Source organism: Mustela nigripes, chromosome 13 (assembly GCF_022355385.1).
Source record: "Mustela nigripes isolate SB6536 chromosome 13, MUSNIG.SB6536, whole genome shotgun sequence".
In the NCBI taxonomy this organism is placed as follows: Eukaryota; Metazoa; Chordata; class Mammalia; order Carnivora; family Mustelidae; genus Mustela; species Mustela nigripes.
The window spans coordinates 137909544-137981632 of record NC_081569.1 but is presented as its reverse complement, the minus strand read 5'-3'; positions in this window follow the sequence as shown (position 1 = coordinate 137981632).

Sequence of the window (72089 nt, the reverse complement as noted above, 5' to 3'; positions counted from 1 at the left end):
TTAAGGGTCTTTTTTTTTTTTTTTAGTGGCTTAATATTTTCAAATAAAATACCAAACAGCAAATGAATATTTTTATGGGACTGGGCGGCAGATTTACATTTTAAAATGTCTTTCACTGCGTTACAGATAAAAACAGTACTAAAAATATATGATGAGAGATGCCGTGGGACAAGTGTCTTGTGAAAACTGCACTTACTAGAACTGCTGTAGAAACAGTCCATTTCAGACCCACATTAATGATAATAATAACAATAATAATAATAACCCAACTGCCAAAACAGTTTTAAGAGGAAATACATTTCTACAGGGAAGACCCCAGATTGTTTGTGTCTGTCAATAATGATTCTGATCTTTCTTTTGCTCCGGAACAAGACTTTAATAAAAGTCGTTTCCTTCTTTCAGGAGCGATAATCACCCTTCATGGGTGAGATGTCCTGTATTTACTTGATAGTGAGTGCAGAACCAAAATTGTCTCAATATGTTACCGCGTCGGGGAATCATGGTTCCTCCCCCAGCCTTCATGACCCCCTGGGGTGCAGCTTTGCCGGCAAGAGTTGCGTTTCCTCCCGCATCTTTCATCTTCCTGAGCTATGATTAACTGTCTTCCCAGGGCCAGAGTGGGGGCAGAGACTGGATTCGGGAAACCTTAGTTACCGATCATGTTTGATTTGAGATGGAAATGAAGATACAGTGCGGCCTCCAGCTTCCGGGGCCAATCCACTCCAATGGAAGTCATTGTTGAGTTTAGCAAATGTTTATCCAAATTGATGCAGCAAAGTTACACGTGAACGCAGATAAACAGCGACAGGAAGGCAAAGTGTTTCAGAACCAGGTGAACCTGTTTAAATGTCACATTTTGTCAGAGGCTAATCCCCACGTCGTTCCTCATTTCCACCCAAACTATGAAAGTATCTCATGTGTGCTGTAGATATAATTATAGATGGGATGTGTGCCTTATTTACATTATGCGTCTGTGTTCCTGTCCTCCCGGGCTGGCTGTTTTTAAGGACACGGGGAATGCGTGGTAGCTACTGGTTTGCCCACATTCCAACGCAGAACACCGGCAAGTCAGGAAAATAATTGGGTTTTCCTTTGAGAAGAGAGAGAGAGGGAAAAAAATTCTTCTTCCTGTGATGTTTTAAAAATTCAAAATTTCCTCATTTATCTCCATGATAGCTCTAACCACACAGTCGAAAGCTATATTTAGGCAGCAGAGATTGTATTTTAGAATGTGGAATTTCAAGTCCTCTCACTTGGAGGACTTGAAAGGATTGTGCACATTTTGAATAGGATTGTCTGCAAGTACGAGGGAAAAACTTACCTTGGCATTATACGAGTGAGATTTTTTTTTTTTCCTTCCCAAGGCGTTTTAATGCGTCTGGGTATGCGTGAAGGCATGCATTGAAAAACGGACTAGTTTGTTTGCCTTCCATTAAATCATCCCTCAAATATACACGGAAAGAAATGTATATATTATATTTCACAAATAATGAGGAGGGGGCGGCTTTCTCCTATCTTCACACAGTCAGCCAGACCCTTACACATCTCTCTCTCTCTCTCTCACACACACACACACACACACACACACACACACGAATGAATGGGTAAGTCTTGGTGATTAAGGTCATGCTGTTTGTTCATTTCTGCCCTGGCTAATGTGATTGAATTGGAACAATACCTTTGAACTTCCTGGCTCTGATCTGCATACTAATTGATCCCCCGTCCTTGACAATGACCTTTACCAACCATCCACCCATTCTGTGCCCCGCTCAAAAGTTGCTGTCAACATCCAGCAACAACAAAAAAAAGTCCCTTTATAAAGAGTGTCTTCCAGCAGTGTGTTACTCCCTAGCTCCCCCTGCAAGATGCTTGAAGAAAAAGTATTTGTCGGAGACTGGAAAACAGATTCAGCCAGGAAGGCTCATGCTTCTGATCTGGGAACCTCAAGAGCAAGGAGGAAGGATCTGGTTTTCAGAACTAACTCCCGTGCTTGTCCCATTTTATCCTAAAATAAAAATCTGTGATCAGAGTCTCCTGCAAGGTGTTTCTACACAGGGTCTTTGAGATATCAGAAGACTGAATATGGATTTCCTCTTCTGAGGATCAGGGAATAGGACCAGTTCTGTCTCTGTTTAAAAATGTAGGTATTTTATTCATCATGGATTTTTGTGCATTAATTTCGATTTTTGAAAACATTACATTAAACGCTTGTTTCTCCTGATGACTGAATTTTGGGTTCCCCTTACATTTTTCACCTGAGGCGCAGGCCTTGCCCTGGTCCCAGTCCTGCCAGGTGGCATAACTGGAACTCTGCTAGATTCTTCGGGAAATCTGGAAGAAAAAAAAAAAATTAAAAAACTTAAAAAAGTTTATTTTCCGAAAACATATACATATTTACCTACAAATCTAAATGGACGTGACAATATCTAAAAACTAAAATTTTAAAAATAAATAAATGGGCACGACAATGAGGTATCTGGAATATCTTGTTGAGATAAAGACATGCTCCCACTGACACACACACACACACACAGAGACACACACATATGTGCAAAGATATTAATCCCAAAAAGCCAGGCTACAGGCACCTTTTAAAATCCTGTTCTGTAGTAATGAATTAACCAGTCACGAGAAGATACCTGGGTCTCCATTACAAGCCAAAGTTACATTCTTGGTGTGGCCTTAAAAAGAAAAGGCATCTCTTCTGAGGACAAGCTGCATCAAAACCATTTTTTAAAAGCAATAGTAGTATCAGTCTTAGCGCAAATGCTCAACCAAAATAGAGACGTAAAATCTTTCCTAGGGTATTAACTCATCGATTATATCAGAATGCAGGATTTTCTTGAAATTGGCTTCAGGGATAAATGGGAGAGGCCAGCGCATCTGGCCATGAACGGAACACATCTTACTTGTTGAAATAATCATCAGCTGATACCAAGGACCCCCGAACCACACTCACTCCCTCCAGCTCTACCTGGGGCCGCCTGCTATCAGCGGCAGAGCACAGATGACAAACAAAAAGACCACCTGCTTTCTCTTATAGCCACGCCACACCTTGATAACTGATGTGTGTCTTTCCGGAACTTAGAAGCCAGACACCGGTCCTTTTAAGTCCAGAGCGACCCAGGGGTCATGACACATTGCATACCTCACATCCAAAAGTATGCCCGACTTCCACATTTTCCCATTTCAGTAAGTAGATGCTTTTCTAAGAACACGTTATTCTAAAAAAAAAAGAAGAAGAAGAAGAAGAAAAGAAAAGAAAAAGAAAAAGAAAAGAAAAAAGAAAAAACTGTCTGTAATTTGTCATGAATTTCAATTACCAAAAAACTTTTGATTTTTTTTCTTTTTCAAAAAAAAAAAAAAAAAATTGGCATACCTCCAGGTTTTAAGAATGTGGTTAACACAGAGAATGACAGAAAGATAAAGATGTGTGTGTGTGTGTAGAGAAAAAGCTCAGAACATACGGGTTCATAGAGGCCTGGCTGGGTTTTAAGCCCCGAATAAAGGTTCCTAGTGACATGGGTAAGAAAGAGCATTTTGTATTTATGTGGGGCGGAATGTTCTGACAGGTTCCACAGTGTTTCTCGGAGCTGACATGTCACAAAAGTGACTCTCGCCGTCCCAGAGTTGCGCACACATATCGGGAAGCTAGTCTACACTCGCAAGCTCACTGCACATAAAGGTTTTTGGAGAGGAAATAAAGAATCATTTTGTGATTGGAAACTATGAGGGGATTTTTTTTTCCTCCTTTCAAATACACAGAATACTTACCAAACGGGAGCAGAACTTTTTTTTTTCTTTTTTTTTTGAAATGTGCAACTGTGTGAAACTTGTCTGGTTTCAGATTTACACAGAAATTTGGAATCATCTTGTTTTCATCCAAACAAATTCAAACTGAAGAGCTTCTTAACTAAGCTGGGAGCATATTTGCACCAAGAAACTGATGTTCCTAATTCATTAACCTACAGGCATTTGGTACCCGTTGGACTTATTAAATGTGCGTAATTCAGTGACTGGTTTCTGTTGTTGTTCCGTTTCACCGAGGGCTGACACCCCACCGGTCCCATCCTGGGGACAAGGTGGACGGTTAAGACAAGAGGGTGATATCCAGGTACCATGGATTCTCTGCTTTTAAGGCACAGTTTTCGATTTTTGAGTTGTTCGGTATATAGCTGGAGCTGAAGAAATGTTTATCAAGAAAGTAAGTCACACTAGAATACTTCACGTTGTGACAGGAGATAGTGTCTAATGAAAAGGCGGAACTGAATGGTCCAGATGAATCCAGCAGGAATCCGAGGTCAGAGGAAGCTGGGATCTTGGAAATGGGCACACCTTCTAGCACACAGCAGCAATTTATTTTTTACTTCCTTTTTTTTTTAAAGATTTTTTTTCCTCTTTTTTTTTTTTTTTTTTTTTTTTTTTGACAGAGAGAGACAGATCAAGAGAGGGAGTGGGAGGGGGAGAAGCAGGCTTCCCGCTGAGCAGGGAACCCGATGCAGGGCTCTATCCCACAATTCTGGGATCATGACCTGAGCCGAAGGCGGACGCTTAACGACTGAGCCACCCAGGTGCCCCACAGCACCAATTTTCAAGGGGTTTGAATCCATGTCACACCTAACCTCTCTGCACAATCCTGTGTGATGGCAAGAAACACAAAGAGAAAGTCCCTGTCTCAGTGGGGCTTCATTTTGTTGGGTGTGGTGGGCAGATTACGACACCCAGGGACACATGCCACTGAGAAAAATCATGAAGGGGATCTGGAATCCTAAGAAGTTCCACAGTGGCATGTAAGTTTCTGTGTGCAGTGATTAAGAAAGTTCTCCTAGGAGAGATGACATTTTAATAAGGACAAGAAGAAGCAGAGGGAGAAGCCACATGTCCCTCTAGAGGAAAAGAAATGCAAGAAGAAGAAAGAGCAAGTTCAAAGGCCTGGGGGCAGAGCCTGCTTGGCACCTTCAGGACGAACCGGAGAGTAGGATCCGAGGCTGCATTTGGAGCAGAAGGACCAAATAGGAAGGGCTGGGGCAGGGTCTGGGTAGCGGGGGACCATGCAGGAGCTCTGAGGACAGTGGGAATGCAAAAACAGTGCAGAGCTCTGAGCAGGAAGCGCCATGATCTGAGGGTAAGGACAAAGCCCTCTTCTCAGGGTGTCTGGAAAGGTTAAATGCCACAATGCAGGCAAAGAGATTAGCTCAGCCCCCAATCTAAACCTCACTCAGGAATGTGACCAGCGTAGGTTGAATGGAGAAGCTCACGGTCCGAAATTCAAGACTTTCCACGTTACAGAAAGAAGACAAGTAAATATGCCACAAAGAAGGAGGGAGGAAAAGGAGTGTGCTCCCCAGTCTTCCATTGCTCTGATGTACAATCCGCTCCTACACTTCATCTTCCATCCCGGCTCTTCAACACATGCTGTTGAGTGGAGAAGGGAAGAAGCTGCAGGAGGGATCCTTCTGTGTGAGGTTCACTGTAAAGATCTCCCCTTGGACGCCCTAAATGGCAGGGGTCCTTCCATGGTCCCACTGTGGAGGGCCAGGCAGGGTCAGGCTCCTGGATCAGGAGAGTCCCAAGAGATGAGCCAGAAATGCAAGTGGGTCAAGAGGCCCCACCTCGCCCCTCACCCCCTCATTAAACTAGATCGAACTCAGTTTTCTCATCTGTAAAATGGGAGCTCTAATGCGGATTCTGGCTACCTCCAGACTGAGGGGGCACAAAGGGGAAAATAATAAATGTGGAAGGGTTTGCTAGCTAGAAATACAATTTTATTTAGATAACAATATATAATTATATTATTAGGCTTTTTAAAACAGTTTGGAAATAAGAGAAGGAAAGAGTGAGCAAACTAAACACATCACCTAGGCAATCTATGCTGATTATAAATATACACAAGTGTGTTTATTGCACAATGTAAATTTTCAAAATACATATAAAAAGCTTAAAAATAATAAAAATTACTTTAGATTTACACTGAGAAAAAAAATTCACTATACTTTATACCATATTTCCCTCTAGTTTCTATGTTTAAAAAATAAATATACTTACATAAGTATTTGTATTTATATCATTATTAGCATTAGCATATGTGTATATATAATATGACATCACTATCACTATGTTATGTGACATTTGCCGTAGTTAGGTCATATAGCTGTACTCTATAACATGGTATAGTCATGGTAAGCCCATATTGTAGATACCATATGCAATATAATTGTGAATTATTTCATATGGTTATAGAATATATATACACCTATGTGTATATATATATATATATATATATATATATATAATGCAGGTTTATGTTATTAAATATGTTATTATAAATTTGTACCAATTTTAATTTTTTTAGAGTGAGTAAATCACTTATTAAAAAATCATCAGTACAGGGGCGCCTGGGTGGCTCAGTGGGTTCAGCCTCTGCCTTCAGCTCAGGTCATGATCTCAGGGTCCTGGGATCGAGACCCACATCGGGCTCTCTGCTCAGCAGGGAGCCTGTTTCTCCCTCGCCCTCTGCCTCCCGTTCCCCCTGCTTGTGATCTCTCTCTCTGTCAAATAAGTAAATAAAATCTTTAAAAAAACAAACAAAAATCAGCAGTACAGAGGTGCCTGGCTAGTCAGTCAAGATAGCCTGTGACTCTTCAACTCATTGTTGTGAGTTCAAACCCCACAAGGGGCACAGTGCTCAATGAAAACCAAAACAAAAAATAACACAAAGGCAGTCTTCTCCCATCTCTACCATTTTTCTTCCAAAAAGGTTTACTTCTCAATGATGAATAATAACACACTAGATACACTGTTTTGTACCTTTCTTTTGTCACTTAAAATGTATCTTCAAGATCATTCCATATCAGTACATATGTATATCTGCTTCTTTCTTTTTAATGGCTGCATGATATCCCATTTGTTTTATTTAATCTACAAATCTAAGTTAAGTTGTTTCTAATCAATCACAATCCCAAACAAAACCACAAAAAGCACATTATGATGCCTATGTGTCAGTACAAAAGAAAGCCAAATTGCTAAAATGGAAGCAGGTTAAAGACTATGGATCATGTAAAGTTCGATACCTATAGACCAACTTTTCCTGCAAAGAGGATGTACTGATTTACTACTTACATGCATAATGTATACAAAATTCCTTCTCTCCTTCTTATTTGCATTTGGCATTTCCTTTATAATGAAAAAGTTGACAAACTGTTTTTTAATAGTCATTTCTGTGTGTTTGGGGACTTTGTTTTTGGTGAATTGTCTAACATTTTTCTCTATTTTTCCCTTTGGACTGTTTTCCTATATTAATGATTTATGGGAGCTCTTTATATATTAAGGAAATTAGTCTATGGTATGTTACACATGTTACAAAACAGGAGTTTGAAATTTATAAAAAATAAAATGTATCCATCTTTACCTTACAGCTCTGGACCTTGGGTCATGTTTAAAAAGGCTCTCCTAATTCTGAGAAATTACACCAAAGAGCGAGGAGAAGTACAGCAGCAGGTAGAGAAAATGGCCCATGTGCGGAGAAGGCACAGAGCACTGGAGCAGCTGGTAGTGTTCGTAGGTAGAAGGGTGACGTAGGACAGGCCAGAGGAGAGAGTAGCAGGAAGAATGATCTGTGGGAAAAATGGGAAACCTCTGAATGGCTCCATCCAATCAAGGAAGGGACTTCACCAGATCTACGCTCTGAACGCGTCACAGTGGGATGAAAGGGGTTGGCGGGGGCCCGGGAGGGAGCAAAGAGACCTGAAGCCCAGGTGGATGGTGCTGGCAGGTGGGAGGAGGGTGGGGAAGCGGGCATCGGGGTGGACTTGGATTTGCGGCACCTGTAATGGGGACCCGAGGAGAGGAAGCTGCGATGGAGGGATGCTGGCTGGACGGAGATCCCACTGAAGGTGGCAGGAAACACAGGAGGTGACAGGCGGCGGAGACAAACGCTTTGCTTGGAGATATGCTAATCTTGAGGCCCCCTTGAGAAACCCACTTGAGTCTACCTCACAAAGGCAGCTGTTTGCAGGAGGCGATGCTCAGGAGAGAATGATGCGGGCACTCAGTTACCTGGAGAAGTGCCTGAATCAGTCCCGGTCACGGTGTCCTCCTCTGTAAAACGAAAGGCATCATTTACAAGGAAAGAAACACATACAGCTCCTTGCAAAGGTCGTGTGATTTTAGGGGCTACCCCAAAGACCTCATTTTAACTTAAATACCTCTGTGAAGACTTCATCTCCAAATACAGTCATGTTCTGAGATTCAGGATGTGAATTTGGGGGCACATGTTTCTGCCCATCCCAGGGCACATGGTGAGTTTCAGGCCCTCGGCTGGATTCTGAGGATATAGGGGTTCAACCTCTGCCTTTGGGGAACACAGGGGATGAATACACAAAGTATGATCAGCTAATCAATCAAGTATAATCAATCAGGGAGAGCTAGGTGTGCGATCTTGTGGGAGAGCACCAGGAAAGTTGCATCACCTGCAAAAAGTGTGGGCTCCTGGGGGTAAGTACAAACACCCAGGCACGCACTGACTGCCAAGAATGCTGGGTTTTTTTTTTTTTTTTTTTAGCCTTCACCAGACTTTAACTTGCAGTGTCGAATTTCACGATTTGCAAAGCATCTCATTCGGTCATCTGAAGGGCCCACAAGGGAGACAAGGTAGGGGTCACCACCCTGCTTTCCTAGCTAGGGAAACTGAGGCATAGCCAGGTGCGGGGATGTGGAGTACCCATTCAGCCCTCCTTCTGGACACCATCCTGCCACCCAGGAAAGCCGTGGAGACACGGAAAAGACTTTGAGATAGAACAAGAGAGGGAAATCCTGAAAAGAAGCACCCAGAAAGGTCATTCTGAAAACCAACAGAACAATGATGAATGCCGGCTTTTCTGCCAAATTGCAAAGAAGATTGGGACCCCACTGGTTCTTCCCTGCTGCCCTATGTCTACACCGCTGCCCCTCCCAGTGACGGCCACCGCAGGAGGGGTGCCCGACGGTCATGAAGGCAGGCCCCTCCATCACTGGCGAGTTCTGAAGCCTCCTCTGTCGCCCCCATAAAGCCACAGGGAGACGAAGAAGGTATAATTAAACAATAATGACCAGGCAGAAGTCTTTCTGGGACACATAATGGGATGTTAAAGGCTCCAATCTTGACCCTCTAGCTGCCTATTATGAGGCCGGTAAAGACAGATAAACAGATTGTTACGGCCCCTATAAACCTCGGACATTAATTTGAAACACTCCCGCTCATCATGGCTCAGTCCTGCCTCTTCCACTCCTTAAAAAAAAAAAAAAATTTGTGAAGGTTTGGCACTCGATATAGGTCTTATTTCTACCTTCTTTAGGTTATCATTAGTGGCAACAGATGTGTGCAGGGGTGTAGCAGAGAGGGCCAGGTGAAGAGGTAGAGAGGGAGGTGCTGAGACATTGAAGGAGAAGATTCCCAAGGTTGGTCTGGGAACTCCAAGCCCCCAGAAGCAAACCTGAATCCTCAGTTCTCCCAGCACATAATTACAGAGCATCCACTCTAGGAGCATCCGCTGCTAGGAGGGCTTATGTCCTGCTGGGAAGAAGATAAAAAATAAAGAAGCAAACAAATAAGAGAGCGAGACACTTGAGTTTGTAGGAGGTGCCAAGCAGGGAGTGTGGCCAGGCAATCCGGTAGGGCCACTGGGTGGTTGGGGTGAATTTAGAGCTCCGACCCCGTTGCTGGGGACCAGGGCTCTGAGTTCCGGACTGGGAGCAGCAAACATACAGGCCTTGCAGCAGGAAGGAGCTGGGGTGGGGGGGAGCATTTCTCAGAATTAACTCGTGTTTCTTTCACTTACTTTCCCCAGCCTTTCTCAGTCCTTTGCTGCTGCTATTTTTATGATGAACCTGATCTCTTCTGTGGCTCTGGAGAACCAAAGAATCCCATGGCCATGCTTTGGCCATTTGGCAGAGGGCAGCAATGTAGTCGGGGAAGTTAACTTTCCCACCTTTGACAGAGGCTGGCCAGTCCCAGGCCTGCTGTCAGGATTCTCCAGACACCTGTTAAATTAAATTCCTGCCTTACATCGCAGAAGTTCTGGGTTCATTTCGGGTTCTTGTCTCCCGCTTGGCAGAAACTGAGCTATCAGCAGTCAAAGAGGGAGAGACACTAAGACAAATTAAGAGAAAAGTAATCACAGGGTACAAATGAAGGTGCCTTGACTGACAAGATAGCACCCTCCCCTACACCAGTGCTGGGAGAGCCGGCCGCCCTCACATCTCACTGGCTGACACCCGGGCCCAGAGACTCTGGGGCCAACCCTGCCTCCCTCTCCAGGCCTCTGGAGAACCCGGCACCTAAGCCAGCATCCAGGCCCATGAGGGCCAGCCCTAGGCAATTGGGAGATGGCAGGATGCTGTCTCCCATGGGGGCTATGGTTTGCCTGGGCTCGGACTCCCAGGACAGGCACAACTCTCCAGAGAAGAATGGAGAGAGAGAGTGGAAATTCAGAGGGCATCTCCAAAGCAGCACTTTTGCCATCCCTCACGGACCCTCACAGTGCCACTTTTGCATTTCCAACCCTGGGGTCCAATACCCAGCCTGACACATACGATGAGCTCAGTAAAAATTTCCATTTTACTGAGCATACACGCATAAATGAATGAATGAGGACAGTCCTGCTTCAACAAAGATGCCATTTGGATGAGCCCCCCTGAACCTGCCCGTCCTCATCCTGGACGTCCTCATCCTCATCCATATCAGCAGAGAGGCTGAGATGAGGTCTTTGGTCTGTAGCCTCCCAGAATTTGGAGAGCTGCCTAAACCCTGCCCCTGAAGGAGGCACCCTCCCCAGATGCAAGCATGTTGGAACCTACATGCAACTCACAGAAATGGCAGCACTCATGCTCTTGAGAAGTCATACTCCCAGGTTCGACTACTTGATTAGAATTTGAGGATCGTGGAAGTAGAGGGAAGTTCCTCCAGGTGAGCTGCACCGGTGTTAACTGAATCCCGTTTTATCAAAATATGGTTTCTGCTCATCTTCAATGTTTGTGTGGGCAAGTCGAGGGCCCATTGGTCCCATTAACCACCACCAATAAATATGTCTGTCACCACTGTCATTTCTTCACTGTGCCAGATTGTGTTGCTGGCTGCAAATCTTCACCCTCCCTGCTTCTATGACCTCATCAGGGGTGCAGTGGACCCCACACTTTGACTTTGGCTTTGGCCATCAAATTTGCCTTGGTCAAGATGGTAGAGGCAGATGTGACAGCACGTGAGTCCTGGGCCCGAGTCTCAGAGACCTGGCAGGTTGCTGCTTGTCCTTTGACTCTTCTGCCCCTCCCACAAGAAGACCATGCATGTCCTGGAGGAAAGGAGCAGGGCCGTCCCGGCCAGCAGATGCATGGGCAGTAGAGCTTCTTGTCGTAAGCCATATGGTTTTATGGTTGCTTGTCACTTGGCAGTGTTGGGTCAATAACTAGCTGATGCATCCCCCACTCGCTTTTTTATTGTTGTGTAACAAATTACCCTAAACTCAGAGGCTTAAAATACTCCAAATTAATTACTCACGGATTCCCTGGGGGCAGGTTAACTGTGTCCATTTCTCAGAGTCTCAGCAGCTCAAAGTCGAGGTGTTGGCTGGAGCTATGTCACCTTCCAAAAGGGGCAAAATTCAGTTCGTCGTGTGTGGGGCGTGTCTGCCAGATGTTTCTCATAAAACTTCCTCTGAAGTCCCTATCCCAGCATGGCAATAGGCAAACAGGAGAACCTCCCTGCTTTTCAAAGCTGACTTGATCAAAACAGGCCAAGGCAGGACAATCTCCCTTTTGACTAACTCAAAGTCAACTGACTGCAGACTGTTAATAACATCAGCAAAGTCCCATCACCTTTGCCATGTAACCTCATCATGGGAGAGACAACCATCGCACACACAGGTTCTGTCCCATTCCAGAGAAGGCATTTAGGTATCCTGTGTATCCCAGGAACATCTTAGAATCCTGCCTACTGGAGTCCTCATTATGTCTAGTGACGCAGAACCCCATTCATTCTCAGCTGGCCAAGAGTTGCTTCGGGAGAATTTTATGTTGGCGGTCAAATGTACGACCTCCAAATGTACACAGTTTTTTGTTGTTGTTGCCCTTTTTGTTGTTGTTGTTGTTGTTTGTGGTTTTGGAGGGATTTTTGTTTTGTTTTGTTTTAGATTTGGTTTTTACTTCCAACCCTTTCCGTGGGAGTTTGACAAACAATTCAACAGCATGAACTTGTAGGCTGAAAAAAAGCTCAGTCTGTCCCCGTGGTGTGTCGCCTACCACATAGGAAGTAAGCAGCTACATCTCACTGTCTTTGGAGGCTTTGGAATCATAGAGACAAAAGTTTGAATACTGGCTTTACAATATTTACCTTACGACCAATTGTACTAGACACACACACACACACACACACACACACACGACAGATTATTAGAATTTCTTTGATGAGCACTGATTATTTTTCCTGGGTTCAAGTCCTCGGTCTACTTCTTGTTGACCTTGGGGAAGTCACGTTCCTTCTCTGTTCTTCTGTTCTCCTTATCTATAAAAGACCAATAGGAATAACAGGAAGAAGTCTTGCTACACAGAGTTGTGAGAATTTAAGTAATAGAGGTGGTGAGAGCAGTCATTAGGCTCGGCTGGCCTGGACGTGCATCGGGGGCCACAGTCCGACTTCTGTCACTCATTCTTCCCCTCCTTCTTTTGTTGATGACACCGACAGACTACAGGAGACACACCAGGAAAGTGAAAAAGTCGAGGTCAGTTGGGCGGCCGCTAGTCCCCCAGAGATGAGCCCCGTGGGCAAGAGAGACTACAAGAACTATGTCTAAGCGCAGCATTTCAAATTTTATCGCCCCCCCCCAACAAAGAAAACAAATAAAATAAAGTAGAACTTAGTGCAAGGAAAGCACATGAACGAGTATGAAATGTGTGTGGAAAGGGAGGCGGTGCAAAGGGGCACAGGCGTGAGGAGAGCTCGTCAGTCGCTCAAAATGATGCTCCCGGCCCTGGCTCTCATTTTAAGGGGGATACTGGCAGCAAGAATGTGTCTTGGGCCTCGGGAGGACAAGAAATAGGTCACCTCAGGACTGTGAGGCCCAAGAGGAAGACGCTCCACAGAAAACGCAGGGATTGGCTTCTGTGGCCCCACCGATGTTTCTGGAACCTCTTTGTTTATACCCCGCAGTACATAAACTTGAAACTTTAATTCAGGTTCAATTCAGATGCAAATGGCTCTGTCCAAGTGGTAAATGGGAAAGAAAGACCAGGATGGCAGCAGGGACCTTATTCCTTCCCGCACCATTTCGGTGTTCTCTGAGTCATGACGATGTAAGTTTGGGCATCTAAGCTACAGCCTCCAGGGATGAGTAATGAGGGACCATCCCCCATCCGTTTTCCTCGTGAGCTGGATGGCAAATCCAATTAGTTATCTCTGAGGACAACCCGTAAATATTATCAGGACATAAAATATTGTGGGCATTTGGAAAGAAAATACAGTCATCTAAATATTGATGTTTCTCAACAGAGAATTGGAAATGGGATATTGGAGCAGGGAAGCAGCTTAAGGCAGAACTCACTCAGCCTCCCGGGTTCCGAGACAGAAGGGGGCAGCGTCCTGGATGTTCAGTTTTTATTTGTGTTCCTTCTTTTGACCATCCGTTCATGAGATCAACGAGCCCAGGGGTGGCCTTCCTGCCAGGCCCAGTGGAGGACCCTGGAATTAAATATAAAGAAGACAGCATTGCTGTGACATAGGATTATATGATAGACTGAAAAATTGGTGAGTGAACTGACATTTTCATCCGTGTGGTGACCAAAGACAAAGAAGCTCAGGGCTCTGGGCAGTCCCTGGCCTGCAGTCTCCAATCCACTCAGATATATCGGGGAAGGCTTCCTGGAAGAGGTTGAATCCACAACAAGTCTTGAATGCCTGAGCTCATTTGCTTCTGTATCCTGGGCATGGGCCACAGGCCTGACCCCAGCCAGGTGTGCACAACGTACGAGTGTGTACAAAGAAATCCACCTCAGGGATTTGCCTAACTCTTTGGGAGGACTTTAAACTCAAACACCTCCAGGGGCCAAACTGGTGTTTTCTAGAAGTAAGGAGGTCAGCTGCAAGACTCCAGGGCAGAATGGAGATGACGGTGACCACGTGAGCAGAGCCAGCGGTAGCCACGCACGATTATGGGCTCAACGTGACCAACGCTCTCAATTTACTCCACAGAAATTAGAGACCTAGATTCCTCTTATGAGATCGCCCGATCTGTCTATGTCAGCAATGGGTTCGAGTATTTTAAACACTCAGGGGGCCCAGCAATCCACGTCTGGGGCCCATGTGTGGCTTTGGGCCTGCCAGCCCGTGCCTGCTGATTTACTCATAGTCCTAGGAAGCTTAGCAGAAGTTCAGTCTGCATTAATGAATTCGATCTTCCACAAAGTTAGGTGTGGAGATGGGGGCATCAGGCACATAGAGGTTGCTAAACAGGTCCTTATTCCGCAACATCATTCTGCCTGCCCCTGCTGAGAAAATGATGAGATGAGTGAATGAGGGAGCCGGACAGCAGAGCCCAGGAAGGGATTTAAGCAGAGGAAATGGCACAGATGGAAACAAGGCAGCTTGGAATGTTCAGGAAACCCCTCAGACTGCCGGTGCTAGATGGGAGCATGGTAGGATCTGAGATTGGGAAGAGGCAGGGGTCAGGCCATGAGCCTTGAAGGTCAGACCAAGGACAGGAAGCTTTATCCTGAAATCAATGCACAAGAACTCAGGCAAGCTTCTCATGTGTTCTGAGACTTTGTTTCTCCAACTGCAGAATGAGGACAACAGGAGTGGTTACTTCTTAAGGTTGTCATGAGGACCCCATGAGTTCATACCCCGAGGGTGGGGACTGAGTGCTCAAAACTGCCGCCGGGCCATCGACACCATGCATTGCTGTCAGGCCAGCCTTGACCTGCCACGAGCAAGCCCAGGCCAGACCAGCTACCCCTTGGACCCAAAGTAGCCAGGCAGGTGACGGCACTCCAGATGCCAAGAATATAATTGTGGGGGCCTCCTCTCTGTGTCGTCAGCCACCAGAGGACAGGAAAGGAGGCTGCTCTTCTTAGATGACCCTCTTGCTGGGACCACAACCTGGAGCCCTACAGAGACGGGAGTTCAGTTCCTTCCCACTCCAGTCACACTGAGAGCCTGTCATGTGTGTCTAGGGCATTCACATTCGTGGGTCACAGGTGTCTGTAAACCCCAAGGGCTTGGACTTTAAAGAAGTAAACACCTACAGAGTTTCGAATGGTGCTAAGTCATCGTGACAGTGTCAACTACCACTTCCTTCCCCCCCCCCCAGCACCACTGATCTTCAGGCTGACAGCAAAAGGCAGCCATGGAGATTTCCACTGCCCAGAGGAAGAGACAGAGGTTCCTAATGTTCATCAAGTTGCTCAGGGCTTCCAGCTGAGGGAGCGGTGAGGCCAGCTTTGCATGGCTCTTTCATGGTGGCCCAGAGGATGAGGTTCCTGGCACCCCCCTCAGCAAGCCCAGCCTGCAAAGGCTGAGATGTGGGAAGGCTCTGATACAGCAGGGCTGCTGGCGTGAGTGACAGAGCTCTGAGGACAGCAGTGGGGCCGTGAGTTCAGCAAAAACCCACCCCCACCCGGTGCGGCAGCTCCTTCCACACGTTCTCTCCCACAAATAAATAAATAAACCCCGAACAAGAAAAAGGGGGGAAAAAAGTTTCTGACTTTCTGTAACCTTTTCTGAGAGTTCAGGTTATTTCTTTAATGCATTTGTCTGCTTTAAAATTGTCTCCTTAGCCTCTCAAGGGAAACCAATATAATACACCATCACATTTCTCACCGGAGAAAAAAGAACACTTACTCTTAATAGGTGGCAATTTTGCCAGATGTTATTGACATAGTAAGTGCGAAATTTCCGTGATACTCAATGCAGAGCACAGCAGATTAAAGAACAATGAGCACAGTGCAAAATGAAGTTTCAAAAGCCGCAGTGTCAAAGTCAGGGAAGGTGTAAAAAAATTACATCTTCGCAACACGATTAAGAGCAAGTTTACTAATTACTCCATCCAGCGCAAATTTCAGAGTAAATGCCCCAAGACTAGGACAAGTTTCACAGGTGTTATTTTTTCCCCTCCGTGCTTGTCAGCATTTCTTTCTGAGGCGGGAGAGAGAGAAAGAGAGAGAGAGAGGAGCCGAGTGGGGTCGGGGCTGCCCCCTTTCTGGCGGCATAGAAGGGGAAGGGGTCCGTGGGTCAGCAGGCTGCGATGCCCATTGGCCATCCCCTGGACACTTTCCAGCAATCAAGGAAGCCGTGTCCGGCTCCAGGGAATCCACCCACCGGGCCCTGCATGAGAGGCGGAAAGGGCACCAAATCCGCACTTACGTCTGTGAGCAGGAACCCTTACCACATGCCTCCTGCCTCCCAAAACCAATTTGGACAGAAAGAAACAGAAGCTCAGTGATGAGACTCACACAGACTCTGGGTCTCCAAGGTAGGTCCTCAGGCCGACAAAGCTCATCCTCCAGTCTTTCTCTCGAACACACTGGTGGCTTTAAATTGCTTTAGAAGCAGTGAAAATCCTTTTCCAAATGAAAACTTAAATTTCCAAAATACAAGACAGATGAAAGCAGAGCTACCGCCCTGGGGACTGGGAGCAGCGAGGTTGTCTTGGGTTCCAACATAGCCTTTGCTCTGTGTTTCTGGGGGGGGGGGGGGTCCTCGAGTGGTCTCCTTCTGTGACCCATGTCTGAGACCGCATGTGTGACTGTCCCTCTTCACACGCATGCACATGCATGCACACATACACACAGAGGGGACGGGAAGATCTCAAGGAATTTCCCAGGTTCTCAAAGAGATTTACGGTTCTCCCCAAATTAAAAAAAAAAAAAATCAAACCTTCGGGAAGTACTTGATGTTGATCCTGCTTTGGGAAGTTCCGCTCATTCCACTGAAAAATGTGCCCATTCACCGACATGCTGACTTAATAAAAGCCACAATTTCTGGGAACATCTAGTCAGTACCAAATTATTTCTTCAATTAAACTTTTTATCTTGACATAGTTGTAGGACTGCATGCAATTGTAAGCAGCAATGCAGAGAAATCCGAGGCACCCTCCTCCCTGGTTTGTCCCCAATGTCAGGATCTTGCACAAACATAGGATCACACTCGTCATGTTCCGATTTTCCTCAGTTGCCCTCGTTTGTGTGTATGTGTGTGTCCGACCCTTTTTTTTTTTTTTTTCCTCTTAATGAAACGCTTCTCAAAGGAGCGAGTACCCATGGAAAAAATGACTTCCTCTTCGAGGGGAGAAGAAGATAAAAGGAAGAGTGACCCATTTTGCTCCGAACACGGCAGATCTGAAATGTGCCTTGACCCAGAGTAAACGGACTGCAGCAGGTGCAAAACCAGGAGCTGGTCCGTGGGGGCAGCTTCAAGGCCCAGCCCCGGGGGTGGCTGCCTGGCTCCGCGCAGGTGAGCCCACGTCTCACTCACGGAGAACTCAGATCCCGGCCGGCTTTATAGATGAGAATTATCGCCCTCAGTGTTGCTAGGAGGCAAACGGCTAGAAGTGCGGATGGAGACGGCGAGAGGCGAAGGGGCCGGCATTTGTCAAGCCCGCGGCTCTCTAAACGATTTCTGCTGTGATTCCAGAGACTTCGTGCAATCAGGCAGCAAGGACAGGGATGCAAGAGATACTGGGCGGTGCTGCCTTTTTGGGGAGATGCTTCAGCCGGCATCCCTGAGCCCCAATTCCACCAGCCTCCCATGGCCCTTTTATTCCCGTAATGCATCCCCAGCCGTCCCAACACACGGACGCAGAGATCCACAGAGACAGAATCCACTCAGTACTGGAGGGACCATCAAGTCCCACCCCTTCGTCTCACGGGTGGGGAAGATGAGACCACAGGAACAGGTGCGGAGCCCTGCATCCACCCGAGAGGAGGGCAGAATGAAGTAAGGGGTAGGTATGACACCGGAGACAAGGCGCAGTGACCCCCAGGCACAGAGCTGTCAGATGGCAGGTCGTCACCTCTCTGAGTCTCAGATATGCCCTGTAGACCAAAGGTTAGCAAAGCAAGTCTTTAAAAACAAACAAATAAACAAACATAGTATTTTAGTCTTTATCCCTATAGAGTACCTGTCCCAACTATTCCGCTACATTGTTTCTCGAAATCGGCCGTAGACAATGTACACAGATGGGCATCGGCTGTGTGCTAATAGCACCTGATTTACAAAAGCGGGTGGCAAGCAGGATTCTGCCCAGGAGCCCCAGTTGGGTGATCCTTGATCTCTGTAATCCTAGATCAATAGTTCCTCCGTAGGGACGATATACATAGAACACTCTAGAAGAATAGCTGACTCATCCTGGGTGCTGAAGACGAATTGCGTAGGATGCTTTTTTGCGTAAGGTACAGTATTCAGACACATATAAGATGGATCTAACCCACGAGTGAGGTCCTCATTGATGATGCTCAGGGACTGGAAAAGTACATTTCCAGAAGCTTCCAGTAGGGGCGTGTGCCTAAGGAGCAGGAGTTCAGATCTTTAGAGAGATCTTATGTTTACATTTCAAAGGGTCTCTTGACCAGAAAAGGCGGAAACACATTGAACTATTGCGTGCCATTTAAAATTTTTTTTAACTTTGTATTTGTTTTATTGGGGTATAATTTATGTAAAACATTGTATTAGTTTCAGGCACAGAACATAATGATTCAATATTTGTGTGTATAGTGAAATAATCACCACAGCATCTAGCTGACTTCTCTCACCATGTAAGTTTTCAGCCATGCATTTGGGTTGATGGACACTCAGGTATTTTGTGTGTCTCAGTTATTATAAATACTGCAGCAGTGAACATAGGGGTACATCTATCTTCTTGGGTGTTCCAGATAATACCCAGAAGGGGAATTGGTGGGTCATAGGGTAGTTCTATTTTTAATGTTTTGAGGAACCTCCATACTGTTTTCCACAATGGCTGCACCAGCTTGCATTCCCGCCAACAGCACACAAGGGTTCCCCTTTCTCCACATCCTCCCCAATGCTTTTATTTCTTGACTTTTTGATACTGGGCATCCCGACAGGGTTGCTCTCTCATTGTGGTTTTGATTTGTATTTTCCTGATAATGAGTGATGATGAGCACCTTTTCATGTACCTCTTGGCCATCGGACTATCTTCTTTGGAAAAAATGTCTGTTCAGACTCTCTGCCCATTTTTAAATCAGATTTTTTTTTTTTTTTTTTTTTTTTTTGCTATTGGGTATATCAGTTCTTTACATATTTTGAGTGTTAACCCCTTATCAGATATGTAATTTGCAAATATCTTCTCCCATTCAATAGTTTGTCTTCTCATTTTGTGGGTGATTTCCTTTGTTGCGCAGAAGCCTTTTAGTTTGATGTGGTCATTTGCATATTTTAGCTTTTCTTGCCTTTGCTTCTGATGTGAAAACCAGAATATCATTGTGAAGACTGATATCAAGGAGATGACCACATACGTTCTCACCTAGGACTTTTATGGTTCCAGATCCTGCAATCCAGGTCTTCAGGTCTTTAGTCCATTTTGACTTAATTTTTGTGTATGCTCTAAGATAGGGATCCAGGTTCATTCTCTTGCATATCGCTGTCCAGTTTTCCCAACACTAACACCACTTATTGGAGATATTGTTCTTTCCCCTTTTTATATTATTAGCTCCTTTGTCATAACTTAATTGACATATATGTCTGTGTTTACTTTGTGTTGTCCACTCTGCTCCATTCATCTGTGTTTATGTGTTTTTTTAATTATGTACTAGACACTGTTGTAAGCCCCTTGCATTTTTTTTTAAGATTTTATTTATTCATTGGATAGAGAGAGAGATCACAAGTAGGCAGAGAGGCAGGCAGAGAGAGAGAGGAGGAAGCAGGCCCTCCGCAGAGCAGAGAGCCCGATGCGGGGCTCGACCCCAGGACCCTGGGATCAAGACCCAAGCCAAAGGCAGTGGCTTTAACCCACTGAGCCACCCAGGCACCCCATCTATATTTATGTGTTTTTATGCCAATGCCATACTCTTTTGATGACTATAGCCTTGTAGTGTAGTTGGGAATTGGGGACTGAAATGTTTCCATCTTCGTCCTTTCTCAGAGTTGTTTCGGCTGTTCAGGGCCATCTGTGGTCCCATGTAAATTTTAAAATTGTCTGCTCTAGTTCTGTGAAAAATACCATTGGTATTTTGAGAGAGATGGTATTCAATCTGTAAATTGCTTTGTGGGATGGACATTTAAGCAATATAAATTCTCCCAATCCATATACATGCAATATCTTTCCTTTATTTGTATCTTTTCCAACTTATTCCATCATGTCATGTTTTTCAGTGCACAGTTCTTTTCCTTCGGTCAAATTCATTTCTAGGTATTTCTCTTCTCTTTGATGCAGTTACAGATGGAATTGTTTTCTTAATTTCTCTTTCTGATAGTTCATGATGAGTGTGTAGAAAAACAACAGATTTCTGTATATTGATTTTGTATTCTCCAACTTTATTGTATTCATTTATTAGTTCTAAGAGTTTATTGGTGGAATCTTTAGGGTTTTAGATATAGATACAGATAAATATAGATATACATACAAATGTAAATATAGCTATGAGTAGAAACAGTTTTATTTCTTCCTTCCCAATTTGGATACCTTTTTTCCCCTAGTTTCTGTGATTAAGGAATAAAAATGGGGAGAAGAGGCATCTTGTCTTTTTCCTGAATTTAGAGGAAAAGATTTCAGCTTTCACAGTTTAATAGAATATTAGCTGTGGGCTTGTCATAATATGGCCTTTAGGAGGTTGAGGTACATTTGCTCTATACCCAATTTGTTGAGATTTTTATCATAAATGGATGTTGAATTATATCAAATCCTTTTTCTGCATCTACTGAGATGATCATATAACTTTTACCCTCCATTTAGTTAATGTGGTGTATCTCATTGATCGATTTGTGATTGTTGAATCATCCTTACATTTCTGGAATAAATTCCATTTGCTCATGGTGTATGATCCTTAAAATGTATTGTGAAATTTGGTTTGTTAATATTTTGTTGAGGGTTTCTGCATCTATGTTTATCAGGGACACTGACTTTAATTCTCCTCTCTTGTAGTGTCCTTGTCTGGTTTTGGTGTCAGGCTGGCCTCATAAAATTAGTTTGGAAGTTCCCCTCCTCTTCAATTTTTTGGAAGAAGTTGAGAAAGATTGGTATTAATTCTTGGAATATGTGGTAGAAGTCACCAATGAAGCCATCTGGCCCTAGACCTTTGTTTGTTGGGAGATTTTTTGATTTTTTATTCAATCTCTATATTAGTGAACAGTCTATTCAGATACTCTATTTCTTCATGATTCAGTCTTGGAGGGTTGTAGGTTTCTAGTGTCCCTTAGGATTCTTTGTATTTCTGTGGTAATGTCTCCTCTTTCATTTCTGGTTTTCACTATTTCAGTTCTTTTGTGTGTGTGTGTGTGTGTGTGTGTGTGTGTGTGTGTAGCTAAAGGTTTGTCAACTTTGTTTATCTTTTCAAGGAACCAGCTTTTGGTATCATTGATCTTTTCTATTGTCCTCTTAGTTTCTATTTCATTTATTTCAGCTCTGATATTTGTTACTTCTTTTCCTCTGCTTTGTGCTTTGTTTGTCCTTCATCTAGTTCTTTGACGTGTAAAGTTAGGTTGTTTATTTGAGATTTTTCTTGTTTCCCGAGGTAGGTTTGTATTGCTATAAATTTCCCTCAAAGAACTGCTTTTGCTGCATCCTATACGTTTTGGTATATTTCCATCTTCACTTGTCTGAAGGTATTTTTTCATTTCATTTTTATTTAATCATTGACCCATTGGTTATTCAGTAACATGTTATTTAGAAGCCACATATTTGTGAATCTTCGAGTATTTTTTTTTCTTATAATTGACTTATAGTTTCATACCATTATTGTTAGAAAATATGCCTGATATGATTTTGGTGTTCTTAAATTTATTAAGACTTGTTTTGTGGCCTGACATGTGATCTATCCTGGAGAATGTTCCATGTGAACTTGAGAAGAATATGTATTCTGTTGCTTTTGAATGGAATGTTCTATCTATATCTGGTAAGTCCATCTGGTCTAATGTGTCATTTAAAACTGATGTTTCTCATCCATTTTCTGTCTGGATGATCTTTTCATTGGAGGAAGTAGAATGTTAAAGTTCCCTATTATTATTGTATTGCTGTCGATTTTCCCCTTTGGATCTGTTAATATTTGCTTTATATATTTAGGTGTTCCTATGTTGGCTGCATAAATATTTCCAAATGTTATATCTTCTTGTTGGATTGACCCCTGTAGCTTTATGTAATAGCCTTCTTTGCCTTTCATTACAGTCTTTCTTTTAAAGTCTATTTTATCTGACACTCTGACTTTTTTTTTTTTCCACTTCCATTTACATGGTATATGTTTTTCTATTGCTTCACTTCCACTCTGTATATGTCTCCGGATCTAAAGTGTGTCTCTTATAGGAAAACATATAGATGGCCTTTGTTTTTGTTTTTGTTTAATCCATCCACCCTTTGTCTTTAATTGGAAAATTTAGTCCATTTACATTTAGAGTAATTACTAACCTTTTATCAGATATATTATTTGCAAATATCTTCTCCCAGTCCATAGGCTGCCTTTTAATTTTGTTGATAGTTTCCCTTGCTGTGCAGAAGCTTTTTATCTTGATGAGGTCCCAATAGTTCATTTTTGCTTTTGCTTCTCTTTGCCCAGGTGACATGTCTAGTAAGAAATCACAGTGGGCCAGGTCAAAGAGATTTCTGCCTGTGTTCTCCAGAAACAAGAAATTGAACTCTATGCATCTACCTAGAATTTAAATTTTAAAAAAAGATATAAAAAGAAAAAACATAATCCCTGACAAGTATATGTTTCTTGCCATTTTGCTAATTGTTTTCTGGAGGATTTATAGTTTTTCATAGTGTTTATTTCATCTTCTCTTGCTCTCTGCCCTCGTGGTTTGATGACTTTCCTGAGCAATATGTTTAGATTTATTATTATCTTTTGTGTATAAGTTTTTTCTTGGTGGTTACAATAAGGCCTATATAGAAAGAATACAACAACTTATTTTTTACCAGTGTATTTCAAATTAATAAAAATATAAAATTAAATGCAATCTAAAACCCTGCATTTTTCCTTTTCTCCCCACACATTTTTGGACTTCACATTTTATTTTATTTTATCTTATATATCCCTTAACTAATTATTGTAGTATAATTCTTTCTAATACTTTTATCTTTTTAAACTTCATACTAGCTTTGTGAGTGCTTAATCTACTACTTTTACTACATATGTGCTTTTACCAGTGAGATTTATACTTCTCATGCTTTCTTATTACTGATTAGTACCCTTTCTTTTAGCTTAAAGAAGTTCCTTGAATACTTCTTGTAAGGCTGGTTTAGTGATGAAGAACTCTTTTAGCCTGACTGGAAAACTCTTACCTCTCCCAGAATTCTGAATGATAACTTTGCCAGGTAAAGTATTCTTGGTTGGGAATACTTTTTTCTTTTCTTTTTTTTTTTTCCTTTCAGAATTTTGAATATATCATACCACCCATTCTGGCCAGCAAAGTTTCTGCTGAAAAATCTGCTGAAGTCTTATGGGAGTTCCCTCCTATGTAACAAGTTGTTTTTCTCTTGCTGCTTCTAGAGATTCTCTCCTTTAACTTTGACAATTCAATGATAATGTGTTCATGTGGGGCATTTTCAGTTCATCTTATTTGGAACTCTCTGTGATTCCTGGACATGGCTGTTTGTTTGCTTCGTCAGATTAGGAAAGTATGCAGCCATTATTTCTTCGAATAAATTTTCTGACCATATCTCTCTCCCTTCACTTTTTGTGAGCCCTATAATGCAAATATATATATATATATATATTTTTTTTTTTTTAAGATTTATTTATTATTTGGTGGGGGAGGGACAGAGGAAGAGAGAGAGGCTCTCAAGAAGACTTCCCCTGAGGGGCGCCTGGGTGGCTCAGTGGATTAAGCCGTTGCCTTCTGCTCAGGTCATGATCTCAGGGTCCTGGGATCGAGTCCCACATCGGGCTCTCTGCTCAACAGGGAGCCTGCTTCCTCCTCTCTCTCTGCCTGCCTCTCTGCCTACTTGTGATCTCTGTCTGTCAAATAAATAAATAAAATCTTTAAAAAAAAAAAAAAAAGAAGAAGAAGAAGACTTCCCCTGAGCATGGAGCCTGATGCAGGGCTCAATCGCACAACACTGAGATCATGACCTGAGCTGAAATCAAGAGTCAGATGCTTAAACCACTGAGCCACCCAGGCATCCCAAATGTTATTACACTTGATTTTGTCCCACAGGACAAAATTAAGCTATCTTCACCTAATGTCATTCTTTTTTTCTTTTCCCTACTCTCTTTGGGAGCATCCCACTCACCTGTCCTCAAGTTCTGATCCCTTCTTCTGCTTCATCTAGCCTGCTGTTGAGCCTTCTAGTGTACTTCTTAGGGCAGTTCTTGTATTTTTCAATTCTGTGACTTCTGTTTGGAACTTTTTTTTTTTTAATATTTTACATCTTTTTGTCAAAGCATTTATTGTGTTCATCCATTCTTTTCCTGAGTTCTTTGGGCATCGTTATGATTATCACTCTGAACTCTCTATCAGGTAAATTATTTATCTCCATTTCCTTAAGATTTTCGTTTATTTCTCTGAAGTTTTATCTTGTTCTTTCATTTGGAACACATTGCTCTGTGTCTTCATTTTGCTTGTGTTGGTTTCTACACATTAGATGCAATAGCCACCTCTCCCACTCTTGAAAGGTTGGCCTTAGATCGAAGGTGAAACTTAACATCCAACTGTGCCCCTATAACTTGGCTGACTTGCAAACTTTTGTGATTATCCAGGTAGCCTATTTTATTCAAGGGTATGCCAAGATTAGTCAGTGTCCAAAGGAGAAACATTTCAATCAGAACCTAGATTTCAAGCTGCTCAAAATCCTGACCCTTTAAAGGCAGCAACTTTTACAGAATGCAAACATGTACAGTCCTATGGAATTGCAAAGAGAAGACCTGCTGACCTCCAGGGCCAGGTGATCTTGAGGTGTTCCCTGGGCAGCAATCCACAACATTGGGGATCCAGCTGAGCATACAAGCTCCATTTGGGGGAAGGTACTGGTGAACTGTAGTGAGGCAGAGGGAGAGCCCAAAGGTGGTGTCCCCTGTCTATGTTCTCTGAAAACCCCTACATAGCCTCTAGATGTTGCCAGAATGGAAGCCTTCCCCAAGAATAGCAAGTAGTTCTCTTTCACAGAAAGGCTGGGGCATTTCAGTGTGCTCTCTTTGCAGTGCCCTGGGGGTGGTAGCCTGCCAAGATCTGTCTCTCTGATTGTGACAGCCCCATGAGACCCAGGAACAAAAGCAGAGTCAGGGGACCAAGGAGTATCCCCTGGAGAGCAGCTATAAAAACCAGGGAGAATACTAGACATAAAAACTGGGCACCAGACATGTATAAGTGCTCCCCTCTGAGAGCTCCCGGTGCTCTGGAGCATGGCAGGGAGAGTGCAAAGACAGGGTCTGCCCTCTGAGTCCATAGGAAAGGTTTACAGTCAACCTTTAGATGTGTGTTTAATTAGAAGTCTGCCCCTCAGGCTGCAGCTCTGATGATAAGTTAATAGGCCTTTCTTACAGAAAGACTGAGCTCTGGAGTCTGGGGCCTCTCACTGTGCCCTGGGGTGGTAGCCATTCAAGAGCTCTTTCTCTGTTGGTTACAGTCCCACAGGACCCAGGAGCATAAGCCCTTTGGGTCACGAGAGTCAGGTGATACAGAGATGTCCCTTGACAGCAGCTGTAAAAATGGAGGCACAAGACCAGGGTATAATCTCCTAGCTGAAAGATACCAGTTGGCAAGCTGGAGCAAGGCAGAGGGACAGCACCGGCCTCCATCCCCTGAAAGCACCTTGGCAGGCTCCTACACCAAACCAGAAGTCTGCCCCTCCGGCCAATGTTCTTGGACAACCACACACAAGCCTCTTTCTCAGAAAGACTTGGGGGGGAGAGGAGGCTCAGTCTGTTTGTGCAGTGCCCTACCAGCACTCGTCTGCTGAGAAGGCTTTTCAGTTGTTACGGCCCCTGGGGTCCAGGAACGCAAGCCTCCGCTGGCCTCTAGAACCAGAGAATTAGGGGATGTTCCCTGCATGGCTGCTGAAAAAAACCAGAGCACCAAGTGTAAAAACTGGATCTTGGATGTGTGTAGAACCTCCCTTTTGGAAGATACTAGCACTCTGGGATGTCGCAGGTGGAGTGTGCAGATGGGTTCTGCTGGAAAAAAAGGAAAAAAAAGAAGGAAAGGGAAAGAAAAACAAGAAAAGAAAAAGAAAAAAAGAAAAGGAAAATACAAAGAAAAAAACCATGGTGCCCTGTGCCTTTTAGCAAAGCAGAGGAAGAGTAAGCAACATGGCGCCCAACAGTTAGAGGGTAAAGATGGCACATTGGGAAGGGGAAAAAAAGATGACATCTGCTGGATTTGGCAGGACAGGAGGAGAACAGGAAGAAGGTGCCCCTCAGCCTCTGACCCAGCAGGGTCCTACCCTCAGATCAATGCTTCAAAATCAGAAAACAAGTCTAATTCACATGAAGTCTAGATGCTTCTCAAAGGGCTGTTTCTTCATAGGATCCTGGGGCGGATGAGTCTTTGTGTAGCGTTCTTGAAGAGGTGTTCCTCAGTTGGCCAGACCCCTGTGGGTCTTGTGGATGTGGGCCCTATTGGTCTTCAAAACCAGATGTTTTAGGAACTCGTCTCTCAGATGCTGGTCTTAAAGTTAGGGTAACCCATGCATTTTCGGTTATGTGTCCTTAGTGACCAGGAAGCATTCCCTTCCCCCCTAATGACCACAGGTCAGCAAATCCACCAAAGAGGCACCAGTTGACTGCATTGCCCCCAGTATTCATGTACAGGCACCATGAAGACAGGCAGGCATGAGTGGGGAGACAGATAATAGAAAAATAACCACCCATTTGTATATTAAATGGGTCTTTATTGAGTTGTTATTCCCTCACCTGTTGAGTTAAAAAAATATTTAGTGGGCACCTCCTATTTGCATGCAGTCTGGAAAATCTGATGTGTGGCTCCAAAAAATCCCCAGTGTGGTGTAGATAGACCTCATTCAGTAGACTACCATCTCTGGCAAACTAGCCAGCAGTGCTGGGATTGGGCTTAAGCCCACCTGGGTGTGGACAAGCCCCGGTTCCAACTCTCCCTCAAGTGAATCCCTGTAACACCTTCGGTGTCAGTTTCCTCCCCTGGAAAATGCAGGGAATGATGCCTTACTCTACAGGGGTCTCGTCAGGGTCATAGGAAGTTGAGTCCCAAGATGTGAGAAAGAGAAAACAGCTTGACTTTACAGTTTTGTGCTTTGTTACTCTGAGCAGATCTGGAGTCAGGGTGACCATCTTTCTCATTCACCTGGAGCTTTCCCAGTTTTAGCACTGAAAGTCCTAAATCTCGGGACTCCGTCTTGGGCAAACTCGGATCGTTGCTCACCCCTCTGGTGTCATCTGAAGTCGCCACAGACATCTTGGAGGATCTCCCTCTCTCCTTTGGGCCTCCAGCTCAGTGGCTTGCAGACCGGCTGCCCTGGGAAAGCTCGAGCAGTGGGACAGCTGGTTGCAGGTTGGGTTCCTGCTCGGGCTTCCCCAGCTGGAGCAGAGGGTTCAGGGCTATCCACTGAGAATAGCTTCTCCTGCTCCACCTTCCCATTCAGAGTCTGTCTGTAAGAAATGGCATTTTGCCTTTTGGGGACACTGCCTGCAGGAGCGGTTTTCACATTTAACCTTTGCCCCATTCTATAAAGGGGGAGAGAGAGGCAGTGGCTTGTATGAAGGAAGGAAGAACGGCTAGAGGAGTGGAAGAATTGAATTTGCATCTGTTCTCCACCCTCCTCTTTGAATTCGCTTTTTGTTTTACTTCGCTTTAATATTATTTGTTGAATAGGTCATAAGTCCTTGGAGTGGTTTTGAGCCATAATGGACAGAAGGGGCAGCTCAGAAACAAGAGTTACCTTCATGAAGGATTCGGGGGCGCACCCTGCAACTGAAGGGGGGCTCCCTCCTGCCGGGTGCCCTCTGCCCTTGTGCGGTTTTCACTTCCTCTGAACTCTGGTCGCTGTTCCCTCCTTGTCTCTTCAGTCCCGGAACGGCAGCAGCTCGCCACTGTCTAGTCCCCGGATGCACCTGAGTCACACTGATGCCTTGAACGCTGCCATCACACAGCAGCTACGCCCTTCATTGACTTCTCCCAGGGGCTGGACGTTCTGTTATCTCCAGCGGACCCCACTCCATTCCCGGGTGAGGGGGCTGTGCAGAAGCAATACGATAAGTAAAAAGGGGACAAGGAAGGAGAAAAGAAGTTACATAAAACCTTCATCTCTGTGGGAATGAGCCAGCGGTTGATGTCACACCTTCTGACGGACTGCTCTGCAATCTTGAAATTCTGCGTAGGAAGAGTTTGCAAAAACTTAGCTGATGTACGTGAGAGAAGGTTAACCTGAAGAAGGCGGGATCCAAGACACACCCCCCATGGTTTTGTGTGCCTAAAGCCATCGCCTGAACTACTGAGCTCTACAGATAGAAGATTGGGTTAAAATGCGCCCATTCATGATGGGTCTTTGCAGAGTTTTTTTCTTCCTTCTTCTTTCCACTTACCAATCGATTGTAAACTTCTAACTTGGAGTATAAATTTTAGAAATGAAAAAAATATATAAATATTTGAATATAAATATTCTTACAAAGGGGAGGGGCGTTCTGAAGGCCAATGAAACTGAAAATAATAGAATTTAGGAATGTGGACAAATGTCCCCTAATCTAATCTTATAATTTTACAAGTAAGGAAAGAGATGCATGGAGGGAAAGGGATTTGCTTGGCCTGATCCACGCAAAAACCACACAGATTCCACACAGCCAGGTGGAAGCAGGAAGTGTCCCAGAAACCAGGTCCCTGGACGCAGGGAGCCCTTTCTCTAACCCAAGCATGCCACAGGTGCTACTCATCTGAGAATTCTTCTTTTTTTCATCCCATATCCCCAGATTACCAAATCTCTTTCCCTAAAACCTTATCAAAAATCTGCACCACCTTGTTTGGAATGCTGAGACTCAGTGGACTGCCCATGTCCCACCTACTTTGCTACTTTTTATTCACCTAGCAATTTCACATTTGGTTCCTTTTGCTCATTGGCTTCAGTTTCCCACAACACCAGAACTCCGTCATCTGGCTGGAGTTGCTCAGTTTTGTTTGCTTCTTTCTTTCCTTTTTTTTTTTTTTTTTAAATATGTATTTATTTTAGAGAGAGACAGAGAGCACACGTGAGCAGGAAGAGGGGTAGAAAGAGAGAGAGAGTCTCAAGCAGACTCCCTACTGAGCACAGAGCCTGATGTCACGACCATGAGATCATGACCTCAGCCGAAATCAAGAGTCAGATGCTTAACCGACTGAATCACCAGGCACCCCAAGAATTGCTCAAAGTTTAACTCGGAGAGCTTGGATAGGATTCTGCAGGCTTCTGCTCCTCCTGCTGCTGCTGCAGCTGCTGCTGAAGGGAATGAGGCTATTGAAAACCAAGATGAGCAGAAGCTGAGCTTGGGGGAACATCCCAGGGTCCCAGGGACACTGGGGAATGAGAAGGGAAGCCATGGCTGATGGCTGATGTATTCCTGGTCTTGTGGCTGAGAGGGGCCGGGAGAATAAAGAGGCTCGGAATAGAAAGAGAGACGAGATGAGTCAGAGAAGGAGAGGGGATGGCAGGGGCAGACGACGCCCACACGGTGACAAATCCCAAGCTTCTCAGGTGGAAAATGTCAACCTAATTTAAGAGCCCATCTCCGCATTCCCTAAAATAAAAGCTGCCCAGGTAATTTGCAGTATTAATATGGATGTAATAATGTGCATTTTGCATTGCAAGAAGCCTGGAATTAGAAAAGAAGATCGTCCAGGCTCCAGCTAGAGGCATGCATTGCCTCCAAGTGCACAACCAGCAGCTGGTTATTACCTGAAGTTGTGGAGCTTAGTTTCTGAGTCTGTAAAATGGAGATGAGACACAGAATTGAGCCTCTCTGTGAAGTGGCACAGAGGAGAATAGAGCCTGCCTCTGAACCCAGAGCCCTAGTGTTCAAATCCCTGTTCCCTCACTTACTGTGTGAATCTGGGCAAGTGGCCTCACAAACCTCCTACCTCATTTCTCATCTGCAAAATGGGAATAACAATGACAGCAATCTCCTAGAGCTGTACGGAAGATGAATTGAGTAATGAGAGCCTTGGAGTGGTACTTAGTGAGTCACGAAAACTCTCAGTGTTGATGGACCTTGTTCTTCTCAATGCATTACTTATCATTAGGGTAAAATGGTAATGGGACCCCTTATATTTGGGAGGTGGGTAGCAAGAATCAAGGGAATTGAGTTTCTACTTGGTCATGTAGTTTGTATTCTAATTTAACGATTTCTTTAAAATAGGAACATGTTTCTAGATTTACATGATCAGAAAAGGAGGGAACAAATCAGTTAGCCTGAGGACATAAATCACTAAATCTTGCCCGCCCCCCTCGCCCCCAGCCTGATCCTCGTCCACCCACAGATGGTTAGAGAGGAACATTCTGGGCACCCAGAACACCAACCAGGGCTCTTCTCAGAAAATGTGAGCTTCAGGGCACCTGGGTGGCTCAGTGGGTTAAGCCTCTGCCTTCCGCTCAGGTTGTTATCCCAGGGTCCTGGGATCAAGCCCTGCTCTCTGCTCAGCAGGGAGCCTGCTTCCACCTCTCTCTCTGCCTGTCGCTCTGCCTACTTGTGATCTCTGTCAAATAAACAAATAAAATCTTAAAAAAAAAAAAAAGAAAATGTGAATTTCTTGTACTGGACACCCACCAAGAATAATAATAATGATGATAATAGGAATACAGAAAATAAAAGCACACACAGCATCCTAAATGTTTGGAGACCTGTGTCAGTAACCATATTCCCTCAAAAGTCTCCTTCCTGACATTTTCATCACGTTCTGAAACTTTCTTGAAACTTCTTCTCAAGCATTCTACCCAGAATTCCTAGCCTTTCTCTTGCCTTCAGTCCTGCTGCCCCCCACCCCTTTCCTGGCTCAGTCCTGCGAGGCTCTCAAGGATTTCTTTACCTTCCTTGACCAGCATACTCCACCATATTCCAATGGCCTCTTCCCTTGTCTTTGTCCTTCACTAAACTTCAAGCTCTTGCAAGGGCAGGGATGGGGTCTTCATCTCTCTGACCCCCACTGGCACAACAGATAGAAGACAGATGGGTGGAGAACAGTCAGATGCATAGTTGAATGATAAAACTGGTTGCCGAGAATCAGTGGTACTCTCAAGCCAAAAGAAGATGAATCAAACCGCCAGTGGATTTCAGCAGACATGTTGAGGTTAAGACAAGAGCTCAACTGCTGAGGGGGTCGAGAGCACGGAGGGGCCAAGTAGTTGAAGATAGTCTAGGTTTTGGATCTAATAATTCTGGGAACCAGCAATTTCCTCTCTGTGGGCACAATGTGTGTGTGATTTGTTTAAGCTGGGATCCTTAAAGGAGCCAGACACTAATAACACATAAAAACAAATTCTGTACCAAACTCTGACAAAGGTATTTGGAAACTCAAGATGTCAAACAAAAATGTGCCTAAAATCCACCAAGAATCCAAGATTCCTTGGCTTACCGAGATTGGCAGTGACCTTATGGCTTACCTGGTGCTGCAGGTATGAAAATTATGCTGCTACATACTTTCTGCAACATAAAGTATGTCCCCAGAGACTATACAAGACTGTATATTTCATGGAGTCAAAATCCCACTGCTATGCTAGCTGTAATATTTGTGCATAACTTCCCATATATATCTCCATGCTTCCCAAATTGCCCATTTATAACCTTTAATGCAAATGCCATTTTTAAAATCAATTCTTTCCTGTGTTAATTTAAAGACTCCAACATATGTCAAGACAATACAGGCAATTTCAACTGAACAGCAGTTGGCAAGAGGCAAGATTTATGCTCCGTTTATATCACATTGAGATATAATACCAGAAAGGGAAAAAAGAGAGAGAGAATGACAAATCCATGGGATTTTAATGGATCATTTTGTCAACAAACAAAACATGGTAATGTGGGGTCAGGCCAAAATTGCAAGCTTAGCCTTGTGCATCTCCACTGAGTACATTCAGGGTACGTTACTGCATATCCAGCTTCTCCTGTGCTCTTTGGGGGGCCGTCTGTTCCTTTACTTCTCATAAAACTTTATTGAGCACCCTCTGAGTGTCAGATTCTGTGCCTGGTGATTGAGATTTTTAAGTGAATGGGACAGCTGTCCATCAGGGATACAGAATCTAACAGAGTGCTCAAGATAACTGGATTCCGGCTGTGATGTCATCACACTTGGAAAGGGATGGCCTGGACAACCCATTTAGCACATAGCCTAGAGCCTAGGGAGTACTCCTAGTAGTTCCTGTGTTAGTTTAAGATGGAGCATGGATGCCAAGGATAAGACCAAAAATTATGGTGGCCCAGGAGACAGACCTTTACTCTCTCCTGTATATGGGGCAGTGGCCTGCAGTAGGGTACCTCGTGGAGTCAGAAACTCAGGTTTCTTCTCCTCTTGCTACTGGCAACATAATGACGGCCATTTCCAAGATGGCCACCCCTGTTCTAGTAGGAGCAAAGGATCAGAGTGTTTCCCAGGAGGGTCATAAGCCACTTTTGTTGCATCTCATTGGCCAGAACGTTATCACATGGCCTTCCATAGTTGCAAGGGATTATGGGAAATATGCTTTTGATATAAGATGCCCTTATGCTAGCCAGAATTCTGCAACAATGGAAGATGGGTCTGGGTACTGGGGGCGATTGCATCCTGCTCTAGGTTTCTTCTACCTTTCATCATGGAATGCCTGGACTGGTTTTGGTTTGGGGGTTTTTCTTTTTCTTTTTCCTTTTCTTTTTTTTTTTTTCTTCCTCATTCTGAACCTTCCTTTGCTCATCCATAAAATGACAGGTCAAGCTAGATGGTTTCAAGGGATGCTCCCACTTTTCAATAAATATAAAGTGAAAGAATGCGTGGATGAAAATAAACGAATATAGTCTTTTGATTTTATGAAGTAGACGAAACGAGCACTACGTTACAGCTTGCTAAAAACACAGACCGCCCATCCATGCCTGTGCACATTAGTTCCTGCACATTTGAATCAAAATTTCTCTGACCCTGCAATCTTTGCAGCATTTTGACTGAAAGTTTCCTGGCTCATTCATTTTTCCTACCACCTTATCACCCTATGTGACAGAGACGTTTTTGTGTTTCTCCGTGTCTTTCTTGAATTTCAAAACTATTCCCATCAAAAGTTGGCATTGCCTTTTTCCAGTGAAGCCCAGCCGAACCCGAGAATAACATAATCAGCAGGTTTCAGAGGAAATTAAAGTCGGATCACTGCCTCCCGCACCCCATCCAGCTGCAATGAGACATGCCTTATCAATGCTTCAGTTTTTAATGTTCAGACATGTTAAGTTAAGCCAGCTTGTGCAAGGAAAGGATTTACCGATTAGTTCCTGATTTGGTCCATAACTGGCAATGGCAATGACTTTTGCAATGTTAGCTAAATTAAAAAAAAAAAAAAAAGAAAGAAAGAAAAAAAAAAAGCTTACAGGTAATTCGTTACCAGATGCTTGAAAAGATATGGGTCCCATCACATAAGAATCATAGTTTAGCTTAATCAATGATGACTTCATCAAGAGTTTTTATTTATAGCTAATGCAAACGTTAAAAAAAAAAAGTGCAGCCATTAATTATTGGTAGGTTTTTTTAAGCCAAAAGTACGAGTTGAATAAACGTACTTTAAGACACTTAAAGCTGAGGCATTCTTTATAAAATGACTAGCTAAAGAGTCCCTTGGGCTGCCTTTTAACTGCTTTCAAAGCTCTAATAGCACTTTTTCCACCAAAGACACACCCCTTGAATCCTCCGAGAGATACAATAGCATAATTGTTCTTTTAGGTTTCAAGGCCTTGACATATCTGTCACGGGAAGAATAGTGAATAATAATACCAGAACTGTTTTATGCAAATTTCACTTGGAGGTTTCAAGCTTTCCCTGAGACGGATCTTGCCCCCTTGTTGACACTCGCATTGTCACATTCGCTTTACATAAGAAAGTGGTTCGAGTTTTCCTTTTGTTAAATAATTCTCATTTTAAAAAAATCTTTAGATAAAGTTAAAAAACAAATACAAAAACAATGAGATGGAAACATCAATTTGGAGTTGTATCAAAGGGAAAAGCAGTATTCCCTGGAATGATTTTTGCCCCCTGTAGGTAATCACTTTGCCGGATGGAATGCTCCCTGAACTTAAACCACGATGGCAGAAAATGGATGTTGAGGCCAAGAACGCAATATAGGCACGTACACACGTTACACCACCCGGCCCCCGGGCCGCATGGACGCATTGGCCAAAGAGCTGAGTTCTGAATTCACAGCTCCTCCAGACGGAGGGCGCTGACGACGATCGTGTCTTTAGAGCAGATGGATAAATACAGTTAATCCGAAGAGCAGCCCATTAGCCTTGGAAGTAGATCACAGGATCAAATAAAACAGTCGTTGCAAAGCCTTCGTGCAGAAACACACCTGTGAGCTTGTCAGCCCCGCCAGCCCTCCAGCGACTCAGATAATCCGTGTGAGGTTATCAAAATATAAATCACAAATAAGGTTCATTTCCTCCAACACAAAGGACAAAAATGGAAGGGAAAAAAAAAAAAGCCCCCTCTGTGTAGAAAGGAGCTGAAATCACCAGCTTTACCGTGGAGAGAAGAAACCATCCCAACCCATCAGTCTGCTGTCCATCCAACCCTCCACGCCTGCGTGCACGCGTTCACCCATCTCGTCGGTCCTGGACACCCCTAAGGGGCTAGAATCACAGCAGGGTTCTGCAAATTCAGACAGACACTGGACACTTTGCCTGGCCTCCAAGACTTGTATAATCTAATGAGAGAGACCATGGATGAACTAGGAGACACGGAATCTATAGTGAGGCCAGCTGTCATGACCTCAAGGGAACCCAGAACTCTCTGAAGACCCCACCCCAACTACCATCATGCCGGGAGGAGGGCCTCAACTTGGGCAAACCTCCATAACGCACATGTGCTCGCTGTGCACAGCCCCGTGAGGGACAACGCTGCAGTCTGGGAGGACCAGGGGAGATTCTGTGTAGACCTCATGGGCACCAGAGCACTCCACAGGTGAAAGTGATGACGACAACGACCAAGGTTCATTGACAACTACTGCATGTCAGACCCTCTGGGCGTGTCATTGCATTGAATCTTCTCAAAAGACCCACACATTCTCCCCATTTTACAGATGAGAAAATGGAGGCTCAGAAAGTGACCGTTCCACACCACACAGCTGGGAAGTGCCTGAGCTGGGTCTTGATGCTGGGTTGGACCCCTTCAGGGATGCTGGACCCAGGCCCCCGATGCTGGCACAGCCCTCTCTATAATGAGGAGAGATCATGAACAGAAGGGTAGCTGCTTGAAAACATGTCCTTAAATCTGTCGCAGTCCCCTCCTATCCCATGGAGGTACAGGCGTCTGAGTCCCCCCCAACATCAGCATGGTGGGAAGAAGGGTTTTGCAGACGGAATTCCGGGTGCCTGGAGCAACACAGATCTCGCCCCACTCCCTCCTGGAGACTTCGCCGTCTCCCACTCTCCTCCGCTGAATCTCAAGGCCAAGGCTATAGGATCCCGGTCAGACTCCACAAGGACGAAAGAAGGGACGGGGACCTGAAGCAGCAGTGGTCTGGAGGGCAGTGGAGCGCAGTGCGAAGACGGTGATTTTCTCTTTAGAGAGACCACAGCTCTGTGTCCAAACGGCAGCTACTTGTGTCTACCTTTCCCTGGCTGTGTGACATTGGGTCTGCACACGAACCTCTCTGAGCCGCAGTCTCCTTATCTGTAAAGTGGGGAGTAATCACTGCTGGGACACGACCTAATGCAGGTTGAGCGTCTGGTCCGGCATATAGCAGGCTCTTATTCCCAGTTGCCAAGTATTTCACCCTAATGCCCATGCTGAATATCCAACATTGAACTCTGTACAACAACGGAGGCTAACATCCCCTTTTATCCTCACCTGGATGGGAGGAAACCACTTTCAAGCCCGGAAGAGGAGCGACCTGCAAGCCAGGCATCAATTTAACGTCTCCCCTGGGGGACTAGGAGGCTTAATGTTTATAAAGTACTTTGAGATCCTGAAAGCAAAGACTTTATACAAATGCGAGATAATCATGATAATTAAACCACTGTTATTGAATATAGGGAGGCGTTATTGTTCCCTCATCCTGCGGTGAGCAAACCCCTGGCGGACTCTTTAGCATGCTGAAGAGATAATTTGCTAAATCATATACCGTTGCCCTGAAAGTCTCACCCACCTACAGACGCGGACAAGTTCATAATCAACAATAATGCTAATAGCAGGTCTCCATCAGCATCGCACTTCCCAGTTTGCAAAGCACCAACAGATAGCGTCTCCCACTCTGTATCCGCGGGACCGGGACCGAGCGGGGCAGAGATGGGAAATCATGCCTGGTCGACACCCGGGCAACTTGGGGACTGATCTAAGGGTTCCATTGCTTTTAGAAAATCTTGAATCTGGAAAACATGGCGTTTAGCCTGACACCCACATTCCGTAAATGGGAGCACTGAGGTTCACAGAGGGAAGCGACAGGAGACAGGGTTCACGCCAGCCCCCAGGACACTGCTGTGCCCATTGGAATCACGTGTCCCGTCTCCTGGGACATGGTTTGACCAAAGGCTGGGTATCAGTCCCACTTGCTTGGCCAGGGGTTTGCTTGGACTCTCCATCCAAAAATATTGTTGTATTTTAAAATACTGTTTTGATTATTATCCAGGTGTTTTCAAGGCCAACAGAGGAGGAGACAACCATCATTGAAAAAGCTTGTTTTACTCACAGATCAAGAGAGGAGGGGCACACCAGGCCATGGCGTTGCGGGGAAAGATCCAGGGTCTCTCTGAAGGCTGGGGATTGAGGAGACAGGAGCAAAAGCCTTGGCGGTGCTTTCCCATGATGGAAGCATGAGGCTGGTGGACCAGGTTACAGACTGGCTAGCTGGCAGAATTTCAGTAGGCTCTGGGGCTTAGGGGCTGTCCTTAGGTGTCTGGCACCTGGCCCTGGGATGGTCAGGGCAGATGGATAGTAGCCTGGTCTCTGCAAGCCTGACAGAGGAGGCGATCTGAGGTCTGGGTTTGCATATAAAAGGCAAGTCCTGTGGGCAGTTGTTTGCCCTCCCTAAAAAGCAACTCACCCAGTGAGGGGCCATCCCTGGGGGGCAGCGGGACAGCAAGTGCCCAGGATATCGAAGCCGCAAACATAAAGAACACGAGGTTGTAGTTCGGACAGGCTAGGCAGGACCTGAGAGGCCATGGGATCAGTTACACCCATTGCACAGATGAGACGTCTTAGGTCAGACCAGGAAAAGAACCCGACCAGAGCTTTGTTGCCCACCAGTGGTGATCAAGGAGACCTTTTAGAAATAAATCTCACCGGGTCTTATGCTGAATCCCCTTAGCATAGTCCTACTGTTTAGAATATAATCTCCAAGCACCTTAATTTGGGGACCGCAGTCCCCCCAGCTCTGGCCTCCCCAGCCTCATCTCCACTCATCTCTAGTCTCATGCTGGATGCTCTAGAGGTCTGTAACAATGGCTAGTCCTCTCCTGCCCTGGCTTTGCCCTTATAAACCTTTGCCTCTACTTACCTCTAGCTGCTTAGATTCCCCCCCGCCCCCAGCACTCTCCTGCCAGGAGGTTGTCTGGGGAGATCCCTGGAGACTGATTTTCCAGAGATTCAAATCGGAGCTTCCTTGCTCCCAGCAGCTTCGGCTGAAACCCCATGGTGGAACCATGGTCTTGACCGTGGGCTCCAGGCTCCCTGTGCAGCTCTACGCCAAAAACCTCCCGACCCTTTTGTTTGAAGGTCCCTATCCTCCACCGGGTGGCCAGTGGCTGGCAGGCAGGAACCGCGTTCCACAGTTCCAGCAACCCCCAGCATCAAGCACAGTGTGGGCAGTACCGAGCAGTTCTTAAGGATTGAACCGAAATCCCAGGTTAGCATGGAGGGCTCTGAGTCCAGTGTTCCTTTCTATACATCCACACCGGGAAGTCATCCCTCAATTTCTGTAAGAGCAGAAAGGAATACTCATCGGGCATTGCTTTTTCTCAGCTATATATTTTCGACCTGTGTTACAGCTGTACTTTGTGCTGGGTTTATTTTGTATTTTGTTCCTTTGTCAGAGTCAGCTGGATTTTCCAAGAGAAAGAGTATCTGCATTTCCGAATCATGGGCTCTGAATGGGACTCCCCTCACTTCCGTATACCTGCATGTGTACACCCGGAGCTTGTTTGCCTGGGTGCTCTTCTTCTCCTGCTGATGCAGAATCTGCAAATAGATATCTTCTTCCAAAACATACCTCTCCACAAAGCCAACCCACTGACTCAAGCTCATTATCTTAAGACACCTCTATGGCCAAAGGTTATGCTTTTCGGAGCTATATTAATCTCTTTGTCTAAACAGCACAGGCTTAATTGGTTTAGATCAGAGTTGTACTGTTTTGAGTAAAAGGGTGTGATTAATGTGAGCTAAAGATGGTTGGACGGGCACAGACTAATTCAGTAGCACACACAAACCTATTATCATCGGAACCGTGAGAGCTCTAGGGAAACCTGCCCCAGAGAGCAAGTTTTTTTCCTCAAGAAAAAACACAGAAACCCGAGCAGGGCTCTGGAGACCCCAGGAGAAGGCAGGGTAGTGCAGGCATCTTTCCTAGCCTCCTCAAATAATCAGGTAGTCCAGCCCGTGTCCAGGGCTACGGAGAGAGGGTCGCTGCTTCAGAAGAACTTGAATTCCTTTGGTGCCCCATACAGGACACTAAGGTGTTGCCCCACCTGGAATATGGTTGGATAATTTCCTGGCCGGGTGACTGGCTCTCTTCCCCTTGGCCCTCAAATCCACCGGCCAGCCCTCCTCATCCTGCTGTGACCCCCCCCCATAGGCTAATCTCTGCAGATTGCCTCACTGGGCCCCCTGGTCCTGCAGAGGAGGGAGGAGGGAGAGAAGAAGGAGCTCAGTGTATTTATTTCCTGGGGTGCTCCCAGGTCAGCTCTGAACCATAGACCTTCCCTGGCAGTGCTCTGGGTCTGGACAAGCACACCTTCTCCTTGCCCTGCAGACTAAGACAGAGGCAGCCCCAATATCTAGTCCCAGCTACTGCTAGATTCTTCTAGCTTATTATACACCAGCTTTGTTCTAAAGGTTTTATATACATTATTATTTATTATTTATTTATTTATTTTTAGCCCTTAAAAACCCTGCCAGGGAGGCGTTGCTCATCTCCGTTTATAGAGGAGGAAACTTGAGTCACAGAGAGGTTAAGCAACCTGCCCCAGGCCACAGGTGTACTAGTGGCGGGAGTGGGGATGTACACTGAAGCTGCCGCTCACCAGCGCCTCCTCCTGGCACTGGGGCGTGGATGCAGGGGAGGGAGCGCGGGAGGGCAGCCCAGGAACTAGTGCAAAAAAAGAGCTGGAGTTTTAGGGCGACATCAGGAAACAGAAATGACCAGTGTGCTGGGGGGAGGGGCAGAAATAGCTGCCCCGGGACTGGGCTGGTGGCATTGTGGCTCCGAATGTCACCCTCTGTGTCCGCATGTCCTAGTTCAACTGGGATTCGCACTCGGAGCCCACATCTCAGTGTGGTGGACGATGGGCAAAGCCCTGGGGCTAGGTGGGGGAGGGGTTGTGCACACCCCACAGGAGTCACAGTCCCATGGTCTTGGTGCAAGGGAGGGCGCACGGAGGACCCAGTGAACACAGGACGATGGGAACAGAGGTAACAGGGTCTGCGGCCGGCTGGGCAGAGATCAGGGCGAAGCAAGTCAGGTCCCCGCTTCTGATGCAGAACTTTTTATCACGGCATCAAAATCCTCTGTCAGTAAGATAAATATAATTTAAATGCAAAAATTTTTTAATTCAAAATTAATACAAAAAAGTCCATGGTCAACAAAAGGTCAAACTCTGACTTGATCTTCCCTACAAGATGGGTCCCCCTGGTTTTTCCTTTTGCCTCTGGCTGAGAGAGAGCTCAGCACGTAGGATCCCGTACTTATTTAAAATTTTTCTCTTTTGCTCCTTCTGGATTTGGGCGGGGGGCATTAGTTTTGATTTTTTTTTTTAATTGTGCATTAAATGGTATTTATCTTGATGACTGGGTTTTTTTGTCACCTTCTTGAATTTTGCACCTGGGACAAATGCCTTGCCCTAGTCCCAGTCTCTGTGCTCTCTGGGGCATGGATCATGAACTTTCTCCTATGGGCTATGGGCGGTCCCAGGGGAAAAGTCAAAAGAATCTGCCCTGTAAAGTGACTGCTTTATCTGCAGAGCAGAGAACTGGCCTGGGAAGGTCAGGATGGGAGAGGAGAAGGGCAAACTGGATAAAAATGCACACTTGTTCCTGAAACAGTCCTACGGGCTCTGCACGGAGAGTCTGGGAGTCAGAGAAGTCCCCTGACGTGGATTTGGAGCCCTTTTTTTGTGCATGAACACAGACTGTTCCTTCGGTTCTTGGCCTCTTTCCTCGTCCAAATTGTGACCAGATGCATGTTAAATTAGGATTAATGGAGCTCCTTTGTGGTGCATTGAATTTGAGCTGTGCACAGTAATAGTTTTCGAACACATCATCCAACCTTTCTAAGAGGTTAAAAATTATATACTTAAAGCCTTAGCATATTTGTCTATACTTTGAATGATTCTAAACAGGAATGATCAGTCTACTTTGTCAAGCGAAGACTGGTTTTCAAAAAATCAGCAATGAGCATCTAGTGTCTGTTTAGAATTCAGTGGCATTTTTAATATAAACACGCAATTCTTGATAGAATTAGCTGGGCTGCCCTCAGTCAGGGCAGCCCAGCTTTTGTCCTATATATTTGGGCTAGATTCTTTGCACATTACTTATTTCCTGGAAAATCTTTAGAGAGGTCTGGGCTGCATAGTTATAAAAATTATTGTAATGTATTTTCCGTGCATTTTAAATTAGCTCCCCAGACTGATAAAAGGTTGAAAAGCTATTATTCTTTATTCTTCAGTTTACTACAACCCTAAAGTAATCGCCTTCTATTAAAGTTTATTGATTGTTCCCACTGTTAACTAGCAAGTTGGTATATAAAAATAAAACAGAGAAATCTGCCATTTCTCCCTTGTTTCTTTTCCCAGCATGTGTCCCTCAAGTAAGATTTCAAAGGACCCATGTCGGCTGTACTTTGAGGAAGCACTGAGGGTTTGGGGAGGTTTAGGTTCGATTGTTTATTTTTGTTTGTTGCTTGTTTTTGTATTTCCAAGACATTGGAGTTTTGATAATTTTCTCTCTCTCTCTTTTTTTCTTTTTTCAAAGGGAAAATAACAAGAGATCAAGTCTGGGAGAGAGTCCTGGATTAGAACATCTGTTGTTTGCAGGATTGACAAATCCATTCACTTCCCAAATATGCTGACCACCTACTACGTGTCAGCCAGGTACCAGGCATGCGAGCTTTAACGGTGAACACCAGACTGGGGGCTCGCTCTGCTGGTATGTACATCCCAGTGCTGGGACAGACACATGACAAATAAGCAAAGAAGTGAAGATTTGCTCTGTTAGATGGCAATAAATACTATACAGAAAACAAAACAGAGTAAAGGAATAGAAAATGCAATGCTAACTTTATGTGTCCTCTTGATGGGGTCACACAGTGCCCAGATATTTAGTTAAAGATGATTGCAGAGTGTGTCTGTGAAGGTGTTTCTGGGTGAGATGAGTATTTGAATGGGTGGACGGAGTAAAGCAGATTGCCCTCCCCAATGCTGATGGGATTCTTCCAATCCATGGAGGGTCGGAATAGAATGAAAATGGGAAGGAAGGGAGAGTTCTTCCCCGCTACCTGATTGTTTGCAAGCTGGGACAGATGTTTTCTCCTGCACTTGGACTAAGACTGATGCTGTGGTGCCTGGGGCTCTGGACTCACACAGGACTTACACCTCCAACTTCCTGGGTCTGCAGAGTGGAGATCGCCCATCGCAGGACTTCTCAGTTTCCAAAATCACATGAGCTAAATATATATATATACCTCCATCCTATTCTGTTTTTCTAGAGAACTCTGATGAATACAGAGAGCGATGGGCATTTTTTTTTTTTTTTTTTTTAGATCAGGAGGTTAAAGCCACTCTGATTGAATGATATTTCAAATGCAAGGTAATGAGGGAGCCAGCCCTACAGATAGTCAAGCAAAGGGAACTCAACGGGGACTCTAGCCTTAGCAAGGAGACTCCATAGTCCAATCATGGACAACAGTCACCCAAGTGTTTTTGGAGCATCTGCTAAAGATCATACGTTGCACCAGACCCCGAGAACAGAATAGTCAATAAAACGATAAAATGCAGCCTCTGCTTTTGCTGGGAGCTCACAGTCTTAGTGAGGAGTTCAACATTTAAAGACAGCCTTGGGAAGCCTTCAAGTCTTAAAAAGAAAGGCAACCCATCACATATCCAAGCTGCTACTTCTGTGTACAGTGTAACAAGTGTCGGGCTCGGGTCGGTCGAGGGGCATTGCAGGACATCGGGAAAGGGAGTTGTGTGTGTTTGCCAGAGTTGACCTCTGAGCAGAGGACTCAGAATTATTGAAGAGCAGGTGCAGGGACCCCCTATTGTCATGACCCGCAAGACTGGTGAGGCCAGTGGAGCAAGAGCTGGGAGGCAGGGGGTGGCAGATGAAGGAACCAGTTGGGGTGGGGTTGGGTCAGCGGAAGGAAGTCACCCGCTGGGTGGTGACCATTTGAAGGGTTTCAAGCAATGATGCCATTTTGTCAGAAATTCACTTTAGAAAGATGGATCTGCCGGCCAATCAGGGAAGGGTAGAAGGACAGAGTTCCAGAGAGCGTCGCAGCCCTGACTCCCGACGTCCTCGTGTATAGAATGAGAGCGGTGGTTGGGAGGATCTCTACATTTGCAACCAGCTCTGACATTTGGGAACGCCGAGATATCTGTACGTACCCTAACTGTGTGTGCTCTCTCTCTGAGGCAGGTTGTAGATTCTTCTGGACTAGTTTTCGCTCTTACCCAGCTATGAGCCCTACGTAGTGATTGTGAAAAAGAAAATGTCCTTATTTTTTGACAAAATGATGCTTTCACTGCAGCTCACTTGAGTTGGCTGGGCATGCGCTCACAGGGATCTTTGTTTCTAAAGTTGATGTTTAATTGTTTTCTCTTTCCCTTCTCTCTGCAAATAAATATGAGTTTTGTGCTTACCGTGCTCATTCTAAGTTACAGTTCTCCTATTAAAACTAATCATGCCACAGTGAAATATTTGGGTCTAAGAAATGCAGAGGTAGAGCAGAGACAGGAGGCGTGCCCTTCCTTTTTATCTTCATGAGAAATTCTTACAAGGAAAATCAGGTACATAAAACATTGCACAGGAGAGACACACAGGGTGGAGCTTCCAGGACCCATACTGACGATGACTGGTGAGAGAGGACGGTTCTGGAATATTCCACGACTCCTACAGAGAATTCCAGGAGAGGCTGGTTCCAAGACTCCAGATAACTTGATGTGTGACCTCCAGCTTCATTTTAGGGAAAGGCCAGATGATGACCATCTCTGCCTCCAGTGTCTGTATTCTGGCAGATGAAGGTGGGTGAGGTGTAGTAGCGGAAGCAGCATGCTGTCTACCAAAACGTGAGTCCCTCTGAGTTTTCACAGGGAAACCATGCTCCAGCTCAGGATACATTTCCCAGGTTCCTTTGCATCCAGGTGGGTCCATGTGACCGGTTCCCGCCAATGAGATTTACATAGCGGTTAAAGAGTCCACCTCTGTTCTCTATCCTCTCTTCTCAGCCATCAGCTGGGCAGAGGAGAGCAGAGCCAGCTACTGGGAAAGACCCTGAGTCCCTGAATCACCGAGTGGAGGAGGGCCACCCACCAAACACACACACCACGTCTGTTATGCCAGCCCTGCATACGGTGTGTTTTGAGGTCTCCGGTTTCTAATGGACATGAACTTCTATTGTGCTAGACCCAGTGGGAAGGTTGGGGGTTGTCAGAACTGTGAACATCACCCCAAATAATATAAAAGCCAGCTGGGGACGCTCATGTTTGGACCTCGGTGCTGGTACCTGAGGGACATTGCCCCAGCTTCTGGGTCTCTTCTCTGGCTTGTCATTTCAGGATCTCCTCACTGGGTGATGGTGAAGCTTCCGCACTGTCACTCTGGGACCTGCGAGGTGTCCTTTCTAGAGTAGCTCGACCTTCTATTTGCAAATGGGGGCAAATATCAGTACTTCCGCTCAGGTTACCCTGAGGATTGCAGGAGCCCTTCCGTCGCAAGCGCTTAGCCCACTGCCTGCCACATATAAAGTGGTGACTTTCATTATTTCTGTGTCATTATTATTGCTATTATGATATAATTGTGCTAAACTTGCAATATTGAGAGGCGGGTGTGATGACTGCTGCTATTTCCATTTTTCAGAGGAGCATGCTGAGGAAGAAAACTTAGCTAAGAGTGCGGGGTCACTAAGAGACATAGTCTGCATTCCAGCTCTTATGGCTCCAAAGCTCTACCCTCGCCACTGGACTGACCTGGTGGATGCTGCCCAGCACCTTCTTCCAACTCTAAGCTCAGCACCGAGCATGACTCGGGGCAAGAGTAAATCATCCAAACGAAAGACGTTGAGCTAATTGGCTTCTCCTTCAAGACAGATTTCTTTCTGACAGGCGGCAGGACACGGCAGGAACAACTTGTTCTGCATCCTGTTGTATAAATAGGGATAGGACAAATGGCTTGGCTAAAATAAGCACAGGCCTGAAACTACCGAAACTGGAACCAAATCCAGACGGACTTTCTTTCTTTTTTTTTTCCCCTCCATTTCTTTCTCTCTTAATTATTATTTTTTGAGGACTTAAAAAAAAAAAAAAAAGTTCATTCCAATTTGGTTCTCTGCAGTTACTCCTTCCATCCAAAGGAGAAGCAAAAAACTTAGAGAAAATTGAAATGGAGAGGAGAAATAAAAATTCCCACTGGAATTTTAAAAAGAAAGAAAGAAAAAGCAAGAAAGGAGATGCATCTTGGTTTGGAGGAATTCCCTTGGAACAGTGGTTCTTGACTCCCCGCGACGGAGGTTACATACAGTTCATTGTAAAGTTTGGGGAGTTCAGCCAAATGGATTGAGGTTCAAGCATTGCTAATAAATATTGCTTCTTGACAGTTGAACAATAGCTCTGCCTCCCCCAGGGCAGAAAAAAATCGGCAGTGAGTTGAAATGACACTTGTGTATTCAGGAGGGTTCTCAGGTGCTCTGTCTGAGGGAATCCAAGATCAGAACTATCTAAGCCAAGTTTACTCACTGTCCCCCCTTTTTTCTATCCAGAGATACAAAGCAAGCTTCTCATCCTTTCAGAGCTCTAACTGGGAAGACAACAGAACCAAGAGGTGAGCTCCTCATCATTAAGAGCATTCCAGCACAGTACGGACAGCTGCTTTGTGGGGTCATTGAAAAGAAGATCCAAAATCAGATGACACATTCCACTGCCTCAGTAATTCCCAAGCATGAGTTTCCATACTGGTGGCAGAACCAGCCAACGGCAGGTGATTCTGGACGTCTCTTCCAACTCTGAAAATCCATGATCTTCCATGCCAGGCTCCAGATCCTGGCCCCCCAAACAAGCCCAGACTGGCAGACAGAATGGAAAATGGTTGTTCACCAGTTTTAGTAAAGATCCAATAAAATGATGGTGAGATTCGTCTGGAGAAAAAAATAATAAATACACTTTTCCCAAGTAATATGTGAAAAAGAGGAGCATACGTGACTTCTCATATATTGAAATATATTTTAGAACAACAAGAACTAAAGGGTATGGTAAGAATATAGACCAGACGAGCCAGTCAGCGAAACTAAGTAGGAAGCCCAGACACCGTGTGAGGCCATCGTGAGTGTATCCTGCTCAGTCTGTCCCCAGGACCAAGCAGGTGCCTGGCATATAGTAATGGCTTATAAATATTTATTGAGTGAGTTAAAAATGACAAATAAGAAAGAAAATGCTTATTTAATAAGAGTTCAGAATAATTATTTAGTGATTTGGGAGGAAATCAATTTAGATTCAAATTGTGTTCTATGAACTAGAATAGATTCTGACGGATGAATTGAAATGTTTAAAAAATGTAAATATTAGAAAAATAATCAAGAACTTATCAGAATTGTGATGGATTATAACATAATGGAAGAAATCTCAAAGAAAGGACCAGTGTCTTACTACGTATCAAAATTAAACAGCATAGGTTAACATGAATAGAGACAACAGGACAATAGAATTGGGAGAAAAATGAAAATATGACCAAAGATGTATTTTATATGCTGACATTCAAATTTGTACATAACACGTATCAATAAATAACTGGGTCGAAGGGAATAGCAGATTGCAAACGAGAGTAAACCCAAACAGTAAATAAGCAGTGGGACTGTGCCTCTCCATTGTAATAAGAAACAGGTAAATTAAAATAAACTGAGTTCAACTCTGAAGAAATGGACTGAAAAACTATGAGAATCTCCACGTAGAATATTCTAGTTCCTAAAAGTGATTAGCATAAAGGATACGCAAAAACATAATGAAAAGTTTATGATACAGACTCAAATAATAAAAAAATCAAATGCAAAAGAAAATATACAATCATCTTATAACTATGTGACGTATCAGAAGAACTGTGAAAAAACAAAAATAGTTTTTTTCTTTGGGATGTTACTAATGGCATTGCTTGTAAAATCTGGATCGGTGCTGTTACGGTATTTAAAGAAAAAAGAAGGTTCTCGTATGTCATCTGAGCTCCCCGGAATGAAGGGAAAGAACAGGTCCCTCCAAGTTGCCAAGGAGCCTCCAGCCAACTACCAGCCGTTTACAGGGTAGTCGGAGCTTCCCAGTCCCACTGAGGAAGCTGGTGGAAGGCAGGCTGTGGACCTGTGCATGTGCATGAGTGTGCATGTGCACGAGTGTGTGTGCACGTGTGTGCGTGTGACTTATGCCCAGCACCCTATCAAGACCAGCACAGACAGTGCGTAACTGAGCTGATGACAATGCATGCATCCGTGAGCTTAACGTGACCTTGACTTCATGACTTACAAGCTGGCAACTTCCGGCAGTTGACCTAACCTTTCTGCACATCAATTTCTCCACCTGGGAAAAGAGAACAAATGTTGTCTGTGTCCTAGGATTAGCAGAAATGGAGCCTATTTCTACTATCTGGCAAATACTACTTACCTGTCCTGATCTTGATAAAACTTAAACACAAAGGGCTCCATTAGTAAATGCATGTTTGATCACCATAATGGCGATGAATCATTTCGTTATGAGCGTCGGCACCCATTCTTACAGAGGACACACATGTGCACATGCACACGCACGCACACACACATGTGTGTAGCCTTGGGACTGAGCTATGGGCTTTGATTCTTGCACAGCCGTTTAGCATATGTGTGAGCACGAGTGAGTTATTAACTTCTCTCAGCTTCAGCTTCTTCCTCTACAAAATGAAGATCCTAACAGTCACCTTTCCCCAAAAACGGCGGGGAGACGTGTTAATGCTCAGTGAACACTGGTCGCCTTCCACTCAGCCTGGGCTTGTACCTTCTTGCTTGCTGGATGAAAGATGTGGCATTAGCCAAATCCCCCTGGGAAGCAAGAAAGGAACGCAGATGGATGGAGAGTGAGGGAAACAGGTCACGATTTTTCAGATGTGCCTATCTAGTCATTGCTGCGTGGCTAGGCTGCCCAGACCCCACAGGCCATGTCCGGGCCTCTCCACTCCATCCTGCCTGGAAGAGGAGGGGTGCGCTGGCTCCACGCGGTCCCAGTGCCCTTCCCCAGCCTTGAGCTGCCAACCTTTAGCACTCCTAGCTCAACGCCCCAGTGCTAACTAGGCACTTTTCAGACCCAAGTGCAAGTGGAGTACATGACGCAGCTTTGGAGCCTTGGCATTGAGAATCCACAATGAGAAAGCAATGGGGCAGTGCCAGGCAACAAGGAAACCCAACCTTGACCCATCTGGGGAAAATCAGAGCTTCCCGGGATAGAGACATATCACTGAAGCATCAGATTCAAGGATGAAAATGACCCCAGCCGCCTACCAGGCTCTGCTGGATAAAGAACTAGTTTACTGCTGCCTCCCCAGTGTTGAGTAAATGAATAAAGAGGCTGAGAACCAGAGAGGGGAAGCAACTTGCCTAAGGTTACACAGCTAATGAGAGACCACACAGGTAGAGAACCCAGGTGGCGTTCCTCGCATCCTATGATGACCTTCCCCTTTGCAGGTGGAGGCCCTGCATCTACCATGCATAAACACAAGGGCTGGTGGCCACCAAAATAGTCACTAGGCTGTTATTGGTCCCCCGAGGCTCCAGACAGAGGGTACAAGAGCCAGGCTAGACAGTGACCCAGAGGCAGTGACCACACTTCCTAAGCTTCTGTTTTCCAGAACTTTCTCCCGTCTCTTTTGTGAGCTATGGCTTCCCAGACTCATCTCCCAGATCCACAGAGGTGCCCGCAGGAAATGCTGGCAGACTCATGCTGCCCATTTGACAGATGAGCAAACTGACCCACAGAAACAAAACATCATCCTCAGGATGGAAAAAGCAAGTCACAGCCCCAAGCTTGGAGGAGGCTCTTCTGACTCCAGACCTGGGGACCATCTTGCTTCATTCGAGTTTCAAGTGCAGTGCAACCAAAGGTGACCTGAGTGAACATGTAGACCCTGAAAGAAGGAGACAGCAGATCCTGAGAAGCCGAGAGACGCGAACCAGACTTAATCGGCTCTGTCACCTGGGACAGGTGTACTCGAAGAAAGGCTCTGAGGCCCAGGAGAGGCTTCTGCCTGAGGGAGGTGTGCTCTGGAAACCAGGATCCAAGAGAGGGCGTGCGCACGGCCACCCTCCGTGCCCCCCATAAAAACAGAGTTTATACCTGTATTGGTGTTATGCCGTATTACCAATTATATTATATTTCTATTAGATTTTTTCTTTTTGATTTTAAAAGAAATTAAAACATTTTTGTGGGTCTCTAAAAGTGCCCTGGACACTGTCCTGATCGTGCCCAGCTGGAAAAGTGTCCCTCCTGAGCACCCTCCACTGGATGCAAGGTTTTGCGGGGTACCAAAGAGAACCAAGGCTGCACTTGGGGAGCTCTCAAGCCTAAGGACAGGAACATGCTCTACAGTGACAGGTGACAGGTGACAGAAAGAGCTATGCTGCTGTCACACAGGGAAAGGGAAAGCTCTGAGAAGTGCAGAAGAGGGAGGGGCTCCCAGGAAGTCTTCCTGGAGGAGGCAGGCACTGCAGGCCCGAGGTTGTGGGAGGCTCCCCTTTGCCTTTCAGGGAGCAGTCCCAGGTCCACAGGATGGAGACTGGAGAGTGTCCTCCCAAAAGGGACAAAGAATGCATTTGTTTTTCTTCCACCTCCTGCCTTGTTTTGGAGGAGGGCGGAAGAGAAGAAGTGAGAGATGAGAAGGAGGGGAGGGGGGGGGGGGGGGGGGGCGGGGGGGGGGAGGGAAGGGGAGAGGGAGACAGAGAGAACCCTCCGCGCTGGCTGGCACCGTGATCACTCATGTTGATGTCAACATCTCTACAAAGACAGGTAGCAGGAAAATACCACCGGGGGAGCCTTTGAGGGCGCGCAGCGGGGTCCTGGGTAATTACCGTGGCCTAGTTATTTCTCTGGGAAAAAAAAAAAAAAAGTCCAGCACCCGATCTGTTTTTTTTTTTCTTCATAGGTGAAGTTGAACCTAAAGCACTGTAATTTTAATCAAATCTTTCCCGTCTGCATGTAGTGTCTCTGAGAAGTTGAAGATTTAAGTGTATGTTGTAGGGTTCGTGGAATTGTCCCAGCAGGGGAGGGAGAAGGGGCAGAGCAGCGGTAATTATGCTACATTAAAGGTATTTTGGTTGCCAGGGAAGGATTTTTTTTTTTTTTTTTTTTTAATCTCCTCTTTCCCTCATTGAGGGTTTGGATGATGTCATGGACAGAAAAATAAAAAAAGGGATGGTAGGGGAGTGGAGCAGCCAGCAGGGCAAGCAAGAGGCAAAAAGATGAAGTTGCAATATTCCGTTTGGGTGCAGCTCGGGACAGTTTGGTGAAGAGGAATGTGATGCTCCGATGGCCGTAGTCCAAGGTGGAGATGGACCCACATCTTCCCCCCCAACACACACCCCCCCACGCTCATGAATCCCCCACCCTGAAGATGCCTGCCTGCGAGCCCGCACACGTGACCACGTGCTGCGCAAACCCTCCACCCTGCCCACGGACACCGGGAACACACCTGCATCTTGTACACAAGCGCACTTGGGACTGAGCTCGAACCCCCAGCACCCACCACAGGTGCAGGTCCCAGGGCACCGCCTGCACCCCCACCCCTCTTCCGGCTCATGCCTACCCGGGGACGTGTATCTGTGCAGGGAGACGTGCTCGCTGGCCCGGCGCATGCCAGTGGTTGCAGACAAGCCGGCACAGTCAGCGTAGCCACCTGCACACACGCAGCCTAGACCAGTGGGCACCCGGGAACCCTCAACCGCAGCTTGGCCCTGGAGGAGGCCAAGAATTGCTGGACGAGAACGGAAATCACCAACCTGAGGCCCAAAGGGATTGGGGTGTGGGTAAAAGGCAGGTGCAGACAAAACGTGGGGAAGGGGAGATCAATCTGTGTGCCCCTCAGCATTTTGTAGGAGCCTTTCAATTCATTTTGTAAGGGAACACAAGCAGGGAGAGTGAGAGAGGGAGAAACAGGCTTCCTGCAGAGCAGGGAGCCCAATGCGGGGCTCCATCCCAGGACGCTGGGATCATAACCTGAGCCAAAGGCAGATGCTTAATGATGAGCCCAGGTGCCCCAAGCCTTTTATTTTAGAAGAGATTTAGACTTGGAGAGAAGTTAGGAAGATAGCACAGGGGTCCCCAGGTGTCCCAGGCGCAGCTCCCCGAGCCACCAAATTCCCGCATCTGGCTAGTCAGATTGTCACCATGGATAAAGCACTATTGGGTCAGGTTTTTAGAGTTTGAGGGGAATACTTAACCCCCACATATAATGCAAAGTTTTAACACTTACTAACTGCAAACATTCAGGCATTCAGAGATCTCTTCAGAAGCTGGGTCAGGCTGTGCAAGCCCAAGATGTCACTGTCCCTGGACCTGGATGCCAGTGAGACACTTAGCAGAGGAACATGGTCCCTGGCCAGCTCCGATCTCCAACTATGCCACCCGAGGCAGGGTTTCCAGAGGAACTGATGCCTCCATGGTTTCTGGCCTGAGGTGAGTGTGCACGATCTCACGTGTTGGTGGAACACCATGCTTTTCCAAATCAGCACTTGCCACAGAAAGATTGAGTTAGCTCGGACCAGGGAATTCCAAAGGAGAAAGGGGCGGTTTCTTTTTAGATGAGGCCCTGTCACTTTATTCAACAAATTGAGAAGAAGGTAATTCCATTTCAGGAGTGGGGAAAGGCTAAAAGGGCCGGTCACAAATATCCTAAGCTCTGACTTCTCTCTCAAGGTCCTTCCTCTGTCTGCTCAACTCCACGCTTCATCTCTACAGATCTCAATTGTACCCAACCTTCGAAGCTTAGCACAGTGCCGCCTCCTGCGGGAAGCCTCCATGGGTGCCACCGGTCATCTTGCCTGTTCATGGAACACTTAACCCTACACGGTATTTCACACTTGCCCCCTATTTCACACCTGCCCCCTTACACCAGAGTTTGCTGGGCCTGGCTAATCTCCCCAAATCGTTTCCTAGGCTTGCCATAACAAAGACCACAAATAACAGAAATTTGTCTCAGTGGTGGAGTCCAGAAGCGTGAGATCCAGATATCAACAGAGTTGATTCCTTCTGAGGGCTATGAGTAAGGCTCCCCTCCAGGAACCTCTCCTAACTTCTGGTGGTTTGCTAGCAATTTTGGACGTTCCTTGGCTTATAGACACATCGCCCATCCCTACCTTTCTCTTGGTGGAACATTCTCCTTGGGTGTGTCTCTGTCTCTGCGTTCACATTTTTGTTTTGTTGGATTAAGGCCCACCCTAATGACCTCATCTTAACCCGATCATCTGCAAAATGTGTATTTCCAAATGAGATCACTCTGACAGGTGCGGGGGGGTAAGGAGTTCGACCTCTTTTGAGTGACCATGATTTGTTTTGATCCACAAGATCTTCCCTGGTTAGCCCATGATTCAAAATAAGTAGCCCCCATTTTTTATGCTTGTTCTGTAGCTCACAGGATCTAGATCTGCCCTGGACAGGTAGCAGGGGCTTAGGAAAGGTTTATTTTCCAAGCTAACTATTCACAGGGCCAGTATGAAACACCATTACAAACCAGTTAAAAAGGAAAACTTTGTATCCAGCCAGATGGACTAGGAGACACTGGCATTCTGGGAAGTTAACTCAGAGCAAAATCTTCTTCAGAAGACAAAAAGACCTCTCAGATGGCGTCCCATTAAAGCCAGTATTTAGATAAATAACATCTCCTCACAGATAACACCAACTGACCCACTGATGTAGTCAATAGTCTCTTGTCCCTTGTCCCTGGACAAATGAATAAGGAATCTACAGTGCACTAGCCAGAGCCTGCTGGACCGAGCCCCAGGGAAAGGAGATGGTAACCTTCACCTCCCCCATGAGGACTTCAAACATCTGGACAGAAATAGGTTGTGAAACTTAACCCCCAGTCACTCAATGAGAATGTGGTAGTGCACCTGACCACTATGCTAGGCTACAAGGAATAATGAAAGACTAACTGGGTCTTGAAGCAGGAAAAAGAATAGGCTGGGTGGCAAGGAGAGGACAAGCACCCTAGGGAAGGGGAGAACTTAAGAAAGGGTACAGTAGCTGCAAAGGAATAGGGTTGCCCAGACTCTTGGCTGAAGCAGAACCCTCTGGAACACAATGATGCTTGGTCCGTGTGCCTGCATGTCCAAAAGAAAGGTTCAAGCACTGGGCACAATGTTTTTGCATGTCCAGAGCCCACCCGGCCTACAGCACCTGAGGTGCATCCACCCTTCTGCAGGACCTGAATGAGACCTTGGACCTTGCTTGGCAAAATGAGTCCAACAGGGAAGTCTGGAGGGTCCTGTCCCTGAACCCATCTGAGAGGTTGGGTCCAAGCCCAAACAACTACAGATTCCAATGGGAAGAAATTAAGAAAAAAAAGGAGAAAAGAAAGAGCCCTCCCGTGGAGTAGCCAATCCAGAGAAAGGGGGCCATCCATGACTCCTCCTGCAAATTGGTATGAACTTTCTCACCATTGACAGTGTCGGCAGCTGGCCCCATTGTCTGCCTCTTTACAAAATCCAATATTTCCCCTTCTGTTATTCTTGGCACAATGACAAGAAAGGAAGAAATAAAAGTTCCCCTTTTTAATGAAGCTGTTGAGGATTTTTTTTTTTTTTTATCAAAATTGACATGACCATTACCATTTTGATTCCGGCTCTGACACAAGAGTCACATAGCAACATGCACCTCTCCATGGCAACCTTCCCCACTCTTCACACAAAGACAATCTTGACAGTTTAACATTCAATAAAAAGTACTTTTAATTAAAAGATGACTAAGAACTGGCAGCACAAAAAAATATATTGAACACATATTTTCAACTGTTGTTAACATTCACGCATAAAGGAAACTACCAACCTAAGCGTGTCTTCAGAAAAGAATGGTCAGCTGCCTTGAACGAGACATGGAAAGATGGGTTGAGTCCACCCAAAGATATTAAATTCCATCCAACAAACCTTTAATTAAGTGCCTGCTAATGGCGAGGTTTTATCCCAGGTCCCGAGGGCGGATACTGGAACGAGGCCGTGAGAATGTGCTGCGTGAAAATGACAACAATCACGGTAGCCGTGCTGTAATTACCGCATCTACGGAGGGTTGACTGGGTGCTAGACACCGCGCTGAGTGCGCCTGTGTTTAATTTCACGTGGGCCTCCTCCCAGCTGTTAGTTCCCTCATTTTACACAGGGGGAAACTAAGCCTCAGACGTGATTCATAATGTGCCCGGGGCCATGCGAGGGAACCGTGGTGGAGTCAAGACCCGATCCCGGAGACCAAGACTATGGCAGAGCTGCTATCCTGCCTTGCTCCTCAGAAGACATGAGTCGCATCGCAGGCATCAGAGAAGGCATCTCCGAGGCAAGCATGTAAGGTGTGCGTGTGTGTGTGTGTGTGTGTGTGTGTGTGTGTGTGCGCGCACGCGCCCGTGCCCAGGCATGTGTGCGATGGTTCCATGTAAGGTCTTTGAGGGAACAGAAAAGCATGGTGGTTCAGGACATGGACTCTGCCTGGCTCAAAGCCTGACTCAACCACTTTCTACTTGTGCGATTTTAGAAAAGTTTCCTTTCCTGCAGGCTGTGCCTCGTCACACTATCTCTCTGTTACAAGAATAAAATAAGTTAGTGTATATAAAGAACTTACAAAAGGGCGTGGCACACAAGAATCATTAGTCATGTTCATATTGTTATCATTATTATTATTATTATCTTGCCACTTTCTTCCAAGTGGTGGAAGAGAAGCATTAATAATATTCTGCCTTAATTAGAGAATGAATTGACTTCATCATGAGAACTTGCCCTCTCATTCAGTCCTTTTGGAAATACCATGGCCAGACTCAGCTTGGAGCCAGATCACTTGAAATGAGTATTTTTGGGTTTGGACCGGATAAACTATTCCAGGTGATAAGAACAGGAATTCATTCTTTTTTTTTTTTTTTTTTTAACAAAGTCGGTCATTGGAATATTTTAAAAAGATGAAGGACTGGGTGCCTGGGTGGCTCAGTGGGTTAAAGCCTCTGCCTTCTGCTCAGGTCATGATCTCAGGCTCCTGGGATTGAGTCCCGCATCAGGCTCTCTGCTTGGCGGGAAGCCTGCTTCCCCCCACTCTCTCTCTGCCTGCCTCTCTGCCTACTTGTGATCTCTGTCTGTCAAATAAATAAATAAAATCTTAAAAAAGAAAAAAAAAGATGAAGGACCATACGGACAATGTAACCCCAAGATAGGTCACCATGGGGGCTCCTTATTCCTCATGTGTTTATGGAAACCCTGTTATTGTTATTAGTGGAAAAGTAGTTACTCAGAATTTCCAGAGCACATCTAAATACCTTAAAACTCCTTCCATTATGGTACCACTAAAAGAATTATTGCTGTTGAGTCATTTTTGAGATTGGAAATCCATAGCAGGTCTGATGAAGAAGAAATGAGCTCAGTTTTTGATACCTAAGGTGTGAGGGACATATGGGATCTTCAAGGAAAAAGTTTGTCAAGCCAGAGAAAGAAAAGTGCTCATTTATTGGGAGCACCATGGGAGTCCCTGGACACCAAGGGGTGGTGGGAACAGATGCCATTTTGGGGTCACCTAAAGGGAAGTGGAGGGGATGACTGGAGATAGTGCCTGGGACAAAGCCAGCATCCAGAGGAGGATAGCAGGAGAGGACATGGAGGGATGAAGTCAGCCTGTGGGACCTCAGGGGCCTCTTGTTCAAACCAGTCCTGAAGCTGGCTTTGCATGCAGGCTGCTCACTCACAGAGGTTCATACAACATCTTTGGACGTTCTGAGCTCACGACCTAGAGCCTGGACTAAGGCACTGGCTGAGTGTCCACCGACACATAAAGAGATTTTCCTTCCACACTGTGGAGAAGTCTGCAGACTGCAGGCAAAGATTCCCCATGGGCTGCTTTCCAAGCAACACAAGGACCATGTTTAGCAGAATGTGATGAAGTCAGGGGTAATAGAAAATGGTCACTCCTCTGATATCAGGAGTGGAACAGGATGCTTGCTCTCACCGCTCCTGTCCGACACAGCACTGGAAGTCCTAGCAGGAGTGATTGGCAAGAAAAAGACATAAAATTCATCCAAATCAGAAGGAGAAAAGTAAAACTGTCACTATTTGAGGATGACGTGATATTATATATAGAAATCCTTAAAGACTCCACCAGAAAACTATTCGAAGTAATAAATGAAATTCAGTAAAGTCTCAAGATAGAGTCAATATAAGAAACTGAGCGTATCATAGACCAACATAGCAAAGCATGTGACCTGAAAGTAAAGATTTGACCTCCCATGAGCAAGTCCTTCAGCCACACTCAGTGTGGGGAACATCTCCGAGCTGCTTCTCATGTCTCCCACGTCCCCTCATATCTCTGAGCTCGCTCCTTCCTTCCCTCCTCCCCAAGACACCTTGTCACCCCCAACTAGACAATACGGATGAAGAGCACACCCAGAAAGTGGGTCACTTTCTAGGCAGGATCCCATCTCCTGGCCTGCTCTGGGGTTCCCCTTTCGTACCTGAGTGTTGTGGGCTTTTCCAGCATTGTCTACAGCTCTGTTTTTCTTGGCATGTGATGGTTAATTTTATGTATCACGTTGACAGGACTACGAGGAGCTCAGACATCTGGTCAAATGGGATCCTGGGTGTGTCTGTGAAGGTGTTTCTGGATGAGAGTAACATTTGAATCCGCAGACTGAGTAAAGCAGATTGCCTGCCCCAGTATGGGTGAGCCTCATTCAATCAGTTGAAGGTGTGAGTAGAACAAAGGCTGACAAAGAAGGAATTTGTTTTTTCAAACTGTCTTCAAGCTGTTCCCTGCCCTTGGACTGGACTCAGGCTGGAATGACTCCATCGGCTATCCCCAACTTGCTGACTGCAGATCTCGAATTTCTCAGTCTGAGCCAATCAATGCCTTATAGTAAGTACATATAGAGACATAGATATAAGCATATGCAATATAATCTGATATAATCTCTCTCTATATATGTTTAATATATTAAATTAAATTAAATTTATATATTTAGTATCTCTATTGGTTCTGTTCTTCTGGAGATCCCAGACGAATGGACGAACACAGTCAGCATCACCAAATATGTAGATACACATACAGCTGGTGTTGCTATAAAACCATCTCATTTGTGGTATAAAGGAGGGTTAGGGCCCCACATTCAAAAATGTCATCAGCAATACCTTATAAGAAGGGAAGCCCCATTTGCGGGGATGAAAATGTTTGGAACTTCACAGAGCTAATGGTCGTATAACATTGCAAATATCAGAAATGCCACAGAATTTTCCATTTTAAAACAGTTAACGGTGTTATGGTATGCGAATTTCATAACAGTTATGTGAATTTTAAAACAGCTAATGGTGTTAATAGTATGTGAATTTCACCTTAATTTTTTAAATGGAGTTTTAAAAAATCATACTGCTGCTTTCTGTTAAATCCTTGAGAAAGACATGAGCGCTACCATCAACATGCCACTTCACTTGTGGAAAGCCTGCAGTTTGCCAGGAGCAGTGGGCATGGGAAGGGCACTGTTAGGAGTCACTGTGAGTGCTGGGGGGCGTTCTCTGGCATGGGGGGCGACTTATACACGGATGAGTGTGACTCGGTGCACATGGGGGCTGAAGGAGCAGGAAGATGTGTGAGGGGTGTGCATGGGCGCTGTGCTCCCATGCATTTCCGGTCAGCTGGGTCCTGCATTGTTTCTGCTTCCACTTACTCCTCCCCAGGTGTTTGTCATGGATGAAATCACACATATGCAAACACGAAATCCAAGCTGGGCTCAACTGTCCTTAACCGTTAGATTGTATTGGTGCACACTGGTGTTTTCAAAATGAATGTAAAGGCAGGACTGACTGTATAGTCTTCTTTGACTCTCTGCACAACCCCTTGTATAGAGGAGAAAACAGAGGGTCGGAGAAGTCCTCTTGCTGGCCCAGCCACACATATAAAAACAGACTCAAGAAAGAGATTGAAGCCTGTAGTTCCTTTGCTGTTGCATTTCTTCTTCCCATTGCTGCTTTCTTGGATGCACAGAGAGGGTGAGTAATCCTAGGACTGTGGCACTAGACATGGTGCTAAGCCCATCGGCAAAGCCAGAGTTCTCCCCCCTTAGCCAGGAGCCTGGCAGAAGAAATCTCAAAATTATCAAAACATTCTGGTAACCCAGTTGCCGTTATGCTTCCTGGGGAGAAGAAGAGCCTGAGGGTCAGAGAGATGACCGTCCTTGCCTTAAGGTACACAGGAGCCTAGAGCTGAGTAGGAGATTCGGTACAGGCATCCTGACTCCATGCCAGTAGATTTCCTGTTTGGGAGGAATCTGTGAGTTTGTCTGTCCCCCCACGCCACCCCATATCCACAGGAACCCTGACTCCACTCCCCTCTGAAGTCACTTGGACCTTAAATTCCCTGCAAAGTGCAGTGTCCCTAGCAGCACATTGCTTGGCACTGCCTGTCCCAATTAGGAGCAAAAGCCTCGAGGTGAGGTTTGAACCTGTGCCTTCAGCCTGAAAGGCAGACCTCCCCAGCCGCCTTTCCAATCAGAGGCAGCTGTCCCTTCTGCTCGCCAGTGTCACAGCGTAATTGACTCTGGTTTGAGAGCATTGTCTTTATTACCTTTAACAGTCCCGTAGCCACTGATTGCCTGCGCTGATGGCTAATTTAATTTCTGTCAATACAGCACTGAGTGGCTTTAAAAGAACCATTATCCACAAGGGCGGTGCTTGCGGGAGAATGTTAGTGGCTTCGCCAAACACAGTGCTGGCTTTCATGTCGAGGTCACAGCATGTCTGAAGTTGCAGGGACCTCAGTGGTGTCCTCTCAATATGCAGATGGGACAGCTGAGACCCCAGCTGGGTTCGGACCCTGCCCAAGGTCTCCCGGGAAGGGACCCCCTCTCTAGTTGCAGTTGTATGAACTGCCCCGTCTGTCTTCCACTCTGCACCCAGAAGGACCTAGAGAAAAAGGCTTGTTGGAGGATCTTGCTTTCCTGTTTAAAAGTTTCCCATAACATCGTGTTCTCTGAGGGACACTGTCTGGCCTCCCAGGGTGGTCCTTGCTTGCCTGTCCACCTCGATGGCCCCCCTTCCTCCAGAGTCCCCTTACGTCCCTGGCCCAAGGAAATGAACGGGCTTCTCTGCGCTCACTGCCCGCCGGCCCTCTGAACCTCTGCGCCTGCCTCTCCTACCCGCAAAGTCCCTTCTGACCTTGCCGATCCCCGAACAGTTTCTCTTCATTTGTGAGAACACAGCTCGCCTTCTCGGGGAAGCTTCCCATTTATTTTATTCATTTAGTCAATCATTGTTTATTTGTGGAAAAGCTACCAGCCATCAGACACAGATTAGTGCTGGGGCGGAAAGGGTGAGCAAAGCCACACGCGGTCCCTGCCCTCACGGAGGCTGACAGCCAAGAGGGGACACATGGTAATGAAGCACCACACTGACTGTGGGAAGACCCCGGAAGGGGAAAAACTGATTTAAGAGAGGCTCTCTTGGGGGAGTAGATCTGGCTGGGAGAGTTGGGGACTCCCTGCTTTTCTCCTTCCTTGACTACTTGGACCCCTTGCATCTGTCACTCTGTGTTCATAATTCTGCTCACAGGTGAGCTCCGTGAGGTCCAGTCCAGAACTCAGGGCTCCAAATATGTTTATGGGATTTGTGGAACTTTTTCTTTTCTTTATTAAAACATTATCCAAATCCATAAGGCAACATTAACTGCCTAGAGTAATGGGGGCTTGTATATTACAACAGCTGAAAAATATTTTCCAAATGACGATATGGTCCACTGGAAATTGTCAAGGCTAGTCATCTACCTAGCATTTACACATCTACCCACCCTTCTGTTTATCCATTCATTCATTCACCCATCCATCTGCCTATATATTCATTTACTTCATCAGCCAGCCAGCCAGCCAGCCAGCCATCCCCTAACCATCTACTGAATAAGCACTTACTGGTCCCTGGTACACACCAACCCTGTGATAGATGCTAGGGAATGTAAGGGGAATCATACCTCACTTCTTCGCTGGGTAATTCTTATCTTATCTTCCAAAGCTCCTTTAGATCAATCCTCCCAAGAATCTCTGCTCCCTTCTGGGGTAAAGTGAGGTGTCCTTGTCCCACTCTCTTTACCATCTCCCCCAAAACCCCATTTCTCGTATTCTCTGCTAACGTTGATCATGATCATACTTGCTTGAATACGCTTGTATCTGACACGAAACTGGGAACTCCTCCATCTTACTATCATTACTTCATTAAAATAAGGGCTTCTTCTGTATTTGTGAATGATGCTCGGATGAGAAAAAGATTATTGTGAGTAAATCAATGCAGTCTTTCCCTTTAATGGGTGAGTTGAACAGGTAGAAGCCAACAGCTGCATAAGAAATAACAGTGATAAAGCTACATTAGAAACGGACACAGACTTTGAGCCCTGAGGTTCAAGGAGGGATGAGCTTTCCAGGCCAAGAGAACAGCAAGGGCAAGGTCTGGGGCACAGAAAACACACATTTGAAAGGGAGAGGCAATGTTGTCCATATGAACCCAGCTCCTGGCATAGGAGAAGGGGCAGAGAGACAACACTTCAGAACTTAGATAGACTTCCCCATACAAGTCAAAGGCATTTTCTTTCTTTCTTTTTTGTTTTTTTAAGATTTTATTTATTTATTTGACACACAGAGAGAGATCACAGGTAGGCAGAGAGGAAGCCAGAGAGGGGGAGTGGGATGCAGGCTCCCCCCTGAGAAGAGAGCCCGATGCGGGGCTCAATCCCAGGATCCTGGGATCATGACTTGAGCCAAAGGCAGAGGCTTAACCCGTGGAGTCCCCCAGGCATTTTCCCTTTTAAATAGTCAATGGGCATCCTTCCCATGAAATCTTAGACCTGACCCCAATTAAGTAAGTGATAAAGTGGGATTATCCTGAGTTACCTTTTATATGATATGCAACATAGAAGGAAGCAGACAAATGTAAACAATGAAGTTATTTTGACAGACCACAGACTTGAAAGTTGGGATTATGAATCCATTTTACACCAGCCCCAGCTCTCCCTAGGAGAGGAAAATCCCAAGCCTTATAAATAGTTGTAAATGGTAACAGGTTGTTTGCTGTTTCAGCAACCCGCCTTGCACACTTAGGATACTTTTTAACTAAATGCACTCTGAGCCTCCTAAGAGGAGAAGTGAGAAATTTTGTTTCTATTTTGAGTCTTAACAATATTTAACATCTAAGATTTCATAGTTGCTAAAAGGAATTATGAAATGAATGGGCTTCTCTGTTCGTACTTAAATTACGTACATAACATACGGTTATGTAGGATACTGTGGTGATGGTATCTCCCTGTTCCATAGCAGATTCTTTCAGTAAGGCTGTCTTCAGACCCACATGCTGGATCCATCTCACTCTAGTCCATGTGGATACAGAGGAGGGGGCAATTCAAAAGAGATTCAAGAAGGAACTGAAGGGCACTGGGTTGTGGTTGGGGTACCACATGTGAAGGCACTTCCAAGGCACCAAAAAGAGGTGTTTTGAAGTTTTGTGACACAAACATCCCTTCCCAACATTTCCTCACTACACAAATGCAGTTCCAGGACAAGTTTGGAAGGCCAACCTATATGGAAGTTCTTGGTGCTTCCACCAGGTAGGAGGGGCGCTGAAACACTGGTATGCGCTCAGACAATGGGGTGGTTGAAACAGAAACCCTGGTCTCAGGAAGGACGGTTGCTTTGGTTCAAAACATGCTGAGTCCGTGCTTGATGTTCTAGACAAGCCTGGATGTCCCACAAGATAGTTTTGGGAGTCAGTCATAAATGACAGGTGAGTCTGGAGTGCAGGTGAGAAGTGGTTGGTGGAGAGAGAGATTTGAGGGCTCTGGCTTTAAGGTCACCTTCATAGGTATAGGATGTTAGGACTTAGACACAGCTTTCTGGGGGATACAATTTAACCCACTACACATGCTGCCTCCTTGATCTCTGGGAAGACACACTGTTTCACCAGCCCTAGGGGATCAGTCTTGATTGGTTCATCATGATAACAATGACAGTCCCATTTGCACTTGCTACATGCATACTCTCTCTTCAGTTTCTCTTACCCATGGAGGTGAGCAGAGCAGCCAAGAGACATCCAAGGTATTCTGCCGGGGCTGCTGAGAGTGATAGAAGCAACATGGTTTTGGTCCCTGTACCTCATCCCTGCTCTGGACGCTGGTGTGAGGACACACACCTCAGGCGGAAGCCGTGCTTCAAGTGTAAGGAGGAAAGCCAACCCACTAAGGGCCCAAGATGGCATCACTGACCTGCAAAGCAATGCCAGGTTTTGGTCACCTCCAGACTTGCCTAACTCTTCATTATTGTTGCTGCCCCTTGGATGTTCTTCTACTTACGAGTGAGTGCGCCTCAACTGAAACACAATCCAGACCTAAGGGCAAATGGTGAAAGAAAAGACAGCAAAATTAGCAAAGAACGTGCCCCCCAAGAAACAGCAGAAGGTGACATCCCAGAAGCCAAGGAGAGAGAAGCCTTGGAGGAAGATGTCAAGGCTTGGGAGGCCAAGTGAGATGAATAAGAAAGGTGAGCAAGCCCAGGCCGATGATGGAGGGGAGGGCCTGATGCCTTACTTACCCACGGCCCCTGGGAGCTGCCAGCCAGACTCTTGGAAGACCACCCATGAGTTGAAGGGAATGATGTCTGTGGCTCAAAAAGAATGAAGGAGTAAGAGCAGGTATGAAGAGGAGGAAATGGACCCCTTTCTCAGAGGGGGAGGAGGAGGCAGGGAACACTGCAGAATGAGAAGCAAAATCATCCAGGGGTCTGTTGGAGGGGTGACAGATGAGAGGGGAAACCATGGGTTGGAGGGGAGGAGACTGAGAAGACTTGGGAGGCTGGGCTAGTACAGGACAGCGACTATCCAGGAGAACAAGGAAACTGGCCAAGGGAGCAGGGCTGGGGGGGCTGGAGTGAATCAGGTGCTTCTCTGTGCTCCACGTTCCCAACAGGCAGGTGGCAAGACGAATCTTCTGCCCCCTTCATACCTACTTCTTGTCAGCACCTGGCGATGTTTACATACTCTGCATAGAGAAAGAGAAATCACCTAGCTGTTCATCTCTGTTATGACACATACCTTCATGGAGGCAGAAGGGAGGGAAACTCACCAGTGACAGAGAAACCAGAGAAATACCCTGTCTTTCCTCATCAGGGAAGAAGGATGTCATAACAGAGAATCAGCCATGGCCTTACGTCCGGGCCTGCAAACCTGCCATTGAGCAAAGTAGAAACTCCTCTGGCTGACTGTTACGGAAAATAAAAGTGCTCTAGTGTGAGTTCTGCTGTCAGTGTGGTAATATACGGGTGCATGTTTGTAAGGAAGGAAATATCACCCGAAAAAAATCTCCTGGTTGATTATATATTGGCAGTGTCTCTGGCTTGGGTGAGCTACGGATGCTTTTTATTTATGTCTGTGTACGCGTGTGCATATATGTTTAATATTTTAGCGCCCAGGGGGGACCTGCCATTTCGAGATAACAATCCGGTTTTTCATTGCTGAGTGAGGTAACTGGAGAAGCCACAGTGACCTGTGCTTTTATGACAATGGTTTCTACCTATTTCCCCTTCACCCAGAAGAGGACCCACATCCAACAAATCACGCTGCAGGCAGGAGGTGGGCACCAGCATGGCAGGAGAGAAAATCTACAGCCAGTCCAGTTCCCAGAAAAGTAATTTTCCATGTCACGCATCAGCTCTTCTTCATCCTTCATTGGGAAACACCTTGCAAAGAAAAGATGAGACAGTGACCTTGAAGGAGGAATATTAGCATGTGGCTGAGGAGGAAGGAGGAACATGCTGGTTCCCACGTCTCCACATCCCTGTTTGGTTTTGACGACTTCGGACAACAGCATCCCCTCCAGGCCCCTTAGAAGGCTTGCAAACTACTAGTGCACCTTCCTCGGCCCTCGGTGAGATCTCTGGTAGCTTCCTGAAATGACATTTATCTAGTGAGACAAAGTCCCTGCTGACCCTAAAGATGAGGTCCGTGCCAGATGTTCAGGCAGTTTGAGTTTCATCCATCAAACATGAATTCCAAAATATTCAAAATATTTCTTAGAATATTCCTGCTCGAATGTTGATGGGGAAACAGGTGGGAATCACTGGCAGCTCACTTATCCTGGGTGAGGCCCGGATGGGAAGCAGTCGCATAAGCACAAGAGGGGAACACCCATACGGTGTCTCGGAGAGACGCCCAACAGTCGGAAAAGCAGGTTCCATACAACTTAGGCAAACAGAGTTGGAGGTGAAGTCCATGTTCCAAAGGGACGCAGGTGGGAGAGGAGAGGCCTGTCAAAGCCAGCAGACTAGAGAACAACTCGATTAATTACAGAGACAGAGACAGGGACAAGCTGGCAATGATTTTCGCCTGAGCCACTGTGTGCTTCCTGTGATCTTATAGGTGTTATAACTTCACCAGTGAAGAAAATTCAACTCAAAACAATAGGAGAATCAAATCAGATCTAGAATTTACCCTCACAAAAGGAGGCTACATTCTCAACCTAATTCTTATAATTATTATATACAACTTGACTGTTTCTGGAAAGAGTTTTGACTAGTTCGTTTTAGAAGATGCAGCTACAAGAGAATCGGAAAAGGAGTCGGTAATAAAGGACGGAGAATGGCACTCAAAATCCAGGACAGGTATGGTTATGGTGGTGATGCGCTGAATAGAATTAAGTGGGAGTTTCCTGGCAATCAAAGTGAAAAGGGAAACAGGGTAGGTCACAAAAATCTCACGGTCCGATGAAAATTTCAACATAGCAGTCAACAGTTGAGAAAAAAAATATACCCAACACTAACGTTCAAGGGGAATTGATCGTGGGACTTTTTATGCAATAAGCACCCAGTGAATACTGTCTTTAATAAAACATTTACAGAAGATGCAGAAATAGAAGTTTTCACCCAAATTTTATAGGACCCTATATTAGAAGCGTGGATGGAAATATAGCTCTCGAAGAGTCATAGGGCACAGAGCCCGGGGCTCTGGGTTAGGTGCATCATACAATGTGCACCTCTGTTTTCCAACCACATTGAACCGGGTTTGCCTGAATATTTGCCCCATCTCTGTCCCCAAATTTCAAGGAGAAAGTTGCCTTGAGGAGAGCATTTGTTTTTTTTACTTTTGTTTGTACCCCCGTGCCCAGCACAGTGCCGGGCACACAGTAGGCGTTTTATAACAGTGTTGGACACAGGATGGAATTTAACCCTTCAACAGGACTCAGGGTGGCATATCTACTAGCCCATACAAAGAGGTAATCTGTGTGTCCGGCTGCCCAGATCCTTAGCATGATCCCATTTCTGGGCTTTCTGGAAAAATGATCATTCAGCCTTTTCTTCATCTCTGTGAATGCTTCCCTGTCCTTCCAGCATGCTGCCCTTTTGTTATGTAAGCCAGAGTCCACTCGTGGGGCTCTGACAGGTTGCATGACCACAACAGTGCTAAGGCTTGCACCAGAGACCCTCTCCTTGTCTCCTTCACAACCCTCACTGGCCCTCAGGCTCATCTCAAAACTGATTTATAGACACCAACTTCCTATTGACCACAGCCCATTATCCCCAAATAAATGAACTCTCTCTCACTCCACTGAGCCACACGCCAACCTGTGAATGTGCAGCATAAGCCAATCACAGTGCGACCTCTGTGACATCAGCTGTTGCTATGTTGATTGACCTCTCCAGTCACAGGGCACGTGTATGTGCATGGTAGGTGCGTGGTATTGGCTGAAAAAATACATTGAGATCATTTGGTTATGGTTCCTAAATGTGGAACTGCAATGCTCTGACAAAACCAGCTGTGACATCACTTTCTAGAACCATCTGTGCAGCCCCTGACATGTCATCTACCCACTTTGAGCTTCTTTTGCTTTATCTGAGAAAAAAAAGTTATGCCCTTTGTTTCTAAAGGTCTCTGTAATCTAGAAAAACATCTTCCTGGATCAACTCATGGCATTTCCTTAATACTTTGACCCCTGCCCCACGGTAAGCCAAGAAACCATAGAAAACCACCTTCCCAACACTGGCCCTTCACATTATGCCCCCTTGATATGTTTAAGTGTCCAATATATTGTCTTAAAATGCATTTTATTACTGAAAAATACTTGCACTATTGTCATGTTTTTATAATATATGACTCCAAGTAATCCCTTGAATTGGAGATCAAACTGAGTTTAACCAATAATTACATAAATGTCACTAACATTTTTATTTTCTTTAAGGTTTTAGTTGATTTTTTTTTCATTAATCATAAGAAGCTGAAATGATTTCATGTCAAACCCACATGGCTTTGCAAAAGGAAGATAGAAGGTCGTACTCAGAACTCTAGGCTGATTCACAGGCTGCATTTCCAGTCCGATACCAACTCCAAAATGTTTCTGCTGGGTGTGCCTTTTTAATGCTCATAAATCCAGAATATATAAATCACTCGAATTCCCTTTTCTAAATAAAATTTCCACGTTAAGGTCATGTTTTCAAATAGGACTTCAACCTCTGTAGATTAACCATGGCTAGAACTGGAGCCAAGAACTCTAAAGAAATTTGAGCCAAATCATAATGTGCGCTGAATTTTTATAGTCACATAAATGTGTATAATAAGCAAAATAAAAATGGAATGTGTTTAAAGGGATTGAGCATTGGGCTCTTTCTGATCTCCTCCCTGTAGCAAAATCCAGACAGGGTTAGAGATGCCTTCTTCTCTGGTGATAGGATCATCCAAATCATCTTGAGTTGGGCCAGGAAATATGGGTACGAATTCCCTTAAGGGCTCTGGGCACACACTCAGAGCAGGGAAAGGGGGTCTGAGTCTTAAAGCTGTGACCATTCAAGAGCTATCCACTCAGACCTCAAGGAAACCAATGCCCCATGTTCCTTTCTGCTCATCCAGTGCCCTCTTGGAGAGGCAGAGTCCTGCCCCACCTTTCTTGAAGTAGAAAGAGCATTGGGTTTGGAATGGAACGATCTGTGTTCTGATCAGTATCCACCACTAGAAAGTCCTGAGATTTGAAGAGAGTCCTTTTAAATTCTCTGAACTTAAGTCCGTTTATCTGTTAAAGGTGTTCATTCTTCTACTGTATAGTGTCCCCCTCCCACTCTTGTTGTGGGAATCCAAGTGAAGGTTAACACTCTTTGCCTGGCTCATTTTCCAAGTCATTAGTCTCAGCTTCCTTTGAGGTGCCATCCATGCCCTGCTCTCAAGCCCCCAAACCAGGTTGACACCCCTCCTCTAGACCCGGAAATCACCTTTGAGCTCTGGCATCTAGAATATGAATATCCTGTTACCTATAGCTGTTTATGGAGACGTCCTTCCTTTTTAGATTATAATCTCTGTAGAGACAGGGACTCTCACCACTGTCTTGTGCATTCACTGCATTGCAGAGAGCATTGTGGAAAAAGAGCCAAAGGAAATATTGCCAAAAGATCTTCTCTCCTCCCTTTTCTGCCTGCCCCAGCTTCCATGACCTTGACTGATAGCAAAGGTACTACTGAAGTGGGTTTGACACCAAACACCATTTTACTGGTGGTGGTGCTAAATGATATTATGTGGGAGGAAAGAATCGGGTTTTCGTCACCTGATGTATAGAGACAGCAATAACTGCTTCACTTCCTGCAGCTCCTGTGTTGACAGGGAGCGGAATTGCTTCCTGTGTGTTCCAGGGAGCGGAATTGCTGGTCAAAGCATCCCAGGGACTGAGGTATAGAGACTGAGGGGTAGAGAGCTCTTTGTCCATGTGGACAATCAAAGAGAGTGGATGTGAAGTGAGGACACTGGGGTTGTAGCCCTGGGACTGCTAGACTCAGTGCTCGCCCCCAGGCCTCTATTTTCTCACCTGTGTAATGGTCACATGTTATAGCAGTATTCTTCACACTTATTGTTGCCTTGTCTTTGCCCCCCCCCCCCCCAAGAAATTACTCAGAATGTAGCCCACTACAGCAGGTCACTCTGCTTAAAGCAGGAGGGGAGACCCTGAAGCTACCCCACTTCCCCCCTTTATCCTGGGGCCCCTGATGGGCTCCACAGACTTTCTAAGGTTCTTTGGAACACAGTTTGAAGACCACAGTGCCAGGAGATAGGAGGTTCCACTGGCTATGGTAGCCTCTCAGCCATAATCTTTTAGAAACCGTGACTAAGGTGACCAACTGTTTCAACATGCCCAGGACTGAAGAAGTTCTCAGATATGAGGGTTTGGGTGTTCAAACAAGGGAGATCACATACCAGTTCGGCTGAGCAGGACACTCTGCCTGTGGGCAAACTAACCCACAGAGTCTGGGGCCAGGGAAACCCAGGCTGCATGGTCAGCAGGGCAGGCTGGGGCACCATGCCCTAGAGCCAAGGCCACACCAGACATAACAGTACTCTTATACCTAGTGCTACAGTGTGAGATTGCACTAGAATGACATTTTGAAAAGTTGATTGAATTTTCTTTTCCCTGTTCTCTTTGCCCTTTCTGCCAGCCCATCAGTGCCTGTGCTCAGCTCAGGAAGGATGGTGTATAGCAGAGAATCAGGAAAAGTATTGGTCTGTTTCAAAACCTAGCACTTGAATTTACAAGCATCTGGGCTTTGGGGTTCGCACTGTTGGAAGCATGAAGGGCTTGGCTTATACAATACTTTTCATAAACAATAGGTTTTTATAAAAAGATGAAGAGCTACATTCCTTTCTTATTGCTCCCATAATAAATTGCCACCAATGGCAAACAACACACGTGTATTACTTTACAGCTGAGAAGTCAGAAGTCAGACCCAGGTTGCCCTGGGGTGGAGGCGGAGTTTCAGCAGCGCCATGCTTCTTCTGCAGGATCTGGGAGGGACTCCATTTCCTGGCCTTGCCAGCTTCTAGAGACCACCTGCTTTCCTCGGCTCGTGCCCCTTCTCTATCCCCAAGGTGAGCAGGCTAGCTTGCCTACCACACGTGCCAAGCAACTGTGCCAACTTTAAGTGTGTTCCAGACTGGAGAAGGGGGAGGGGCAGCAGGTCACAAGGAAAGGAGAGCTTCATGGGCCCTAAATGAGGGGACTCAGGGAAATAATGCAGACAGAGTGAGTTGGCTTCCATTCTCAACTTGAAATCTCATCTTTTTCCAGGACCGAAGAGCTCTATGGGAGCCTCCTCCAGGTCCACAGGTGGTCCGGCCTCCAGCTCAGAGTACTCTACCCGATGTCAGTGACCAGGAGCCTCAATGACCACTCCTGCCACCGAGCATCTCCCCATCAACCATAGCTAATATGGTGGCCGTGGACCATTGGTGGCATAAACCAGTCTGTAGCCTGTGGCTCAGCTAGATCCCCAGTCCAACCAACCCTACATGGACCATCTCTAAGCATGAAGGCTGAGGACGATTGAAATGTCCACTAAGAAGGAGGGTAGTGTGCTGGGGAAGGCAGGGAAGAAGGAAGAGGAAAAAAGAGGAAGGAAGGAAGGGAGGGGGGGGGAAGAAATTCGCTTCCCACCCGGTACTTCTGTTTGATGGGCATTGAATTAAACCAGCTCTAAGTCTCCTCCAGACGATGGTAAAACACTGTCGTATTACAGCATCATTGAACTTAACTGAGAATCTTCCTAAGCTCAGAAACATGAGATTTCCTTTTCTTTTCCTTTCTTTTTTCCCCTGCTTTCCCTACCGCCTTAAAACTGAGTCCTTGTTATGTGCCTGTGTCAAACATTACGATGTTAGGCCCCCCCCAAAAAAAATCCAAAAAATTAAAGCAAAAACACACAAAAAGCCCCACCCAGGGAACCGTGGTAGGGACACCAAAAGTTGTGTTAGAGAGACAACTTAAAATCGAACAAACTATGAATCCTGACCAATTGATTATTATCTTTTAGTGAAAAGAAAACCGTCGGTTTTCTTTTGTGAGAGCCCATCCCACGTTCACCAAGACTTGGGGGAACAAGGTCTGTACAAGTTCAAGGTGCGACTCTCTTGGCTGATTTTCATGGAAAGAAAAATCTCGAATCAAAAGCATCTGTCCTTTCCCTTGTATATGTCAAAATGTAATTGGCAACGGTTGGGGTTTGTTGCCTTTATTGCTTTTAATAGCTGTATAGCCGCTGATTGCCCAAGCTGATGGTTAATTTAATTTCTGTCAATACAATATTGGGGCTGTCTGCATATTCAGACCATGATTAACTGCTGCTGAGTCCATAACACTGGTGTTATTATTACTGCATTTAACTACCTCTCGGGAGAAGACAAATTAAATTATGTTGAAAATGCTGTTGATTATCATTACGAACTTATTTGTAGAGCACAATTACTGATCTGTTGTAAAATAAATCAAATTTTTTATCATCTTGGTATAAATTAACTTTACTGTAGGAGAATGGAGAGCGGAGCCTGAAAGAGTTTGGGCCTCCTTGTGTAAGTCAACGGAGAACTGCATTAAAATAATAATCACACACGAACGTAATATTATATTTTAATAATGAGCTACTTCATGACTGAGAGTGCCTCGTAGATTATGGAATTCCAACAATAAAGCAGCAAGCTCAACGTGTGCCGTGCGCTGTTGACTCCAACGTGGGTTGAGATCGGGGGATGAATTATTCCCGGGCTGTGACTCCAATTCAATCTGAAATCACCACTGGAGTAATTTAAGGAAGGCGGCTCTAAGAACACAATTACATTAATAGCTTACATGTGATCATCATTTAGCTTTTGCCATTTCTTTACAATTTACTAGGTTCTGTTACCATAATGCAAGTGAGGCCAAACCCGGTCGCGTGGGATCAATAAGCCATAGCCTGTCACCTTCGCAACGGCAAAGACCAAAGACCCCAGGCCTTCAGGCCACAGAGTCTCAGACTTGCCGTCCCATAATTAACTGTACACGCAAGCCTGATCTCAAGCGGTCCACTAATGGCCAATGAAGGCAATAATATTGCATGATCCTCTTGCTATTATTCTGAGCAATTTCTGCACCTTTAAATAACGATGTGCATCAAATGGTTGAGTAATCGGAGTAAGAAATATGTACCACCAGGGCCTTCCACTTAAATACAAGTGACTATGTGGCAAGGCAGGGTAACAGGCTGGGAGCCCAGCAGAGTTCAATTCAAGGCCCTTCCCTGCCACAGACAGGCCAATCGTAGGCAAGATGACCCATCTTGCTGGGCCTCAGTTTCCTCTTTTGTAAAATGGGGATGTTTGGATTTTGTGGCTTAGTGCAGCAAATTAATTTTTTTCTATGTTCTGCAACAAATTACCACCAACGTAGGGCTTAACAAACACCCATATATTAGCTCCCGGTACTGTAGGTCAGAAGTGTAGGGATGAAAATAGAGACAGAATCATCATAGCACAACTATAAGGTTAAGAATTATTAGCCTGGGGGCGCCTGGGTGGCTTAGTGGGTTAAAGCCTCAGCTTTTGGCTCAGGTCATGATCCCAGGGTCCTGGGATCAAGCCCCGAATCAGGCTCTCTGCTCAGGAGGGAGCTTGTTTCCCGCCCGCCTCTGCCTGCCTCTCTGCCTACTTGTGATTTCTGTCCGTCAAATAAATAAATTAAATCTTTAAAAAAAAAAAAAAAAAAGGAATGGTTAGCCTGGGTTGTTCAGTCGTTTAAGCACCCAACTCTTGATTTTGACTCAGGTCATGATCTCAGGGTGATGAGATTGAGCCCTGTGTCAGGCTCCACACTGGGTGTGGAATGTGCTTAAGATTCTCTCCTCCCTCTGCCCCTCGCCCACTATGTGCATATGCTCTCTCTCTCTAAAACAAAAACAAAAACAAAAACAAAAACAAAAAAACATTAAGGTTTGCCACCAACTACCAGGAACCAGGAGAGTCATACAATAGAGGCTCCTTTATAGTCTCCGAAAGGAAGGCTATGAAGGAAGGCAGGCCATGAAGGAAGGCTATGAACCAATCCTATTGACACCTTGATTTGAGACTTCTAGCCCCCAGCACTGTGAGAAAACTATGGACTGTTGTTTGAAGCCTCCTCATTCAGTAGTTTCACAGGTCAGCCCCAGGAAATGAATCAGACCATCATCCTTTTGGGGTGGGAAGCATATGATCTACCCTAAGTGTCTCCTCTGGGCCAGGCACTGAGGATTCCGGTGAAAAGGACCATCAAGGAGCTCTGTCCTGGAAGAAATTCTGCCACCTGCCCATGGGGATATGGATCCTCACGTGGTCCCAGCTCTCCTGACTCAAGCTGACCTCCTGGGTGTCTCC